The 72,089-nt window shown below is 47.1% G+C and overlaps 3 protein-coding genes across 3 annotated transcripts; 2 read left to right on the forward strand and 1 right to left on the reverse strand.

The window, feature by feature from the left end:
* Positions 1-23,859: 23,859 nt before the first annotated feature.
* LOC122923321 (activin receptor type-1-like) lies at positions 23,860-25,371 on the forward strand. Its single transcript, XM_044274105.1, has one exon. It carries the CDS (start codon positions 23,860-23,862, stop codon positions 25,369-25,371), a length of 1,512 nt encoding a protein of 503 aa, XP_044130040.1.
* Positions 25,372-35,859: 10,488 nt separating this feature from the next.
* LOC122923319 (activin receptor type-1-like) lies at positions 35,860-37,389 on the forward strand. The gene has a single exon (XM_044274102.1). The coding sequence runs from the start codon at positions 35,860-35,862 to the stop codon at positions 37,387-37,389; it is 1,530 nt and encodes a 509-aa protein (XP_044130037.1).
* A 25,363-nt stretch (positions 37,390-62,752) lies between these two features.
* LOC122923314 (serine/threonine-protein kinase SBK1-like) lies at positions 62,753-64,463 on the reverse strand. Its single transcript, XM_044274097.1, has 3 exons — positions 64,301-64,463; positions 63,665-63,867; positions 62,753-63,559 (listed from the first exon to the last, which is right to left on the reverse strand). Exons 1-3 carry the CDS (start codon positions 64,461-64,463, stop codon positions 62,753-62,755), a joined length of 1,173 nt encoding a protein of 390 aa, XP_044130032.1.
* Positions 64,464-72,089: the final 7,626 nt, after the last annotated feature.

Here is a 72,089-nt window from a genome sequence, read left to right on the forward strand (position 1 = left end):
CTTCAAAGATGCATCTAACCACTGGGTTGCACCTTTACCTTTCCGTGCTGTAAGAGCCAGACTTCCTGACAACCGGGAACAAGCACTCTCCAGATTCATCTCCTTGCAACGTACGTTAAAAAGCAAACCAGAAATGAAAAGTCATTTTGTGGCCTTCATGGAAAAAATATTTCGCAATGATCATGCAGAGCTGGCTCCACCCTTACAAGAGCATGAAGAATGCTGGTACCTTCCATCCTTTGGGGTATATCACCCACGGAAGCCAAACCAAATAAGAGTGGTATTCGATTCAAGTGCCAAACATAATGGCGTATCTCTGAACGACGTCCTTCTCACCGGTCCGAACCTGACCAATAATCTGGTGGGAGTGCTCATGAGATTCAGAAAGGAGCCAGTAGCCATTACTGCTGACATTGAACAAATGTTCCATTGCTTTATCGTGCGGCAAAGATCATAGAAACTACCTCAGGTTTCTTTGGCATAGAGACAATGACACCAGCAAAGAAATGGTTGAATGCCGCATGAAGGTGCACGTGTTTGGTAACAGTCCTTCACCTGCTGTTGCTACATATGGCCTACGGAGGGCTGCCTTAGATGGTGAGTCAGAATTTGGGGAACATGCCAGAAACTTTGTCGTGAGAGACTTCTATGTGGACGACGCACTCAAATCCTTCCCTACAGCGGAGGAGGCCATAGATCTGCTCAAAAGACACAAGGTATGCTTTCAAAGTCTCGTCTAAGGTTACATAAGATAGCCTCTAACTGCGCTGCCGTAATGAAAGCCTTCCAGCCCAGCGATCATGCCACAGAATTCAGAGATTTGAATCTAGGGATAGACAATCCACCAGTACAGAGAAGTCTGGGCCTGAGGTGGGACTTAGCAAATGACTCCCTTGGATTTCAAGTTAACTGTGCAGATAAACCATTTACTAAACGGGGAGTTCTCTCAGTGGCGAACAGCCTATATGATCCCCTGGGATTTGTGGCACCTTTGACTGTACAAGGCAAATTCCTGTTAAGACAGTTCTCAGAGTCTGTATCTGACTGGGATGCTCCCCTCTGACAAACAACAAAAGTGGGAGTTGTGGAAGGAATGCTTGCATGCATTAGACAGTATTCACATACCAAGGTGTTACACTCCAACATCCCTTACAGCCACTCGGAGGAGAGAAATCCACATCTTCTCAGATGCGTCTACTGAAGCCATCGCAGCTGTTGCTTATTTAAAGGTAATAGACTATTCCAATCAAGCACATGTTGGATTTCTGTTTGGAAAGGCAAAATTAGCTCCAAAACCTGAGCACACCATTCCTAGACTCGAACTTTGTGGGACTGTGCTAGCCGTAGAGATTGCGGACTTAATACAACGTGAGCTGGATATTCAGGTGGATGACATTCAATTTTACACAGACAGTAAGGTTGTCCTGGGTTACATCTACAACCAGTCAAAACGCTTCTACGTTTATGTCAGTAACCGCATCGAAAGGGTTAGAAGATCCTCTAAACCTGAACAGTGGCACTATGTTCCATCTCATCTCAATCCTGCAGATTGCGCCACCAGACCGGCATCTGGAAGAGTCTCTGCAACTTCTTCTTGGTTGACAGGTCCAGAGTTTCTGCTGAACCAGAATGAAGAAACTCCTATCCAAGACGTCTTCAGTCTCCAGGACCCTCATGAAGATCCAGAGATTCGGCCTGAAGTTAGTACCTTCATCACCAAGTCTGAAAGGAGCGCTGGCTTGGGCTGTCATCGCTTTGAACGCTTCTCTAGATGGTCAAGACTCATTCACATCATTGCAAGGTTAGTCCACATTGTTCATTGTTTTCATGCCGAGAAGCATAACACTGACTGTCGCAGTTGGCACCTGTGCCATAAACCTCTAACGGCAGAAGACATTATTCTAAGTGAATTGCTTGTGATACGTAACGTACAGCAGAGCGCCTTTAAAATGGAACTGAAATGTATACATGACAAGCAAGATATACCAAAAGGCAGCCCCATTGTCAACTTGAAACCAGTAATTGATGATCGTGGCATGCTGAGAGTTGGTGGTCGCCTAAACAAGGCTAAGCTAGAGATTGCAGAAATGAATCCCCTTATTATTCCTGCCAAACACCACGTTACTACACTGTTGATACGGCATTATCATGAAAGAGTCCAGCATCAAGGCCGACATTTCACTGAGGGCGCTTTAAGAGCCGCAGGTCTTTGGATAGTGGGAGCAAAAAGACAGGTTGCTCATATTATTCAGGTTGCTCATATTATTCACCATTGCATTAACTGTCGCAAGGCGAGAGGAAAATTACAACATCAACAAATGTCTGATTTGCTAGTTGATAGGACAAGCACAGAACCACTGTTAACTTATGTTGGTCTGGACGTCATTGGGCCATGGACAGTCACTGCACGTAAGACCAGAGGTGGTCATGCAGAAAGCAAACGATGGGCAGTGTTGTTTACATGCTTAAGTGTACGTGCTATACACATTGAAGCAATAGAATCCATGGACGCTTCTAGCTTCATCAATGCTTTAAGACGATTCCTCGCCATCAGAGGACCAGTAAAGCAAATAAGATCTGACTGTGGAACCAACTTCATAGGAGCCTGTCGAGAGTTGCAAATTGACTCTAAACCAGTTCAAGACTACTTAGCCAATAATGGTTGTACATGGATCTTTAACCCCCCGCATGCCTCTCATATGGGCGGTTCATGGGAAAGAATGATAGGCATCACCCGCAAAATATTGGACTGTATGCTTATGAACTCAAACTTCTCAAGGCTCACCCATGAGACTTTGACTACCTTCCTGGCTGAGGTATCCGCTATTGTCAACTCAAGACCTCTTGTACCTGTATCTATGGATCCAGAATCCCCTGCCATTCTTACTCCAGCAACTCTTCTCACTCAGAAGTTTGGATCTGTTCCTAATCCACCTGAAGAGTCTTCTTCTAGTAACATATATCTGAAACAGTGGAAGCACGTTCAGCATCTGGCCAACTGTTTCTGGAGCAGGTGGAAAAAGGAGTATTTAACGCTTCTGCAAGCACGTAGAAAGTGGCAACAGGTCAAGCCAAACTTACAGATAGGAGATCTTGTACTCATGAAAGACCAAAAGGTGGAAAGAAACTCCTGGCCCATGGGACTCATCTCAAAGGTCTTCATCAGTGAAGATGGCAAAGTTCGCAAGGTGGAAGTGACCATTGCAAAGCAAGGCCATCCCAAATCCTTTATCAGGCCTGCATCTGAGATTGTTCTCCTCTTACCCGTGGAGGAATGATTCTTTACTTGAGGAACTTTATTCCTGGCAATCGGAAGACTCAAGGCGTTGGACTGTTCCAGTTCACCAGTTCCAGTATGTTCTTTTTGTTTGATTTTTATCTTTCAGGTTCCAACATTTCATGGACATTTCGGTAATTGCATATATAGTGAAATCCAAGGATTTCAGACGGGGAGTGTGCTGTTCCAGCCTTTATTCTTGTATTCTACAAGTTGTGTTTGCATTGTATTATCATTACCATGTTGTGTAACGCTGCCACCCTGTGGTTATTCTTATAATTCATTTATGTGTGTTATGTAAATTTCCATTGCAATGCTCTCCTCCCTCTTTTGTGACATCACATCCTCTGAAAGGTCCTTCATACTTCCTCTTTGTCGCAGACCTTCAGGATGGTGAGAGCTATTCTTTTTGACCTCTAATATCCTCTAGCATACCTGATTCTCTGCATTTGTTTCCAAGCAAAGCAATCAATAAATGATCAAAGCTTCACCATTGTATTCTCCTCACTGGATCATCACATGCAACTGGTGCCTATATCTGGAGATATTAGTGAGTTCAGCTATCTACCATTGCTTGTACAGGGGCTATCACTCACAACCAATCAGGGGATAATCTCTAACGTACATCTGTGGCAGAATAGTATACATGGACTCGATTTACCACAAGGTTTTCACAATTCACCAACAACTTTCCCTAAGAAGATGGCTGCCGTGTTGATGGAAGTTTCCAAACCTGAAGCAGTCCTGCAGAATGTCGATGATCAGGGCCGGCGCTTCCATTAAGGTAAGGGGGGCAATTGCCCCCAAGTCCTTAGGGGCCCCCGCCAGCCCACAACTAAATATATTTTCGTGGGCCCGTGGCGGCAAGTGGGGGCAGCGGCGGCAGGATAGTCATACAGCGAGATGAGCCCTTTTGTGCCGTTTCTGGGTTTAGTCCAATACCAGAGAAACTTCATCCCATGTTTCTCAGACATTGCACGGCCTCCATGTGATGTTTTAAAGAAAGAGGTGAAAGAAGATGACATCAGAAAGGAATGCACTGAGGTTCACACAGACGCCTTTAATTCATTGAGAAATGGTTTTGGAGGCAACGGCATTGATCACTTCCATCTAGAGGTGGTGAGAACTCATAGTAGAAGCCCCGCGTCTCCCTGTGCCCATGTGGACAGGGGGTGTCTGTGTAAAACTGTGTTAAGCTGACCTTATGTACCCCAGTGTGTGCGAACATCACGTCTTAATGAAAGTGAAGAGACCGTACCGAGTGATCCCAACATAGTACTGACGTCAGGTGGGGCTGCGAGGTTCAGTTCGTCATAGCGACCTTCTGGGGCCTGCAGCATTTTCCTTATATTACGGGAATACACAGCGTCACTCTTCACAGTCCACATACACCATTGAATTTGTAGTTGAGACCAGGAGAAACCAAGATTTCCTCATCCCGATTATCAGGATGGACGTTGATGTAGAGAGACTTAGACATCACAATAAAACAGACGATGTTGCTTCCATCTTTCTTGTTGTACCCAGGAGATCCACATAGATCCATTCACCCTCTAACCTTTCCTTCCAATCCTCTCTGATACCTCAGTGCCAGGGATAGATCTATATAGATAGATATTGTGATGGTTCTTCTTACCATGATCGAGGTAAGGCTTATACTGGTTTTCCAGATCGTGTATCGATGCATTTGTGTCCGATTCATCCGGCTCAATATGCCGAGTGTGTGGTGATTGCCCGTATTCTGCAGGAGTGTCCGGAGATGGGTATAAATATTCCCAGTGAAGGTGCTTGTGTGGTGAACACATTGACCATGCTAAAGTAGGGTTGGTTCACAAATGGTGGGTCGCACTACTGTAGGGGGAAACCCAGATGGGTGCTCACAGCCCGCAGATTCTAACAAACAAAAAATGTATACAAAAGAAAGGGCTGGGCACTCACTATATCTAGTAACCGTGGTACTTTATTTAATAAAATAAATTTTTATATTATTAAAAACACATGTACTAACACACATTCATACACATCAATAATAATATCTAAAATATATATAATCACTGTAACACAATGGTAAGAGGACCTATTTGATATATCTAAGAGAACAGATGTAGCCAATAATTCTCATATATGGAGGATAAGAACAATCCAAAGCTATCCGAATGTTCAATCCAATATCAGGAATGTGCCATATACAAAAAAAGGACGGATGAAATAATCGATCCGATATCCTAGGATCTATTGCAGAGACTAATAGTCCTGGGTTCAAATATATTCGCACAGTTCAAAGTAACAGCGTTAACTTCCAAATGGATTATTGTCGATTATATTATAGTTCAGTCTACTCACATAATGAATGTACTTAGGCGGCTCAGATCAGTAGTCCGCGGCGTCCCGCGTAATGGTCAGGGTATGATCTCCGCTTGTACGTGTGAGCCTCGACTTCACAGTGGAGTAGTCTATGATAACTCCTAGTAGATTTCGCAAAGAGTTTTCGACAAGCTGTTTTTCAATTGAACAATCAAAGTTCCTCACTTACTGGCGCCAGTAGTATCTTTATAGTCCACGGCTCTGCAGGTATACGTTCCACCTTCAGTGTGTTTTCTCCAAGAAGGGTCGAAGCTGCAAGAGTTAGTGGTCCTTAATTGAAGGCTGATCGCATACCTGCAGAGCCGTGGACTATAAAGATACTACTGGCGCCAGTAAGTGAGGAACTTTGATTGTTCAATTGAAAAACAGCTTGTCGAAAACTCTTTGCGAATTGGTCAATGTAAAGACAAAAGGAGCTCAACCAGAGAGCAATAGGATATCAAGGGGTTCAGAGCCCAATAAAGAGAACAAGAAGGTCATATAAAGAAAGGCAGGGACACCCACTGCTGGTATTGTAGATGACACGTTTTTTTATTAAAATGCACTACTCACTAATTCCTCCTAAATTGCTGGGTACATAAGTTAAAAACAAGCTGGGTATATGTAGGTTAAAATATAGAAAAAAGTGTGAATGGGCACTCATATACGGAAAATATGGGACAAAATGTATTTATTAGATAATCAAATAAAATAGATATTAATATACTAAAAAACAACCATAAAAACAGCCATGAAGTGTCAGATGTATATCAGAGAAACAATGCTGTTTGGGCGAAGGTCACCACTCCAAAAAAAAACAAAATAATATATTCAAAGGCCCCAAATTTTGGGATACAAATAGCACCCTCAGTAAAGGAAAAATCAAAGAAAGATCCAAAAATAAAAAATTGGCTTCAATTAAAAGGTTTTTTCAGATGTGGGAGATGCTTGGGATGCAAGAAAACAAAATTCCCAAGAAAAAACAACATCAATCATGTCCACACAAAACTCTCATTCCATGACCATTAAACATTTCCTCACTTGCAACTCCGACAATGTTATATACCTGATCCAGTGCCCATGTCGGAGACAATATATAGGTAGGACTAAACGTACTTGGAAGGTCAGGATAGCGGAACACCTGAACAATATAGTTAAGGGTTACGACAAACATCCGCTGTCCAGACATTTTAAGGTGGAACACAACCAAGATCCTAGAGGCCTCTCCTTCATGGCACTGGAAAAGGTGGACAAACATTGGCGAGAAGGAAACCAAATTGAGAGGCTATCAAGAGCAGAGTCCAGGAAGATCTAAGAGTTTGGTAGTTTGTTGCCGAGGGGTTTAAATGCAGAACTTGAAATTTTTGGGTTCATATGAAGATTGGGTGGTCCGTGTGGGTGTCGACGCAGAGTTGCATGCCAGGCTGTTTGTTCCAGCGCTGCAACTCTTCCTCTACCCCACATGGGCACCCCGCTCTCTACACCCTGCTCCGCATCACATTAGAGAATCTCCTATGGCAACAACCCCTTTCTAGAAAAATACAATCTGTATATTAAAAAATGTAAAAAACGTAATTTATATATGAAAATATGACTGTAGATGCTTTTTGAAAGAGGAGTGTTTGAACATACTAACCATAAAGGATAATATCCCCCATATATAGAAACTGTGGAAATCCGCACTTTTTTTTAAGTATATTTAAGCATATTTTATACATATATATCTATGTTTCACTATTTATGCGCTTTTATAATGAACAAGTGACGAGAAAAAGTAGACAGAAAGGATGTTCTATATTAACCACTTCAGCCCCGCTAGGTGAAACCCCCTTCATGACCAGAGCACTTTTTACACTTCGGCACTACACTACTTTCACCGTTTATCGCTCGGTCATGCAACTTACCACCCAAATGAATTTTACCTCCTTTTCTTCTCACTAATGGAGCTTTCATTGGGTGGTATTTCATTGCTGCTGACATTTTTACTTTTTTTGTTATTAATCAAAATGTAACGATTTCTTTGCAAAAAAATGACATTTTTCACTTTCAGCTGTAAAATTTTGCAAAAAAAACGACATCCATATATAAATTTTTCCCAAATTTATTGTTCTACATGTCTCTGATAAACTATGGTACAAAAATGTGAATTTCCGCGTTTTGAAGCAGCTCTGACTTTCTGAGCACCTGTCATGATTCCTGAGGTTCTACAATGCCCAAACAGTAGAAAACCCCACAAATGACCCCATTTCGGAAAGTAGACACCCTAAGGTATTCGCTGATGGGCATAGTGAGTTCATAGAACTTTTTATTTTTTGTCACAAGTTAGCGGAAAATGATGATGATTTTATTTTTTTTATTTTTTCTTACAAAGTCTCATATTCCACTAACTTGCGACAAAAAATAAAAAATTCTAGGAACTCGCCATGCCCCTCACAGAATACCTTGGGGTGTCTTCTTTCCAAAATGGGGTCACTTGTGGCGTAGTTATACTGCCCTGGCTTTTTAGGGGCCCTAATGTGTGAGAAGAACTTTGCAATCAAAATGTGTAAAAAATGACCGGTGAAATCCAAAAGGTGCACTTTGGAATATGTGCCCCTTTGCCCACCTTGGCTGCAAAAAAGTGTCACACATCTGGTATCGCCGTACTCAGGAGAAGTTGGGGAATGTGTTTTGGGGTGTCATTTTACATATACCTATGCTGGGTGAGAGAAATATCTTGGCAAAAGACAACTTTTCCCATTTTTTTATACAAAGTTGGCATTTGACCAAGATATTTTTCTCACCCAGCATGGGTATATGTAAAATGACACCCCAAAACACATTGCCCAACTTCTCCTGAGTACGGCGATACCACATGTGTGACACTTTTTTGCAGCCTAGATGCGCAAAGGGGCCCAAATTCCTTTTAGGAGGGCATTTTTAAAAATTTGGATCCCAGACTTCTTCTCACACTTTCGGGCCCCTAAAAAGCCAGGGCAGTATAAATACCCCACATGTGACCCCACTTTGGAAAGAAGACACCCCAAGGTATTCAATGAGGGGCATGGCGAGTTCCTTTTTTTTTTTTTTTTTGCATAAGTTAGCGGATATTGATTTTTTTTTGTTTTTTTCTCACAAAGTCTCACTTTCCGCTAACTTAGGACAAAAATTTCAATCTTTCATGGACTCAATATGCCCCTCACGGAATACCTTGGGGTGTCTTCTTTCCGAAATGGGGTCACATGTGGGGTATTTATACTGCCCTGGCTTTTTAGGGGCCCTAAAGCGTGAGAAGAAGTCTGGAATATAAATGTCTAAAAATGTTTACGCATTTGGATTCCGTGAGGGGTACGGCGAGTTCATGTGAGATTTTATTTTTTGACACAAGTTAGTGGAATATGAGACTTTGTAAGAAAAAACAAAAACAAACAAAAAATTTCCGCTAACTTGTGCCAAAAAAAATGTCTGAATGGAGCCTTACAGGGGGGTGATCAATGACAGGGGGGTGATCAATGACAGGGGGGTGATCACCCATATAGACTCCCTGATCACCCCCCTGTCATTGATCACCCCCCTGTAAGGCTCCATTCAGACGTCCGTATAATTTTTACGGATCCATGGATCGGATCCGCAAAACACATGCGGACGTCTGAATGGAGCCTTACAGGGGGGTTATCAATGACAGGGGGGTGATCAGGGAGTCTATATGGGTGATCACCCCCCTGTCATTGATCACCCCCCTGTAAGGCTCCATTCAGACGTCCGCATGTGTTTTGTGGATCCGATCCATGTATCCATGGATCCGTAAAAAATCATGCGGATGTCTGAATGGAACCTTACAGGGGGGGTGATCATTGACAGGGGGGTGATCAATGACAGGGGGTGATCAGGGAGTGTATATGGGTGATCACCCGCCTGTCATTGATCACCCCCCTGTAAGGCTCCATTCAGACGTCCGTATGCTTTTTGCGGATCCGATCCATGTATCCGTGGATCCGTAAAAATCATATGGACGTCTGAACGGAGCCTGACAGGGGGGTGATCAATGACAGGGCGGTGATCAATGACAGGGGGGTGATCAGGGAGTTTATATGGGGTGATCATGGATGATCAGGGGTTTATAAGGGGTTAATAAGTGACAGGGGGGGGTGTAGTGTAGTGTAGTGTGGTGTTTGACTGTACTGACCTACCTGAGTCCTCTGGTGGTTGATCCTAACAAAAGGGACCACCAGAGGACCAGGTAGGAGGTATATTAGACGCTGTTATGAAAACAGCGTCTAATATACCTGTTAGGGGTTAAAAAATTCGGATCTCCAGCCTGCCAGCGAGCGATCGCCGCTGGCAGGCTGGAGATCCACTCGCTTACCCTCCGTTCCTGTGAGCGCGCGCGTCTGTGTGCGCGCGTTCACAAGAAATCTCGCGTCTCGCGAGATGACGCGTATATGCGTCCAGGAGGAGTAAAGCAACCACCTCCCGGACGCATATCTGCGTACAGTGGTCGGCAGGTGGTTAAAGTATATAATGATAAAACAATAAGTCCTTTTTGAATAATTCCAAATGGACGAAATCAAAAATATGGAATTGCAACTATAGCGGAGAAAACGCATCTTTGTAGGAAAAACCGCATATAAGCCGCCATGTTATATATTGATATCTGGGGACCTGATCCAGACCGGTTCTTGAATTAAACCTGAGGTCCGGACCGAATCTTGAGAGGAACCAACATTGGGTATAAAAGATGGATTTATAAAATTGGGGTATACCACTGAGGAAGGGGAAAGCGTCTCCCCGAAACGCGTCTGGTGAACATTCAAGTAATACCCCATCTCTCACGAACAAAACTGCACTTTGACGAAAAAGCAGAAGGATTTCTTTATTTTTAAAGGACCTTAAAATACGTCACTGACCTGCGCCTGAAGTTCGTGACTCTCACATTGAGTCAGACTCCGGAAGTAACCGTGGAACGCACGTGGAACGCGACTCCATAGCCGGGACGCCGGCATCTAACGTGGAGCAGGAGCCGACTCACCACTTGCAACCAACGTGAGAGCCAGGCAAAGGTAAGCCCACACAGTAGGTAAAAATTCTTGAAGGAAATTGACAAAACTGGAAATCCAAAGCACCCATTTATAGAATACAGATATCGTCAGCTATTTAACTGAGTGGATCGAACTGCAACATTGTTATTGCGGAGACTAGATGTACTCAACATGAACTATTAGCTGAATGTGAGAAGCCACCTACGCGAAGCACCTTATCTGATATACACCATATTATATCAAACAAGCGGCTACCAAATACTCATCTGGATTATTCAATGAATATGGGACTGAACTATATTGTCTAATATATTGTTTAATATGTTTTTAGTATATTGGTGATATACATCTGAGAAAATCTACTAGTATTATATTGCTGAGTTGGCGAAGGCGACTTATTCAATATATCCTCCTCCCTCCTTAACTATTGGGGACCAACATAGTGAGGTTTTTTGGAGTGGTGACCTTCGCCCAAACAGCATTGTTTCTCTGATATACATCTGACACTTCATTTTATGGCTGTTTTTTAGTATATTAATATCTATTTTATTTGATTATCTAATAAATACATTTTGTCCCATATTTTCCGTATACGAGTGCTCATTCACACTTTTTTTAATATTTTCAATCCAATTTTGAGGTGTGTCTCAAACGTGTTTGGCGCACCTACCTTGAGGGAGTGGGAGTGAGCGGATCTCTGAAACAAATATATGTAGGTTAAAAACATAACGTAAAAAAAGTATCATAAAAACATGGTTAACGAAATCTGCCCTAAGTAAAGAAAAAGCAAACTTATTAATACCGGTCTGCTTCTCCAAATGGTGGCGTTGTAGCGAGACACTATACATAGTCTAGATAAGTACAAATATACATGGACTTAGTTAGACCTCGTTTCTTGGCAGTCAAATGTCCTTTAATGTTCAAGGATCCCTAAAAGGGTATATTGTAGTAATATCCACTTTAAGATGCGCACTCCGTTTATCAGAATATTGGCACAATATGTTTCATATAGAGACCTCCAGTTTGTGTCACTATAAATACATATAAAAGATACCAGGAAAGAGCCATCGATTGAGGTGGTTTGTAGTAATAGATGTAGGCGCAGTGACGCCGTGTACTTTGGGTAGTAATGCAGGTATTGTTCTAAAGTTATATTAGAAAAATAAGACTGGCACTCAAGCATCTGTGCACCATATGGAACAGGGACAGTTTATTGGATGTATAATCCGTGAGATAGTCACAATAAAAGATATAAAATACAAATATAAAACAAATAAAATAGTATAAAACACTAAATGACTCTAAATGAATCCCAAAAATGAGTCCCATAAGGTCACAGTGGTTCCTGCCTATAGCGATAGTAGTGACAGACATAATACTGGATAACAGTAATAGTATGCCTAAAAGGGGGAGTATGGATCACTGTGTGTCTCTCCTGAACCGCATATAAGGTCCCTTAATTGGCTGTAGAGAAAGGGAAATCCAAATAATGTGGTGGAAAGATCCCCCTCTAGGTTCTGGGGACACCGTTTTCACAAAGATGAAATCACAATATGTTCCTAAGGCCTCATGCACACGACAGTATTGGGCCTCATGCACACGACAGTATTTGGCCTCATGCACACGACAGTATTTGGCCTCGTGCACACGACAGTATTTGGCCTCATGCACACGACAGTATTTGGCCTCATGCACACGACAGTATTTGGCCTCATGCACACGACAGTATTTGGCCTCGTGCACACGACAGTATTTGGCCTCATGCACACGACAGTATTTGGCCTCATGCACACGACAGTATTTGGCCTCATGCACACGACAGTATTTGGCCTCATGCACACGACAGTATTTGGCCTCATGCACACGACAGTATTTGGCCTCATGCACACGACAGTATTTGGCCTCATGCACACGACAGTATTTGGCCTCATGCACACGACAGTATTTGGCCTCATGCACACGACAGTATTTGGCCTCATGCACACGACAGTATTTGGCCTCATGCACACGACAGTTGTTTTTCTCAGTCCGCAAAACGGGCTTCATTGTTCCGTGATCCGTTTCCGTTTGTCTTCCTTTATTTTTAGAGGTCACCAGACATGAAGGAAAGTAAAAAATAAAATCTAAGTCAAGTTTGCCATGCAAATGATAGGAAAAAACGGACGCGGACGCAGATGACAATCTTGTGTGCCTCCGTGTTTTTTCAGGGACCCATTGACTTGAATGGGTCTGCGAACCGCTGTCCGTGAAAAAAATAGGACAGGTTATATTTTTTTCACGGACTGGAACCACGGATCACGGACGCGGATGACAAACGGTGCATTAGCCGAGTTTTCAACGGACCCATTGAAAGTCAATGGGTCCGCAGAAAATCACGGAAAACGGAACAACGGACACGGGACACAACAACGGTCGTGTGCATGAGGCCTAAAAATAAGTCCAGGTATTCAACTTGAAAGATGGTTAGTCTAAAAATGCAGAGTAAGGACTATGTTGATCCAGTCATGCAGAAATTAGACTTGGTTAGTCAGATGGGATATAGACTGACTCTAGACTTAGTCAAATGTGGATCTACTTGTTAGGTAGAGATAGTAGATAATTCCAATGCTGATGTTATATCATACGGTACTTGGTGTCTTACCGGTTATGTTTTCTCGAAAACCGGTGACTGTTTGTTCCGTACCACATCAGACAATGCTACTACTCACCGCGGTCACCGTCTCTGCTATAACTCACCGGCGTCCTCGCTTTCCGCTAACTATCACGTGGTCCGGGTCAAGAGTCGCGAGAAGAGACAAAACAATAAGAAAAGACAAAACTTATCTGAAAGTAGAAATCTGGCAACTCCAGAAGCAGCACAGAGAACAACCGACCAGCTAGTAAGAAGACAGGAAGAAAATCTATAAACCGCACCTCCAAGAGTGAGAAGCGGCTACTAATGGGGAAGGTAAATTACCAACAAGCAACACCTGAAGCAACGGGTGTGGCATTCACCAAAACATGTGTGATACTGCCTGCTGAGCTGTGTATCTAATCCTATCCTGTGTGATACTGCCTGCTGAGCTGTGTATCTAATCCTATCCTGTGTGATACTGCCTGCTGAGCTGTGTATCTAATCCTATCCTGTGTGATACTGTCTGCTGAGCTGTGTATCTAATCCTATCCTGTGTGATACTGTCTGCTGAGCTGTGTATCTAATCCTGTCCTGTGTGATACTGTCTGCTGAGCTGTGTATCTAATCCTATCCTGTGTGATACTGTCTGCTGAGCTGTGTATCTAATCCTATCCTGTGTGATACTGTATGCTGAGCTGTGTATCTAATCCTATGTGATACTGCCTGCTGAGCTGTGTATCTAATCCTATCCTGTGTGATACTGTCTGCTGAGCTGTGTATCTAATCCTATCCTGTGTGATACTGTCTGCTGAGCTGTGTATCTAATCCTATCCTGTGTGATACAGTCTGCTGAGCTGTGTATCTAATCCTATCCTGTGTGATACTGTCTGCTGAGCTGTGTATCTAATCCTCTCCTGTGTGATACTGTCTGCTGAGCTGTGTATCTAATCCTATCCTGTGTGATACTGTCTGCTGAGCTGTGTATCTAATCCTATGTGATACTGCCTGCTGAGCTGTGTATCTAATCCTGTCCTGTGTGATACTGTCTGCTGAGCTGTGTATCTAATCCTATCCTGTGTGATACTGTCTGCTGAGCCGTGTATCTAATCCTATCCTGTGTGATACTGTCTGCTGAGCTGTGTATCTAATCCTATCCTGTGTGATACTGCCTGCTGAGCTGTGTATCTAATCCTATCCTGTGTGATACTGTCTGCTGAGCTGTGTATCTAATCCTGTCCTGTGTGATACTGTCTGCTGAGCTGTGTATCTAATCCTATCCTGTGTGATACTGTCTGCTGAGCTGTGTATCTAATCCGATCCTGTGTGATACTGCCTGCTGAGCTGTGTATCTAATCCTATCCTGTGTGATACTGTCTGCTGAGCTGTGTATCTAATCCTATCCTGTGTGATACTGCCTGCTGAGCTGTGTATCTAATCCTATCCTGTGTGATACTGTCTGCTGAGCTGTGTATCTAATCCTATCCTGTGTGATACTGTCTGCTGAGCTGTGTATCTAATCCTCTCCTGTGTGATACTGTCTGCTGAGCTGTGTATCTAATCCTATCCTGTGTGATACATCTGCTGAGCCGTGTATCTAATCCTATCCTGTGTGATACTGCCTGCTGAGCTGTGTATCTAATCCTATCCTGTGTGATACTGTCTGCTGAGCTGGGTATCTAATCCTATCCTGTGTAATACTGTCTGCTGAGCTGTGTATCTAATCCTGTCCTGTGTGATACTGTCTGCTGAGCTGTGTATCTAATCCTATCCTGTGTGATACTGTCTGCTGAGCCGTGTATCTAATCCTATCCTGTGTGATACTGCCTGCTGAGCTGTGTATCTAATCCTATCCACTGTGATACTGTCTGCTGATCTGTGTATCTAATCCTATCCTGTGTGATACTGTCTGCTGAGCTGTGTATCTAATCCTATCCTGTGTGATACTGTCTGCTGAGCTGTGTATCTAATCCTTGCTGAGCTGTGTATCTAATCCTATCCTGTGTGATACTGTCTGCTGAGCTGTGTATCTAATCCTATCCTGTGTGATACTGTCTGCTGAGCTGTATATCTAATCCTATCCTGTGTGATACTCGGTGACCTCCTGCCCAGCAGCTTGTGTGTCACTCAGACCACAGCTCAGAGGAAGGAGAAGAACGGCGCACAGGGGAGTATGTACTATATGTGTACCGGCAGTAAGGGGGGCGTTATATATACTACAGGGGAGTATGTACTATATGTGTGCCGGCAGTACGGGGGGAGCATTATATATATACTACAGGGGGCATTATATACTGCAGCGTCTACAGAAACCTTTGCCCGCATCTTCCACTAATTGTGGAGGTTTAGCTCAGGTGCCGTACGGCAGGAGCAGCCAGGAACACAGACACAGGAGAACTCTTCAGGTCAGAAGTTTGGTTTATTAAATGAAGAAGACAATACGTCCATCTTACAGCCGCTTTCTTCAGCAGTATGACAGGAGCAGTAAATGGTGACACCAAAGTCCTCACTTCAGAGTGTTCCCAATAACGAGCTTCTTCTCACCAGTCTGTGTGGTTGGGGTAGAGCAGAAGACCTCAGCTACTCAGCTTGTCCAGCCTGGAGGAACAGAGAAAATCTCCTCTTTAGTCTCTGTTTCTCCCCCTCCCACCCAGTAACACCTACACATCACCCAGGACTTCTGGATTACCGTATATACAGTGGATATAAAATGTCTACACACCCCTGACAAAGATAAATCATTTCAGAAAATTTTCCACCTTTTTTTTTTTTTTTAAATTCTTTTTATTTATCATTTTCTTCTTCTCATTAAGACATACCATACATAGGAATTAGCCATTACAAGGATGCATATATATATGCCGTACTAAATTACAAAAGTATCACAACAATACAAATATACACCATTATACAAAATCATGTCATAACAATTTATCCCCTTCCTTTAATCTTTTGGAAAATCCTCTTAACAAGAATAAATTCCCCTTTAGAAAGAAAGAACATTTTCCACCTTTAATGTGTCCTATAAACTGTACAACTCAACGTAAAAACAAACTGAAGTCTTTTAGGGGGAGGGAAGAAAACCAAAAAAACTAATGGAACACAGTGAAGACCGTCATCATCAAGTGGAGAAAATATGGCCCAACAGTGACATTACCAAGAACTGGACGTCCCTCCAAAATTGATGAAAAGACGAGAAGAAAACTGGTCTGGGAGGCGACCAAAAGGCCGACAGCAACATCCAAATCAACAAAGGAATGGCTTCAGCAGAAGAAGATTACAGTTTTGGAATGTACCAGTCAGAGCCCAGACCTGAATCTGATTGACAATCTGTGGGGTGATGTGAAGAGGGCAGTGCCCAGGAGATGCCCTCGCCATCTGACAGAGTTGGAGGGTGTCTGCAAAGAAGAGCGGGCAAATCTTGCCAAGTCAAAATGTGCCATGCTGATAGACTCCTACCCAAAAATACTGAGTGCTGGAATAACATCAAAAGGTGCTTCAACAAAGTATTAGTATAAGGGTGTGCACACTTATGCAACCATATTATTATTTTTTTGTTTGTTTGTTTTCTACCCTCCACCTAAAAGATTTCAGTTTGTTCTTCAATTGAGTTGCACAGTTTATAGGTCACATTAAAGGTGGGAAAAGTTCTGAAATGATTTATATTTGTCTCATTTTTTTACATCACAGAAACCGGACATTTTAACAGACTTTTTATATCCACTGTATATATATATATATACTCTACCTACATAGAATGAATAAGAACTGAATAAACTTACCTTCCAGATGGTTTATCTCTGATGATACAACCGCGACGCGCCAGAAAATCTGCCATAAATTCCTGAGGATCAGAGAAGCCGCTCTTGCTGAAGTCCAGTTCTTCGTAGGAGACGACGCTCAGACAATTGCCTATTTTCTGCACGTTTTCCTTTGCTTTAATCACATCTTGTGCGATTTCGGAGGCCTTTGCGTTTTTCTTGCACGCTCTGCGGAGGTGCATCGACAGATTGTCGTGAAATTCCCCACAGGTCTTGCAGACTAGGGGAGTGCGATTTCCCTTCTTGGCAGAGCCCATCTTTGATGATCAGTAGGAAAGTAAAATGCTTCCTATAGAAGAACTGGAAAGGCGAGTATCCGATCCCCTCAGAGTACAGCAGCGGAGTCCGACAGAAGTAGAGAAGTCCTCGCAGTCTTCAGAAGAAAAGCTGTGGAGCTGTAGCAGAAATCTCCAGGAGCCGAGCACAAGTGATCTGATGCCCGGTCTCTGGAGGCTCCATATATACAGTCACACTGACCAATCAGAGAGCAGGATAAAACAATAGGCTCCACTGACCAATCAGAGAGCAGGATAAAACAATAGACTCCACTGACCAATCAGAGAGCAGGATAAAACAATAGACTCCACTGACCAATCAGAGAGCAGGATAAAACAATAGACTCCACTGACCAATCAGAGAGCAGGATAAAACATTAGACTCCACTGACCAATCAGAGAGCAGAATAAAACAATAGACTCCACTGACCAATCAGAGAGCAGGATAAAACAATAGGCTCCACTGACCAATCAGAGAGCAGGATAAAACATTAGACTCCACTGACCAATCAGAGAGCAGGATAAAACATTAGACTCCACTGACCAATCAGAGAGCAGAATAAAACAATAGACTCCACTGACCAATCAGAGAGCAGGATAAAACAATAGGCTCCACCCGACCAATCAGAGAGCAGGATAAAACATTAGACTCCACTGACCAATCAGAGAGCAGGATAAAACATTAGACTCCACTGACCAATCAGAGAGCAGAATAAAACAATAGACTCCACTGACCAATCAGAGAGCAGGATAAAACAATAGGCTCCACTGACCAATCAGAGAGCAGGATAAAACATTAGACTCCACTGACCAATCAGAGAGCAGGATAAAACAATAGGCTCCACTGACCAATCAGAGAGCAGGATAAAACATTAGACTCCACTGACCAACCAGTGACGATACTGAAATAACATGTGATGTGTATTTAAATATTTAAACCCTACGGGGGCAATGATATTAACCGATTATCTGACAGATTTTCATTGGTCAGATGGCCGTTTACACACACAGATCTTTTGTTCTACGCACCAACTATTGGTCTGATTGGACAGATATTGCTCAGATAACCTGTTGGTGTAAATGCCCCCTAAGTATCTGCAGCCGGTCTGGACACCTTGGCGCGGCTTTCCTTCGCACCTGACAATCTAATATAATTTCTGCCAACACAGCCACTAAAAACATTATTTTGAGTTAAATTGGTTATGAAAGATTAAAGGTCGATTCACGCTGAGCAGAGATGATGTCAGAGAGATCGCTTTGCATCAGCCACAGTGGTCACCAGACGAGCCTTTGGTGGTGGTGGTGTCACAGTGTGGGCAGGTGTGTCTGGTCAATACAGAAGTGCCCTACACTGTGTGACTGGTCCAGTGACTGCTCATACTACTGGAAGAACATCATTACTCCAGTCACTGCCTCTGCATGAACAACTCTGCGTGAGGCCGAACTCAAACAGTTGTAGCATCAATTGTCAGACGCCTTAAGAGAGATTGAGAAGTTGAAAGCAATTCAAACTTCTGGGCAAATTGTTAGATGCAATGTGATCGATTGTTCTCAAGGTCACATTAATAGTTCTCCGCAAGCGAGCTCTGCCTAGGAAATAGTTGCCTCCGTCCCTCCTGTTGTGGAGATCAAGAGAGATGGATGAAATAGACCTATAATTTTTGCTTCCGTGGAAAGAGGCCCCCAGTAGAAGATGTTGATTAATACTGGAGCCTCTCCAAATTTTACATGCGCTTCACCCCCTGATACATCCTTTGTCTACAGGGCGGAGGCTCCATTTACAAGCCTTTCGGGGACCCCATGTTGTGACCATAGAAGGAAAGGAGACGGTGTTACAGATAGAGAAACAGGAAATTCATTGAAAGGCGTGTTTGATGGATTTACATGATTCTGTCTCTATTGTAGGTTCTGATTTCCAGGGACAACATGGAGCTATTGTTGACTATGTAAATGAGAGGATCTGGTTTCATGGTAATGAGAGCTTTGTGTTGTCTCTGATTCCTCTGCTGTGTATGCAATTAAGAAACCAGAGGTCTCTGCACTTCCAGTCATGATGATGTGAGGGTGTCAGAGATAATACAAGAGCATGAATACGTGTTCACTAGACATAACAATGACTGTGGTAAAATGGATGGTGAGGAGATTATATAGGAAAGAGCTCATGAGCCCCAAAAGCAACAACCTGAAAACCAAACTTCTGTTTCAAGTTCGGCGCACAAGGTTCGGGTTGTCTAAGAATTCTATGGGTAACTTATGGTTTGTGGTAGCTGAATCCATAGCAGAATTATTAGATAACCCGAACCTTGTACGGCAAACTTCAAAACGGAAATAGTAGTATAAGAAATAGCTGCACCCACTCACAGCCACTAAGAGGCGCTCTAAGCTAAAAGTGACTCACCCTTCGCGGTTGCAAGAAAATATATAATACTGGAAGACTCTCAACACATGGAGTCGTATGGTTTAAATGCAGGTCACAAAATTTATTGATAGATATATAAAAGATTAAAAAACTAAAAGTATGTTAATATAAACACTAACAACAAATAGCTTACTGAGGTTGGGTTTTCACAGTCTGGTACCAGTGATGGCGTAATATCATGAATCATATATACAAAGGCCCTATGTCAAAGATCAATCCTTGTAGTGGTCTGATATTACTGCAAAAAAAAAAGGGTACACAATTGAATACCTATAAAAGAAAAATAGAAAGGGGAATAGGAAAAGGAAAGTCCTCCTTCTTCTCATCTTCAGCGAGGAACAATGTCCGCTGAGATGGAATCAATAGTCCAGTTGTAATAAGCTTTAAATGTGATTCTTTCTTATGCAAGCTTTAGAGTCTGCCTAATGATGACCCACTATGCGGGCTTACCTTTCCATAGTGCCGGCCGATCACTCTGATTATTCGGGGCCCGCTGAAAGCCGGCGCCCCGGCTGTTTCCTGATCAGCGTCCCACGTGGATTCAGAGATAGGTTTGTCGCTCACACGGGCGAGTATTCCGGATGCGATGCGTGAGTTGAACGCATTGCACCCGCACTGAATCCCGACCCATTCATATCCATGGGGCTGTTCACATGAGCGGTGATTTTCATGCATCACTTGTGCGTTGCGTGAAAATCGCAGCATGCTCTATATTCTGCGTTTTTCACGTAATGCAAGCCCTATAGAAATGAATGGGGTTGCGTGAAAATCGCAAGCATCCGCAAGCAAGTGCGGATGCGGTGCGATTTTCACGCACGCTTTCTAGGAGACGATCGGGATGGGGACCCGATCATTATTCTTTTCCCTTATAACATGGTTATAAGGGAAAATAATAGCATTTTGAATACAGAATGCATAGTAAAATAGTGCTGGAGGGGTTAAAAAAATATAATAATAATTTTACTCACCATAATCCACTTGATCGCGCAGCCGGGATCTCCTTCTGTCTTCATCTTAGCTGTGTGCAGTAACAGAACCTGTGGTGACGTCACTCCGGTCATCACATGGTCCATCACATGATTAATCACCATGGTAAAAGATCATGTGATGGATCATGTGATGACCGGAGTGACGTCACCACAGGTCCTGTTCCTACACAGCTAAGATGTAGACAGAAGGAGATCCCGGCTGCGCCATCAAGTGGATTAAGGTGAGTTAATTTTTTTTTTTTTTTTTTTTTAACCCCTCCAGCGCTATTGTACTATGCATTCTGTATTCAGCATGCTATTATTTTCCCTTATACCCATGTTATAAGGGAAAATAATAATGATCGGTTTTGTATGTGGTCAGGTGGGCCATATCTCCAGAAATTGTACATATTGACAAGAAAAAGCCCCTGTACCTCCTGCTGATAATTCAAAGAGTTGTAGCATCAATTGTCAGACGCCTTAAGAGAGATTGAGAAGTTGAAAGCAATTCAAACTTCTGGGCAAATTGTTAGATGCAATGTGATCGATTGTTCTCAAGGTCAGAGAAGGTCAGTAAAGGACCCTCTTTTTCAGAGGGTCCTTTACAATATTGTGACTTCTTAACAATATTATTCCGTCACCGCCCTAAGTAAACGCGCCAGGTTGTAGTGTTTAATATCAGGGAAGTGAAGTCTCCTATGTTTTGTTGGCAGTTGAAGTAGGATATACGTGATCCGGGATTTTTTACCTCCCCAGATAATGTACGGTATAAATAATTCATCTTTGGTATAGCGGTAAAGAGAAAGAAAGGAGCCGAGGAAATTCCACCATTTTCAGTAAATTGGCCCTTCCTAGGTATGAGAGTAAAGTCTTCCCATTTACCTGATGTGGATTCCAGGTTGTTAATACAGAGACTGATGTGGGATCTGTATAGTTTAGCCGGGTGTCTCGTAACGAGTATTCCCAGGAATTTTAATGAGTCAGTTTTCCACTGACAGGAAACATGTGAGGACCATAGTGCTTTGGAGGGGCTGCGGAGTAGCAGTATCTCTGTCTTGTCCCAATTAATAGTGTAGCCCCCCCCCCCCCCCCCCACCTGCATGACCTGTTTGGGTTTGGTGACTAGAAGCAAGATATCATCTGCAAACGCCGCAACCTTCAGTTCTCTAGCACCCACCCAGAGTCCCTCAAAAGCCAGACATTGAGCCCGGACAGTGGCCACTACTGCCACCCTGATATTAGCCACACTACTCTGCCCTGGAGTAAAGCCGTTCTAAGCGTCACAGAGGAGGTCCGGGAGCAGTACTTGTATTTGGTTAGAGAGGATCTTGGCCATCAGCTTAAAGTCCTGATTTAGAAGTAATATTGGGCGATATCACTGGGGTAGGTCTTTAGGAGATTTAGGGAGGACTATCGCTCTTGACTCGACCCGGAAAAAAACTTTTATAAAGTCAGAGTGGGCACTATGTTTAGAGATAAGATCTTTAATATTCTGCAGAGATCCCTTTGGGGTCCGGGGTCTTACCACTGGGAGCTATGGAGCATCTCAATTCGTCCTCTGTGATTGCTGCATCTAGCATTTCTTGTTGTTCAGAAAAGCATTAATTGCTGAGGGGTTTGTGGGAGAGGCTCTGAAAAGGTCCTCGTAGTAGTTGCAGAATATGTCTTCAATCTTCTCCTGGTCAGTGGTATGGGCGCCAGTATTAGGGTTCGGCAGTTTCATTATTGGCTTATAGGGATGTTTATATTGAGTTAGGGTGGATAATAATTTACAGGTCCTATTTCCCCAACGGTAACATTTATTTTGGGACAACTGAACTTGCCAGTGACACTGAGAATGTATGAAGGAGTCCATGAGATGCTTAGCCATTGAGTGAGCCTGCTGCGTCTCAGAAGATGGGGTCGAGGCATATGTCATTTGGTTTCGGAGAAGGGTAAAGCATCAAATTTATCTTTGTACTTTTTTTCCCCTACATGACAGATAACTGACAATATGGCCTCTCATTAAAGCTCTGGAGGTGGCCCAGAGTAACGGGACGTTATCAGTATGGACAACATTGTCATCCAGAAAGGAGTCCCAGTGTACTTTAAGAAAGGCTTTATAATCGTCAGAATCTGCCAAGTACAAAGGGAACCTCCACTGTTGGGCACGTGGGCATGTGAGGAATAGACAGAGAGGAGCATGGTCCGAAATCAATATCGGGTGGATACGAGAGTCATGGTGGTCGGCAAACAACTGAGTGGAGATAAGGAAGTAGTCTATATGAGAGAAGGATTGATGGCTGAGGGAGTGGCGGGTGTATTCTCTATCCATGGAGTCCACCACCCTCCAAGGATCACGGAGAAAGCTCCTCCATGAAGTGCAGAGGGGAAGTGGTATCTGCTGAGGATTGTGGGGACAGCGAGGAGCAGTCCAGGGCCGGACATTGCACTTAAAGTTTAATTTTTCTACTATTATTAGATTTGTAGGGCCAAGTTCTAACAGAGTCTGGAGGAGCTGTGTGTAAAAGACATGTTGTTCATGGTCAGGATAATAGAGATTAACCAGGAAATATAAATTGTTGCCTATCTCTTGTTTGGGCGGTTTCGGGGCGTTTCTAGCTTTATGCATGGCCGGAAGTAGAGAGTCGTCCAAGTATGAGTAGACTTGTGAATGGGTAGACTTCCCAGCCAAAGATATAGTAAATCCCAGCAGGATGGCGAACAGGAAGACTGCTATCAGCAAATTATGATATGGATCCATCATACAGTACGTGACTGAAGAGGCAGAGAATTGGCTCAATAACAGAAGGTGATACCAAAAGTGGCCACATGAGGGCAGCAGGACCCCAGACATCTCCTGCTGAGGAACTAATAGAGGTGGGGCCAGAAGTCAGTGACCTCTGTGGTTGTTTTATGCTGCTGTCTGATTGGTCAGTGGAGTCTATTGTTTTATCCTGCTCTCTGATTGGTCAGTGTGACTGTATATATGGAGCCTCCAGAAACTGTGCATCAGATCACTTGTGCTCGGCTCCTGGAGCTTTCTGCTACAGCTCCACAGCTTCTCTCCTGAAGACTGCGAGGACTTCTCTACTTCTGTCAGATTCCACTGTTATACTCTGAGGGGATTGGATATAAGGGCTGTACAATGGTGGGTGGTGGTGTAATTTTTCCCTTACTCATATCTAGCATGGAAGACGAGGAGGTTAAAGGGAATTCCGTCCAATATAAATGTGTGTGTGAGGGGATTTCCTGCGGCAGCAGAGACCGCTGTTACGGACAGCAATGCTTTGCCTCCCTCAGTATGAACGATGGTCTCTTGGTTTCTCAGAAAGGCTGCTTCCAAGTCTACGAGCAAAGCATAATGACCTGCAAGACCCCTCCTTCTGCTGACCAGGCCGTGGACTGCTGTCAGGGCGACCTCTGCAACATGAACATTACAGCACACTTACAAAGCAAGTCAGGCACCGTCGAGACGTTAAATTCCAGCGTGGAAACCCTGGCGATATTTATCCTGGCTCCAGTAGTCGTTCTAATAGTGCTTTCAGTTGTGGCCCTCCTGGTCTTCCGAAAAATTCAGCAACGACACATGGAGCGGTTAAGTGCACGAGATGCGGAGTATCGGACTGTAGACGGGCTGATCGCGTCCAACGTGGGGGACAGCACCCTTGCAGATCTGCTGGATCACACGTGCACATCTGGCAGTGGGTCTGGGCTTCCCTTCCTGGTGCACAGAACAGTCGCCCGCCAGATCACCCTTGCAGAATGTGTTGGTAAGGGTCGGTACGGAGAAGTATGGCGCGGCCACTGGCAAGGGGAAAGCGTCGCCGTAAAGATCTTTTCATCCCGAGATGAGAAGTCCTGGTGCAGAGAGACTGAATTATACAACACGGTGCTGTTAAGACATGAAAACATCCTAGGCTTCATTGCCTCCGATATGACTTCAAGAAACTCCAGCACACAGTTGTGGCTAATTACGCACTACCATGAATTGGGATCCCTCTACGATTACTTACATGTAACCACATTAGACACGGTGACCTGTCTCAGAATTGTCCTTTCCATAGCCAGCGGACTAGCACATTTACATGTGGAGATTTTTGGTACGCAGGGGAAACCTGCTATTGCTCATCGGGATTTAAAGAGCAAGAACATTCTAGTTAAGAAGAACGGACAGTGCTGCATTGCTGATCTAGGATTGGCCATGATTCACTCACAATCAACCAATCAGCTCGATGTTGGGAGTAACCCCTATGTAGGAACCAAGAGGTACATGGCTCCCGAAGTCCTCGATGAGACGATCCAAGTGGATTTTTTTGACTCTTACAAAAGAGTTGATATTTGGGCTTTTGGCTTGGTCCTCTGGGAGGTCGCCAGATGCATGGTTAGCAACGGCATTGTTGCAGATTACAAACCTCCCTTTCATGACGTTGTTCCTAATGATCCTAGTTTTGAAGATATGAAGAAAGTTGTCTGTGTGGATCAACAAAGACCAAACATTCCTAATAGATGGTTTTCAGACCCAACGCTAACATCCCTGGTTAAATTGATGAAGGAATGCTGGTATCACAACCCATCGGCAAGACTCCCAGCCTTGCGCATCAAAAAGACTTTAACCAAAATTGACAATTCCTTAGATAAACTGAAATCAGACTGCTGAACGTCAGTTAAAAAGAACCCGACACAGTGCTTGCTTGCCGAGGTGTAGACTTTTTTCTTCTTTTTTCACACTCAGCAAGGACCACTAGATAGTTCTTAGTAACCGCATAATTGTCCCACACAACTATCGATTTATCACTTACCGGCCCAGCAGGTAGCAACTGCCGCTGGCTTACTTTCACTTTAATTGCCACACATGCTAAATTTGGAAAAATCGTACCTATTGTTGTCACGGGTTCGGTAGTCCCGGGAGACAAGGATACTCCAGGATCCTCCATTACACGATTACCTGCAGACTCCTTACTGCAGTGGTTACCACGAGAAACGCCATGACTCTATCCTCCTTCCAGACGAGGAGTTACACTCTTTGGAGACCTTTCCTTGGGATCTCCAGCCGCAGAATATGAAACACTTTCTCCGCTCCATAACTTCTGGACAGCTGCACGCTGTTGTGGTTGGCCGCCCCTAGCAACTGCCTCATGGATCCTCCGCACATCCTCTCTAGGACTCTGCTCACACATAGGAATTACTGAGAGCCACACCGCTCTTCACCTCGTTTTCTTCACGACGGTTGCCCTTGGCAATGACACATATCACCATCTTTTCCTCCGGCACTCGACTCTCACCCAGGTTCAGAGCAGCCCCCCCCAGTGCAGCACTTGGCTTCCTAAACAAGCAATTTGTTTCCTGCACCAGCTGCTTCATTACTGTCTCTGTGGCTTCGGTTTTCTGCCAAACTGGACCCCTTCTCACAGAGGACATCACCTCCCATATGAGAAATTTCCGCCACACCGGACCATCTTTTACCTAGGTCGCCATTTTGACCAAATTTTCTTTCTACCGGTTAGTCTCTTTCACTTGGGCACCCGGCCCTTTCTGCCTTGTCTTTGCTCTCAGCAACACCTTGCCTTTTCATTACTCCTAGCAACCTGTTGTCTTGCCTGCATCCGCCATGACGAATTGAACCTTGCAGCCCCTTCTGACGTCACTACTATGTTGGGGTCACGTGGAACAGTCTCTTCACTTTCACCAAGACATGACGTTCACACCCCCTGCGGGTACATAAGGTCAGCTTGGCACAGCTTTACACAGACACCCGCTGTCCACTTGGGCACAGGGAGGTACAGGGCTTCTACTATGAGTTTTCCATATCTCCCCTTCCCTGGGTAGTACAAGAGAGGAAGGCCCAGGGGAACGTTCAGCTCATTCCCTGGATTTGGAAGATGTAATCGGTATATTGATAAGATATAAGGTAATTTCATAAATCCTTTTGAACTCTTGCTTCCGGACTATCTGGGAGGTTTCTTTGATGCAGTTGACCAGCTCGACCCCCCAGCAGGGGGCCATCCTGTCAGAGAAGAGAAGCTTGTTTCCAGTTAGGCTAATAAGCCCCTGACTGTTTAAGGAGGGGGGTCGTGGTCTTCTGGGATCCCCCTTCTTCTCTTATGTGGCTCCACCCCTTTCTGGTGGGGGGGGGGGGGGAGGATTTGAGCTGGTTCGGCTCTGCTACATGGGGAGCTGGTTTTGGCAGGAAGGTGTTAACACAGCCCTGTGCTTGGCCTGCCCCTCCCGTTCCTCCCATGTGCTGAAGGAGTCAGCCCCCTCTGCTTTAAGTATTTTCCCCTCCCGTATATCTCCCTCTTGACTGGCCAGTGACGGGTTTGCAGGTACCTGGCTCAAGATGTCTGCAGGAGACCCTCTGATGGTTGCTCTCCTGGCGCGTATTGAAGTGGAGGGAGTTGGCTGGTTGCGTGCGGAGCCTGTTCAGCAGCACCAGCCGCCTCCTCCAGCTTTGCTCCCTCCTGAGCCCTCTTCTCCTCCCCTGCCCCCTCCTCCACAGAGCAGCATAGCTGCGATCCCAGCAGCAGGGAGCTGACGTTCCGCTTGCCCCACTCGTCCCCCCAAGCGATCGGGACATAGTCCCCCTGGCAGGGCGCACGCTGTGTGCATTAACCCCACCAGGCCTGTCATTTTACATAATGTGCACAGGGCGACTGTGGCCACCCAGTAAGGGATGTACGGCCATCGCAGCACAGCTTACAGGTTCCTCCCTCTTCTCCCCCCTCCTTTTCCTGTGTCTAACTCTTCCCGCGCTCTGAAGAGCACATTGCTGCCAGCTATGAGTGCCCAAAATAGTTCTCCCTCAGCCTCAGGCCCCCCTCACCCCCCCCCCCGGCAGCTGCACAACTGCATATCACGCCACCTAACCCAACTCTGCCCCAGGGATCCCCTAGTGTTTCACCTGACCCCACTGAGATATATGTGGATGCGGCTGAGCCTCCTACCGACCCAGTAGCTGCCAGGCCCATGCGTTTACAGGCGCCCGCCCCTTCCCAGACCCACCAAGCCATGTCACGGAGATGTCGTCGGAGATCTCCCTCCTCCCCGTCAGAGGGTTCCAGGAGGCGGAGTCATCACTATTCACGTAGGCGCCAGTCCCGACGCTGCTCCAGGGATTCCGGGAGAAGTTGGCGCTCCAGGTCCTCGAGATGACGCTTTACCCGTTGTCTTCGGACGTTTCGTCGGGTGCATCTGGGGAGCCTGGTTCAAGATCACATCCTGGACGTTCATGAGAGCCTCATCACCTCTCCAGGGCCTCCAGCCTGATCTCTCAACCTCCCCGACCAGACCCGCCTACAGCTACGGTTACAGTGCCAGCTACTCCATTGCCTGCTACCGGTGAGTTTCCACTTACGGGGGTTTGGGGGGGGTGGGTGCCGGTGGGTGCCGGTGGGCCAGAGGCTGCGGCGGCCCTTAAGGTAATTCTTGACAAATTGCAACCTTCCTTTCCTCAGCTTACTATGCCTACTGCGAAACCCTCTTTGGTACAGGCGAGCATTCATAAGGACACCATCTTTTGCGGCGTTAGTCCTTTAGGGGCACATTTGGAGGAGGAGATTAAAGGAGAAAATTTGGCAGAACCAGTATATTGACATTTGGTCTTTAGTCACCGTGGATCAGCATAAATGGGCGACGTCCGGCTGAGAAATCATTTGTGCGTCCACGGGTCGCAAAGATTATGAACAACTGGCTTCAGGCCTTTTCGGTTCTGGGCTTTGTTATGGGTTAGCGTCATTCTGAATGCTGCTCTGAGCTCTTTTTATATATGGACACCATTTACAGCGCTTGCTAATCACATGGTGGTTCCGCATGGTGGAGGTATGACGAGGAATTCCGCCGTCGCCTTGCCCTCCAACCCGATATCGGATGGGGGGTTAAGGCTTATGATGTGTGGTTGCGGTTGATGGTGTCATAGCGGCCTCCGTTTCCCAGCGCGGCCACTGGTTTCAGTCAGGGATCAGTGGCCGTGCGTTGCCCGGGAACATGTTGGCTGTTTAATGAGGGACATTGCAAGTTTGCCGGGCTCTGCAGATTTAAGCATGAATGTTCCACTGGCGGCAGCCTACATTCAGCATCCCGTTTCCCCCGCCCCAAACCCAAAAAACTCTCTTCCCACAGTGACCCAAAGGACCCCAGTGACCGTAGTAGAGATGGGGCCTTGGTTAGACCAGTACCCCAATAAACAGGTTGCATCGCAGCTTCGTTTTGGATTTACGTTTGGGTTTTTCATTCCTTTTGTTCTTGGCTATTGCCCTATTTTTTCGGAAAATCTTGCATCAGCAAAAGAACACCCCTCGGTTCTCCGTAACAAAGTAGTGAAAGAAGTAGCGATGGGTAGAATCAAAGGCCCCTTTACTTTTCTCCCCTTTTATAATCTTCGGATTTTGCCCTTGGGCGTGGTTCCCAAAAAAGAACAGGGTAAATTTGGTTTGATTCACCCCCTTTCCCACCCAAAGGGCACCTCGGTGAATGATGCGATCTCCCCTGAGAACGTCTCAGTTTTCAATGTGTCCTTTGACAGGGCCATTTCTCTTGACAGGGCCGCTGGTCAGGGTGCCCTGATGGCAAATACAGATATTGAGTCGTCCTTTCGCCTCCTTCCTTCCAGTTCACCCGGATTGCTATCACCTGTTGGGATGCTGTGTGGATGACTGTGTATTTTTATGATACGTGCCTTCCCATGGGCTGCTCAATATCTTGCCATTACTTTGAAATGTTTAGTTCTTTCCTCAAATGGGTTGTTCATTATGAAACTGGTTCTAGCTCCATAATTCATTATTTGGACTATTTTTTTGTTTATTGCCCCTGGTGATGGGGACAGGTGCCAAATTTCCAATACTTCATGAAGCGTTTGGGGGTTCTGATCTCATCAGCCAAGAAGGCCACCCTCCTCCAGGTTCAATCCCTCCTTGGTTTGTTGGTTTTCGCTTGTAGGATAATGCCTATAGGGCGTCTTTCTCTTGCTACCCGTGGTGCCACTTCTCCGCGGCACCACATTCGTATCACCGGCTCCTTGAAAGCAGATTTACGGGTATGGCAGGTTTTCCTTTCTTTCTATAACGGTCACACCTGCTTTTTGCTGGGCGAGTGCACCAATGCGGAACTGTCCTTATTTACAGATTCCTCAGGTTCCTGTGGCTTTGGAGCCATTTTTGGTTCCGATTGGTGCGCATCCCCTTGGCCTGAAGCTTGGCAAGCATTAGGCTATTGTAAGAACCTGACTCTTTTGGAACTCTTTCCAATCATCGTCGCGGTCGAGATTTGGGGCCCTAGAGTGGCTAATTGGCATGTTTGCTTTTGGACCGATAACCTAGGTGTCGTTCATTGTATTAATGGTTTGTCTACCACTTCCTTGCCCGTTCTCAGTCATTTGCGGCATCTAGTGTTATGTTGTCTGGAGTATAATGTCTTTTTAAGGGCCCAACATGTCCCTGGCACCTCTAACCTTACTGCTGATGCTCTTTCTCGGTTTCGTTGGCAGGAATTCAGGATCCTTCTCCCGGAGGCGTGCCCAGATGGAGTGATCTGTCCTGAACAACTTTGGTGTCTGGTAGAGAACAGTTGATGCCCTTACTGTCTTCCTCAGTGACTCAGGTGACCTGGAAAGCTCACAGTAAGGCATGGGAGGAGTTTCTTTCCCTTGGTGGGGACTGGGACCTGCGGAGGGATGAGGTACGCCTCATTGAACTGTTATTACGCTTGCGCTCCTTGGGTGTTTCTGCCGCTGTGGCCCAACGTAGGCTGTCTGGGGTTTCTTTTCAATCCCGTATTCTTGGTTGGCCTGCCTCCTTCGCATAATCATTCAGGGGGCCTCCGTCCCTCGAATATAGCACTAGGTAATGGGTCGGTGCGTATTAGAATCCTTCTCTCTAAGATTGACATTTTCGGTAGGGGTGCATGGATTCCCCTTCACCAGGTTCCGGTAAGCTTGGTACACCAATACATGCAGATACGCCCATGCGGGTTTAATTTGTTGGTCCATCAGGACCTTTCTCCTCTTACAAAGTTTCAGTTTATCTCCCTTTTTAAACGATGCTTGCGACATGCGGGCGTTGATGCTGGTTCGTATGGCACTCATTGTTTCTGTATCGGCGCTGCTACAGAGGCAGCCAGAGCTGGCCTTTCCGAGGCTGAGGTTATGCGGATTGAGAGATGGCGCTCAGCTTGCTTTGGAACTTATATTCGCCCTGATCTATTATAAAAAAAAAACAAAAAACATACAATCATATTATTGTGCTGCAGGCATACTTATTTTTCGGATTTACAGGTGTTTTCTGTCCGACCGTCTGCATCCTTGGCCAGACCCGGTGGTGAAGAGGTATTCGGGGACTTCGCTGGTCCCATGTGCTTCCCGAGGTGGTTGATATCAGCAGGTCCGCTGTTGGTCCAGTTATTTTGGTTATTCATGCCGGGGGGGATGATCTCTGCTCTTTGAGAATGGCGGAGCTCATGACTCTTATACGTGCAGACATGGAGCGCTTCGCTTCCTTTTTCCCCGAGCTGGTCATGGCCTTCTCAGAGATCATTCTGGCATGGTCTGGCATGGTGCTAGGGATGCTGAGGCACTTGAGAGATGCCGCAGAACAGTTAATGCCCGTATTTCTCTGTATATACGTTCTCACGTGGGCATCGTAGTATGTCACCGGCAACTGGAAGGAGACAACAGGTCCTTGATGCGCCCGGACGGTATACATTTGTCAGACATCTGCCTGGACATTTTCTTATCCGGGTTACAGGATGGAGTGGAGCATGCGATGTGTATGTTGGGTGGTGGTCGAAGCCCAGTGTAGGGGTACATGGGCTCCTTCGTGGCGGCATATATATGCAAACGACAAGACGGGGCAAAGTAAATGGTGGACTTGCCCACTGGGAGGCCAGTGGCCAGCATACCGCTCATGATGGTTGACGGTTTTGAGCAGTTAAAGCTCGGTGTTTGGTTGGTATAAGAAAATAAATAAAGCTATGGTCGATCACCAAACAAGTTGGAGTCCTGTGTTGATATGCGGTGTGGTTGGTAGTTCCGGTAAGGAAAAGTGGGGGAGTGGGGGTTGGAGTTGTCCATCCTCCTGGTTTGGTTTGGGTTCCCGGACAGTCTGAGACACCTATGAAGTCTATTTCCTATGGAAGATTCCCACCCCCCCAAAGCAAATTTTCAGGCATCAAATTATATTCCCCCATATTCCTCACAGTCGCCAATAGATGTCTTTCACATGCAGTATACTTGATTTAGACAGCAGTTAAAACTTGAGATCTGCAGGCAATGGGGCACAACCGTCCATGTTTTTCCTGGCATAGGACAGTTTATAACGCTTGATCGGTGGTCGCCACCTCTAGATGGAAAGTCTCTGCAGGATCTGGAGTGATCAATGCCGTTGCCTCCATAACAGACCTTTTCAATTAATTAAAGGCGTCTGTGTGAACCTCAGCCCATTCCTTTCTGATGTCATCTTCTTTCATCTTTCTTTAAAAGATTATATGGAGGCCGTGTAATGTCTGAGAAACCTAGAATGAAGTTCCTCCGGTATTGGACTAAACCCAGAAATGACCTCAATGCTATGACAGGAAGGTCCAGCTTTTGTGTAATGTCCACTTTGTGCTGATAATGCCTTTTTCCGTCAGGTGTGATATTGACCCCTACAAAGGTCAGTGAGGTTTGCATTAACTGATGTTTCTTGGGATTTACCTTCAGTCGGGATTTCACCAGCAATTACAGCAACTCGTTAAACAACGGCATATGTTCTTCTTCACTCTCAGTGGCCAAGACAAGATCATCTACATACTGCAGGACAGCTTCAGGGTTGGAAAATTTCCTTAACGCAGCAGCAATCTTCTTATGGAAAGTTGTTGGTGAATTGTGCAAACCTTGTGGTAATCGAGTCCATGTATACTGGTGGCCTTTCCAGGTAAAAGCTTGTACTGTGAATGTTTGGCGACAGGAATGCTTCAGAAACCATTACAAATTTCTAATATGTAGGATACCTTTACTTTTTGAAGGATTTGGTAAAGAAGGGTAGAGGTCTTTCTGACAACTGGTGCGCTGGTCGGTGTAACCAAATTCAATTTAAGATAATCCAGAGTCTCCATGACTAGTGTTGAGCGAATTTCAGTTTTCAAATTTGGTGTACAAGGTTCTGGTTATCTAAGAATTCTGCTATGGATTCCGCTACCACGGACTATAACTTAATGGTAGCAGAATCCATAACATAATCCTTAAATAACCCAAATCTTGTATGATGAACTTGAAAACAGAAGTTCTCTCATCCCTATCCATGATCCATCTGGTTTACTAAGGCCAATTTCTTATTGATTCACATTATCTTAATATTCCCTGCTCTAACAATGACTCAATGATTTTCTGGATATATGTTTCACTATCATTTGGAAGAGGCTGTTGCTTTTGGGGCTCATGTGCACATGGTTATGTCTAGTGAACACGTATTCATGCTCTTGTATTATCTCTGACACCTCGCATCATCATGAATGGGAAGCGCAAAGACCTCTGGTTTCTTAATTGCATACACAGCAGAGGAATCAGAGACAACACAATGATCTCCATTACCATGAAACCAGATCCTCTCATTTACATAGTCAACAATAGCTCCATGTTGTGCCTGGAAATCAGAACCTACAATAGAGACAGAATCATGTAAATCCATCAAACACACCTTTAAATGAATTTCCTGTTTCTCTAACTGTCGGGGGTCCCCGAAAGGCTTGTAAATGGAGCCTCTGCCCTGTAGACAAAGGATGTATTAGGGGTTGAAGCGCATGTAAAATTTGGAGAGGCTCCAGTATTAATCAACATCTTCTACTGGGGGCCTCTTTCCATGGCAGCAAAAATTATAGGTCTATTTCATCCATCTCTCTTGAACTCCACAACAGGAGGGACGGAGACAACGATTTCCTAGGCAGAGCTCGCTTGCGGAGAACTATTAATGTGACCTTGAGAGCAATCGATCACATTGCATCTAACAATTCTTCCAGAAGTTTGAATTGCTTTCAACTTCTCAATCTCTCTTAAGGCGTCTGACAATTGAAGCTACAACTATTTGAATTATCAGCAGGAGGTACAGGGGCTTTTTCTCGTGAATATGTACAATTTCTCGAGATATGACCCACCTGACCACATACAAAACATCTAACAGCTTGTCCTTTTTTCAGAGAGTCCCTCAAAAGCCAGACATTGAGCCTGGACAGTGGCCGCTACTGCCATCCTGATATTAGCCACACTACTCTACTCTTGAGTAAAGCCGTTCTAAGCGTCACAGAGGAGGCCCGGGAGCAGTACCTGTATTTGTTTAGATAGGATCTTGGCCATCAGCTTATAGTCCTAATTTAGAAGTAATATTGGGTGATATGACTTGGGGTAGGTTTTAGGAGATTTAGGGAGGACTATCGCTCTTGACTCGACCAGGAAAAAACTTTTATAAAGTCAGAGTGGGCACTATGTTTAGGGATAAGATCTTATAGTATTCCGCAGAGAATCCATTGGGGTCCGGGGTCTTACCACTGGGAGCTATGGAGCATCTCAATTCGTCCTCTGTGATTGCCGCATCTAGCATTTCTTGTTGTTTAGAAAAGCATTAATTGCTGAGGGGTTTGTGGGAGAGGCTTTGAAAAGGTCCTCGTAGTAGTTGCAGAATATGTCTTCAATCTCCTCCTGGTCAGTGGTATGGGCGCCAGTATTAGGGTTCTGCAGTTACATGATTGACTTATAGGGATGTTTATATTGAGTTAGGGGGGGATAATAATTTACCGGTCCTATTTCCCCAACGGTAACATTTATTTTGGGACAACTGAAATTGCCAGTGACACTGAGAATGTATGAAGGAGTCCATGAGATGCTTAGCCATTGAGTGAGCCTGCTGCGTCTCAGAAGACGGGGTAGAGGCAGATGTCATTTGGTTTCGGAGTAGAGTAAAGCATCAAATTTATCTTTGTACTTTTTTTTCCCTACATGACAGATAACTGACAATATGGCCTCTCATTAAAGCTCTGGATGTGGCCCAGAGTAACGGGACGTTATCAGTATGGACAACATTGTCATCCAGAAAGGAGTCCCAGTGTACTTTAAGAAAGGCTTTAAAATCGTCTGAATCTGCCAAGTACAAAGGAAACCTCCACTGTCAGGCACGTGGGCATGTGAGGAATAGACAGAGAGGAGCATGGTCCGAAATCAATATCGGGTGGATACGAGAGTCATGGTGGTCGGCAAACAACTGAGTGGAGATAAGGAAGTAGTCTATATGAGAGAAGGATTGATGGCTAAGGGAGTGGCGGGTGTATTCTCTATCCATGGAGTCCACCACCCTCCAAGGATCACAGAGAAAGCTCCTCCATGAAGTGCAGAGGGGAAGTGGTATCTGCTGAGGATTGTGGGGACAGCAAGGAGCAGTCCAGGGCCGGACATTGCACTTAAAGTTAAAGTTTCCCCCTATTATGAAATTTGTAGGGCCAAGTTCTAACAGAGTCTGGAGGAGCTGTGTGTAAAAGACATGTTGTTCATGGTCAGGAGAATAGAGATTAACCAGGAAATATAACTTGTTGGCTATCTCTTGTTTGGGCGGTTTCGGGGCGTTTCTAGCTTTATGCATGGCCTGGTGTAGAGAGTCGTCTAAGTATGAGGAGACTTGTGGATGGGTAGACTTCCCAGCCAAAGATATAGTAAATCCCAGCAGGATGGCAAACAGGAAGACTGCTATCAGCAAATTATGATATGGATCCATCATACAGTACGTGACTGAAGAGGCAGAGAATTGGCTCAATAACAGAAGGTAATACCAAAAGTGGCCACATGAGGGCAGCAGGACCCCAGACATCTCCTGCTGAAGAACTAATAGAGGTGGGCCCGGAAGTCAGTGACCTCAGTGGTTGTTTTATGCTGCTCTCTGATTGGTCAGTGGAGTCTATTGTTGTATCCTGCTCTCTGATTGGTCAGTGGAGTCTATTGTTTTATCCTGCTCTCTGATTGGTCAGTGTGACTGTATATATGGAGCCTCCAGAGACCGGGCATCAGATCACTTGTGCTCGGCTCCTGGAGCTTTCTGCTACAGCTCCACAGCTTTTCTTCTGAAGACTGCGAGGACTTCTCTACTTCTGTCAGATTCCGCTGCTGTACTCTGAGGGGATCGGATATAAGGGCTGTACAATGGTGGGTGGCGGTGTAATTATTCCCATACTCATAATGGTCACCTTTTTATCTTCTAGCATGGAAGACAAGGAGGTTAAAGGGAATTCTGTCCAATATAAATGTGTGTGTGAGGGGATTTCCTGCGGCAGCAGAGACCGCTGTTACGGACAGCAATGCTTTGCCTCCCTCAGTATGAACGATGGTCTCTTGGTTTCTCAGAAAGGCTGCTTCCAAGTCTACGAGCAAAGCATAATGACCTGCAAGACCCCTCCTTCTGCTGACCAGGCCGTGGACTGCTGTCAGGGCGACCTCTGCAACATGAACATTACAGCGCACTTACAAAGTAAGTCAGGCACCGTCGAGACATTAAATTCCAGCGTGGAAACCCTGGCGATATTTATCCTGGCTCCAGTAGTTGTACTAATAGTGCTTTCAGTTGTGGCCCTCCTGGTCTTCCGGAAAATTCAGCAACGACACATGGAGCGGTTGAGTACACGAGATGCGGAGTATCGGACTGTAGACGGGCTGATCGCGTCCAACGTGGGGGACAGCACCCTTGCAGATCTGCTGGATCACACGTGCACATCTGGCAGTGGGTCTGGGCTTCCCTTCCTGGTGCACAGAACAGTCGCCCGCCAGATCACCCTTGCAGAATGTGTTGGTAAGGGTCGGTACGGAGAAGTATGGCGCGGCCACTGGCAAGGGGAAAGCATCGCCGTAAAGATCTTTTCATCCCGAGATGAGAAGTCCTGGTGCAGAGAGACTGAATTATACAACACGGTGCTGTTAAGACATGAAAACATCCTAGGTTTCATTGCCTCCGATATGACTTCAAGAAACTCCAGCACACAGTTGTGGCTTATTACGCACTACCATGAATTGGGATCCCTCTACGATTACTTACATATAACCACATTAGACACGGTGACCTGTCTCAGAATTGTCCTTTCCATAGCCAGCGGACTAGCACATTTACATGTGGAGATTTTTGGTACGCAGGGGAAACCTGCTATTGCTCATCGGGATTTAAAGAGCAAGAACATTCTAGTTAAGAAGAACGGACAGTGCTGCATTGCTGATCTAGGATTGGCCATGATTCACTCACAGTCAACCAATCAGCTCGATGTTGGGAGTAACCCCTATGTAGGAACCAAGAGGTACATGGCTCCCGAAGTCCTCGATGAGACGATCCAAGTGGATTTTTTTGACTCTTACAAAAGAGTTGATATTTGGGCTTTTGGCTTGGTCCTCTGGGAGGTCGCCAGACGCATGGTTAGCAACGGTATTGTTGCAGATTACAAACCTCCCTTTTATGACGTTGTTCCTAATGATCCTAGTTTTGAAGATATGAAGAAAGTTGTCTGTGTAAATCAACAAAGACCAAACATTCCTAATAGATGGTTTTCAGACCCAACGCTAACATCCCTGGTTAAATTGATGAAGGAATGCTGGTATCACAACCCATCGGCAAGACTCCCAGCCTTGCGCATCAAAAAGACTTTAACCAAAATTGACAATTCCTTAGATAAACTGAAATCAGACTGCTGAACGTCAGTTAAAAAGAACCCGACACAGTGCTTGCTTGCCGAGGTGTAGAATATGTAAAAAAAAATTCACAGTCAGCAAGGACCACTGGATAGTTCTTAGTAACCGCATAATTGTCCCACACAACTATCGATTTATCAATTACTGGCCCAGCAGGTAGCAACTGCCGCTGGCTCACTTTCACTTTACTTGCCACACATGCAAAATTTGGAACAATTTTACCCATTGTTGTCACGGGTTCGGCAGTCCCGGGAGACAAGGATACTCCAGGATCCTCCATTACACGATCACCTGATGACTCATTACTGCAGTGGTTACCACGAGAAACGCCATGACTCTATCCTCCTTCCAGACGAGGAGTTACACTCTTTGGAGACCTTTCCTTGGGATCTCCAGCCGCAGAATATGAAACACTTTCTCCGCTCCATAACTTCTGGACAGCTGCACGCTGTTGTGGTTGGCCGCCCCTAGCAACTGCCTCATGGATCCTCCGCACATCCTCTCTAGGACTCTGCTCACACATAGGAATTCCTGAGAGCCACACCGCTCTCCACCTCCTTTTCTCCCCGACGGTTGCCCTTGGCAATGGCACATATCACCATCATCTTTTCCTCCGGCACTCGACTCTCAGCTAGGTTCAGAGCAGCCTCCCTCTGTGCAGCACTTGGCTTCCTAAACAAGCAATTTGTTTCCTGCACCTTCTTCTCCATTACTTTCTCTGTGGCTTCGGTTTTCCACCGGTTAGTCTCTTTCACTTGGGCACCCGGCCCTTTCTGCCTTGTCTTTGCTCTCAGCAACACCTTGCCTTTTCATTACTCCTAGCAACCTGTTGTCTTGCCTGCATCCGCCATGACGAATTGAACCTTGCAGCCCCTCCTGACGTCACTACTATGTTGGGGTCACATGGAACAGTCTCTTCACTTTCACCAAGACATGACGTTCACACCCCCTGCGGGTACATAAGGTCAGTTTGGCACAGCTTTACACAGACACCCGCTGTCCACTTGGGCACAGGGAGGTACAGGGCTTCTACTATGAGTTCTCCATATCTCCCCTTCCCTGGGTAGTACAAGAGAGGAAGGCCCAGGGGAAGGTTCAGCTCATTCACTGAATTTGGAAGATGTAAATCTGTATATGGATAAGACATAAGGTCATTTCATAAATCCTTTTGAACTCTTGGTTCTGGACTGTCTGGGGGGTTTCTTTGATGCAGTTGACCAGCTCGACCCCCCAGCAGGGGGCCATCCTGTCAGAGAAGAGAAGCTTGCTTCCAGTTAGGCTAATGAGCCCCTGACTGTTTAAGGAGGGGGGTCGTGGACTTCTGGGATACCCCTTCTTCTCTTATGTGGCTCCCCCCCTTTTCTGGTCGGGGGGAGGATTTGAGCTGGTTCGGCTCTGCTACATGGGGAGCTGGTTTTGGCAGGAAGGTGTTAACACAGCCCTGTGCTTGGCCTGCCCCTCCCGTTCCTCCCATGTGCTGAAGGAGTCAGCCCCCTCTGCTTTAAGTATTTTCCCCTCCCGTATATCTCCCTCTCGACTGGCCAGTGATGGGTTTGCAGGTACCTGGCTCAAGATGTCCGCAGGAGACCCTCTGATGGTTGCTCTCCTGGCGCGTATTGAAGTGGAGGGAGATGGCTGGTTGCGTGCGGAGCCTGTTCAGCAGCACCAGCCTCCTCCTCCAGCTTTGCTCCCTCCTGAGCTCTCTTCTCCTCCCCTGCCCCCTCCTCCACAGAGCAGCATAGCTGCGATCCCAGCAGCAGGGAGCTGACGTTCCGCTTGCCCCACTCGTCTTCCCAAGCGATCGGGACATAGTCCCCCTGGCAGGGCACACGCTGTGTGCATTAACCCCACCAGGCCTGCCATTTTACATAATGTGCACAGGGCGACTGTGGCCACCCAGTAAGGGATGTACGGCCATCGCAGCACAGCTTACAGGGTCTGTTCCCTTCTATCCCCCCCCCTCCTTTTCCTGTGTCTAACTCTTCCCGCGCTCTGAAGAGCACATTGCTGCCAGCTATGAGTGCCCAAAATAGTTCTCCCTCAGACCCACCTCACCCCCCCCCCCCGGCAGCTGCACAACCGCATATCACGCCACCTAACCCCACTCTGCCCCAGGGATCCCCTAGTGTTTCACCTGACCCCACTGAGATATATGTGGATGCGGCTGAGCCTCCTACCGACCCAGTAGCTGCCAGCCCCATGCATTTACAGGCGCCCACCCCTTCCCAGACCCACCAAGCCATGTCACGGAGTTGTCGTTGGAGATCTCCCTCCTCCTCTTCAGAGGGTTCCAGGAGGCGGAGTCATCACTATTCACGTAGGCGCCAGTCCCGACGCCGCTCCAGGGATTCCGGGAGAAGTCGGCGCTCCAGGTCCTCGAGATGACGCTCCCCGCCGTCTTTGGACGTTTCGTCGGGCGCATCTGGGGAGCCCGGTTCAAGATCACATCCTGGACGATCACGCCGTGAGCCTCATCACCTCTCCAGGGCCTCCAGCCTGATCTTTCAACCTCCCCGACCAGACCCGCCTACAGCTACGGTTACAGTGCCAGCTCCTCCATTGCCTGCTACCGGTGAGTTTCCATTTACGGGGGTTTGGGGGGTGGGTGCCGGTGGGCCAGAGGCTGTGGCGGCCCTTAAGGTAATTCTTGACAAATTGCAACCTTCCTTTCCTCAGCCTACTATGCTTACTGCGAAACCCTCTTTGGTACAGGCGAGCATTCATAAGGACTCCATCTTTTGCGGCGTTAGTCCTTTAGGGGCACATTTGGAGGAGGAGATTAAAGGAGAAAATTTGGCAGAACCAGTATATTGACATTTGGTCTTTAGTCACCGTGGATCAGCATACGGTGGATAAAGGGCAACGTCCGGCTGAGAAACCATTTGTGCGTCCACGTGTCGCAAAGACCATGAACAACTGGCTTGAGGCCTTTTCGGTTCTGGGCTTTGTTATGGGTTAGCGTCATCCTGAAAGCTGCTCTGAGCTCTTTTCATATATGGACACTATTTATAGGCTTACAAATCACATGGTGGTTCCGCATGGTGGAGGTATGACGAGGAATTCCGCCGTCGCCTTGCCCACCAACCCGATATAGGATGGGGGGGTTAAGGCTTCGGATGTGTGGTTGCGGTTGATGGTGTCATAGCAGCCTCCGTTTCCCAGCGCGGCCACTGGTTTCAGTCAGGGATCAGTGGCCGTGCATTGCCCAGGAACATGTTGGCTGTTTAATGAGGGACATTGCAAGTTTGCCGGGCTCTGCAGATTTAAGCATGAATGTTCCACATTCAGCATCCCGTTGCCCCCGCCCTTAACCCGAAAAACCCTCCTCCCACAGTGACCCAAAGGACCCAGTGACCGTAGTAGAGATTGGGCCTTGGTTAGACCAGTACCCCAATAAACAGGCTGCATCGCAGCTTAGTTTTGGAATTACGTTTGGGTTTTTCATTCCTTTTGTTCTTGGCCATTGCCCTATATTTCCGGTAAATCTTGCATCAGCAAAAGAACACCCCTCGGTTCTCCGTAACAAAGTAGCGAAAGAAGTAGCGATGGGTAGAATCGAAGGCACCTTTACTTTTCTCGCCTTTTATAATCTTCGGATTTCGCCCTTGGGCGTGGTTCCCAAAAAAGAACAGGGTAAATTTGGTTTGATTCACCCCCTTTCCCACCCAAAGGGCACCTCGGTGAATGATGCGATCTCCCCAGAGGTCTGACGTCTCAGTTTCCAATGTGTCCTTTGACAGGGCCGTTTTTCATGACAGGGCCGCTGGTCAGGGTGCCCTGATGGCAAAATCAGATATTGAGTTGTCCTTTCGCCTCCTTCCGGTTCACCCAGATTGCTATCACCTGTTGGGATGCTGTGTGGATGGCATGTATTTTTATGATACGTGCCTTCCCATGGGCTGCTCAATATCTTGCCATTACTTTGAAATGTTTAGTTCTTTCCTCGAATGAGTTGTTCATTATGAAACTGGTTCTCGTTCCATAATTCATTATTTGGACGATTTTTTTGTTTATTGCCCCTGGTGATGGGGACATGTGCCAATTTTTATTAAACACCTTCCTATACTTCATGAAGCGTTTGGGGGTTCCGATCTCATCAGAAAAAACAGTCACCTGCTTGTCCTTCCTAGGCATTGAGATTGATTCCGTCGCTATGGTTTTCAGCCTGCCGGCTGACAAACTGGAGCGATTGTCCCAATAAATTCAAGTTTTTTTGTCAGCCAAGAAGGCCACCCTCCTCCAGGTTCAATCCCTCCTTGGTTTGTTGGTTTTCGCCTGTAGGATAATGCCTATGGGGCGAGTTTTTTCCCGCCGTCTATCTCTTGCTACCCGTGGTGCCACTTCTCAGCGGCACCACATTCGTATCACTAGCTCCTTGAAAGCAGATTTACGAGTATGGCAGGTTTTCCTCTCTTCCTATAACGGTCACCCCTGCTTTATGCTGGGCGAGTGCACCAATGCGGAACCGTCCTTATTTACAGATTCCTACAGATTGGTGCGCATCCCCTTGGCAAGCATTAGGCTATTGTAAGAACCTGACTCTTTTGAAACTCTTTCCAATCGTCGTCGCGGTCGAGATTTGGGGCCCTAGAGTGGCTAATCGGCATGTTTGTTTTTGGACCGATAACCTAAGTGTCGTTCATTGTATTAATGGTTTGTCCAACACTTCCTTGCCCGTTCTCAGTCTTTTGCGGCATCTAGTGTTACGTTGTCTGGAGTATAACGTCTTTTTTTAGGGCCCAACATGTCCCTGGCGCCTATAACCTTACTGCTGATGCTCTTTCTCGGTTTCGTTGGCAGGAATTCAGGATCCTCCTCCCGGAGGCGTGCCCAGATCGGAATCGCACTTTTTGTGTCGGACAGAAGGTCCTAGTACTAAAACCCTTGAAGCTAAATAAATTACAGGCCTCCTAGCAGGGCCCCTACCAGGTGGTAAAACAGCTGTGCGACACCACCTACGTGGTCACCAGCTGTGCAGACACAAGAATTAAGAGGACATTCCACATCAATATGATGAAGGCCTATCACGAGAGGGCTGAGGCAGTAGCCGCCATATGCGCTCCTGCCACCGGGGACTCTGAATACCTGCCGATGCTGGAGCTGCCTGGAGTCAGTAACCGTTCTGGGGGGGTGGAAGATGTTCAGTTAGGAGATGGGTTAGGACCCCAGGAACAAGAACAGGTCAGGGAATTACTCCAGGACCGGAAAGAGATGTTCTCAACACAATCTTTATTGAATGCATTACATATATTTATATTGACAGTTGGAACACCTCTTTCAAATGGCAAATTGTAAAACCCCCTCTGATTGGCTATGTAAATGAGGTAAGCAGGGATTAGTTCAAGAGCTTGGCTGGGAGGCAGATGGGTGTGGCCATTGTCACAGAGAGATTGAAACAATGACATTACCCCCCTCCCGGGAAACAGTCCAACAGCCACAGTGGGACCCTCACCGGGTCAACTCGAGGATGTTGGAAAAGTAGTCTTAAGATTCCAGGTCCATTTGCCGTGATAATTCATCCGCATTCCCGTTTTGAGGCCCTGGCCGATATTGTATGGTGAAATTGTAGGGTTGCAAATCCAGGCTCCACCTTAGTAATCGGCCATTCTCTCCCGCCACCCGGTTTAGCCATATCAAGGGATTGTGGTCCGTCATGACGGTAAAAGAGCGTCCATACACGTAGGGCTGCAATTTCTTTAAAGCTAAACATTCTTTTTCCACGGCAGCATATCCAACTTCACGGGTTAACAACTTGCGGCTGAGATACGCCACCGGGTGCTCCTCCCCGTCGTCGCCAACTTGACTTAGTACGGCTCCCAGTCCGAACATGGAGGCGTATGAATGTACGACAAAGCGTTTGTTAGGATCGAGTGCCGCCAGTGTGGGAGCTTGTGTTAGGGTGGTTTTCAACTGGTGAAATGCTGTTTCGCCCTCCGGGGACCACAGGACCTATCTAGGGAGATTCTTTTTGGTCAGGTCCGTCAGTGGTTTGGCTATGTCACTATAGTGGGGTACAAACTTTCTGTAGTAACCGGCTGTCCCTAAAAATGCAAGTACCTGGGCCTTGGTTCTGGGAACCGGCCAGTTTAGGATGGCCTCAATTTTTGCAGGCTCCGGCCTCTGTTTCCCACATCCCACTCTATGTCCCAGATATTGTACCTCAGACATCCCGATATTACATTTGTCTGGCTTCAGGGTCAGGCCTGCAACTCTGATTCTGTCTAGCTGTCCGGAACACCTTTGGTGTCTGGTAGAGAACAGTTGATGCCCTTACTGTCTTCCTCAGTGACTCAGGTGACCTGGAAAGCTCACGGTAAGGCATGGGAGGAGTTTCTTTTCCTTGGTGGGGACTGGGACCTGCGGAGGGATGAGGTACGCCTGCAGGTTGCGATTGAGCTGTTATTACGCTTGCGCTCCTTGGGTGTTTCTGCCGCTGTGGCCCAACATAGGCTGGCTGGGGTTTCTTTTCATTCCCGTATTCTTGGTTGGCCTGCCTCCTTCGCATAATCATTCAGGGGGCCTCCTTCCCTTGGATATAGCGCTAGGTAATGGGTCAGTGCGTATTAGAATCCGTCGCTCTAAGACTGACGTTTTCAGTAAGGGTGCATGGATTCCCTTTCACCAGGTCCTGGGATTAGCATGTCCGGTAAGCTTGATACACCAATACATGCAGATACGCCCAGGCGGGTTTAATTTGTTGGTCCATCAGGACCTTTCTCCTCTTATAAAGTTTCAGTTTATCTCCCTTTTTAAACGATGCTTGCAATATGCGGGCGTTGATGCTAGTTCGTATGGCACTCATTCTTTCCGTATTAGCGCTGCTACAGAGGCAGCCAGAGCTGGCCTTTCCGAGGCTGAGGTTATGCAAATTGGGAGATGGCGCTCAGCTTGCTTTGCAACTTTTATTCGCCCTGATCTATTATAAAATAAAATAAAAAATAAAAAACATGCAATCATATGCTTGTGCTGCATGCGTACTTATTTTTCTGTTTTACAGGTGTTTTCCGTCCGACCGTCTGGATCCTTGGCCATTATTATCAGATATTTAGACCCCGGCACCCAGACAGAGGAGAGAGGTCCCATAGCAGAGATTCAGGCTTCATGTCAGCAGAGATTTAGGCTTCATGTCATAGCAGAGAATCATGCTTCACGTCACCCAACACTGGACCAGTCCATTGTCAGATATTTAGGCCCCGGCACCCAGACAGAGGAGAGAGGTCCCATAACAGAGATTCAGGCTTCATGTCAGCAGAGATTTAGGCTATATGTCATAGCAGAGAATCAGGCTTCAAGTCACCCAACACTGGAACAGTCCATTGTCAGATATTTAGGCCCCGGCACCCAGACAGAGGAGAGAGGTCCCATAGCAGAGATTCAGGCTTCATGTCAGCAGAGAATCAGGCTTCATGTCATAGCAGAGAATCGGGCTTCACGTCACCTAAAACTGGAACAGTCCATTGTCAGAAATTTAGGCCCCGGCACCCAGACAGAGGAGAGAGGTCCCATAGCAGAGATTCATGCTTCATGTCATAGCAGAGAATCAGGCTTCATGTCATAGCAGATAATCAGGCTTCACGTCACCCACCACTGGAACAGGCCATTGTCAGAAGTTTAGGCCCCGGCACCCAGACAGAGGAGAGAGGTCCCATAGCAGAGAATCAGGCATGGGCGTGTCTGTTTCCTGCAGCTGAGGTGGAAAGTTGTGTGTGCAGCAGCTCCTGAAAACTTCCACCTCGTTAAGGCCCCAGGGAGATTTTTCAACACCTTAATCCCCTGGGAGGAACCAGGCTTGTGGGGAGGTTTTCCACCTTTCTCCCCAGCCCAGGCCCTGCCTCTCCCTAGGGAGCTGGTAGGGACCTGGGCCATGCGCTCAGGCAAGGCCCAGGATCCTGCTTCCCGGGGTAGGCCGGCGGGGAGTAGGGGAGGTGAACTACCGGCCTCTGCTCCATCTTCTGCTCCGGGGGTCAGAAGATCAAGCAGGGGTCATGTGGAAGTGTCCCCTGCGGCCCCCAGGGGCGAAGCCGTGAACATCGCCGGCAAGTCCAGGAGGGTGGACGATAACCCTCCTAAAGGTATACGGGGTGCTCCTGGAGGTGGGTCGGGTTTGGTGGAGGCCGACTGGGGTACTATGAAGCCCAGGGAGTCGGTGGTCCAATATAGCTCCCGTATTGCAGCCCACCTCCGGGAGTACGAAGAAGCTGGTAAGGCCTTAAACAAACTCCAGCATGATATAAAGGATGAAAGGCAAAAAGCTAACAGGGCCTCTAAGGTGAAAAGGCCTGAAATAGCGGCGAAAATAAGGACCCTGAAGGTTGACATAAGGGAGATGGAGAATAAGAGGGCTGACATACTGAGAAATAGTGGCCCATTTGAGGAAGAATTGAGGAATGAAAAGAGATTCGCAGAGATGAACCTGAAAAAGGTTTTCTCAGATGAGGGTGAGACCATAGTGAGCCTGGGGGGACAGTCTGCGGGGCCGGCGGATTCTGGGATCCGGCCCGAGCAGGTCCGTCTCCCCCCCACTAGCTCAGATGAGGAAGAGAGTGGTGAGAGGGGTAGTGGGGTAGGGGGACAGTTGATGGAACAGATACGTTACCTAGAGTCCCCCTGGGCTCATGTAGACGGGCTTGTTTTCGGGGATGAATTGTTGGAGGATGAACCTGCAAAAAAGAAAAAGAGACAGAAACAAAAAGAAGCAAAGAAGAAACAAAAAGAGGCAAGCAAAGAAGTGAACTGGGTGTATGTGTCCTATCCACTGCCCTCTGGGCCGGCTGCAAAGTCGGCTCAGGGGGCTAACCCCACTATCCCCCCTAGCCTGGTTTCTACAGTGGAACCAGAGCATGGGAGTGGGGAGAATAGAGAGAATGTAGCAAAAAGTAATTTAATCCGTGAGAAAAAGATGGCGTCGGACGCCGACCCTGTTTGCAGTAGCAGGGGCGGCAAGATGGGAGTGGCTGAAATGCCGCACAAGCTGGTGCCGATAGCGAGAGAAGGGAAGGGCGTGGCTGCATCGGGTGTGGCCCCGCCCACCACCGCTGCCTCCACCGGGATGCTAGATAAATGTTTGGTGGGGGTGCGGCGGTGTGACAATTTGGTCGCCGCCCCTCCTGCCTTGGATGGTGGTGTGGTCCTTGCTTCCTCTACCCCGTTGGACCCCGTGCGCCTGTGTCTCCCGCCACCCCCTCTGCCTGTGTTAGTGCATCGGCGGTGGAGGGGGGCGGGGCCAGGGCGGGGGGGACATCTGCGGTCGCGCCTCTGGGTGTACCTGGAGGAGTGTCTGTGGGTGGGGGGGCGGAGTCCATACATCCGTCACCATGTGCGGGGTCCTGCTGCTTCCTTCTCTGCCCCTGCCTCTTCTGCTGCTCATGCGCTCTTTGCTCCTTCCCCTGCTGGTGTCATTTTGCCGGCGGCGGGGGGGGGCGGGGCCTGCGCGGTGGGGGAGTCTGCGGACATGCCCCTGGGAGTACCTGGGGCCGTGTCCATGGGCGGGGATGGGGGGTCGGGGCTCCTGCGGCCGTGGCTGCTGCCTTGTGTTGGGCTGGCATGGCTGGGGGCAGTAGTGCCACAGGGCGCCTGCTCCAGCCAAATCCTCTGGGGAAAGGGAGCCCCAGTGAAGTTGTTATAGATACAAGCAATGCAGAAGGACATTGTGTGGACATTAAAGTAAATAAAGCAAAAAAGTTGCAAAAGACTGTACATAAGGTGTACAGGGCGGTGGACGTCGCCGCATCCTCTCTGTCCTCCTCAGAAGAGGGGGGGGGGATGGGGAGGATAGTGGCAGAGGTTGAGGTCCACCATTAAAACGCCTATGAAGCCGAGGATGTGGTGGTAGGGACCACTAAGGTGGAGGCGGATGTGTATAAAAAGAAAAATATTAATGTCATTGCCCCATCTGGCCCAGCTGTGTGTTTGGGGGCAGGTGAAAATTCAGGGGTCGTTCGGGGTCCTGGTGGGGGGGGGGGGGATGCGGGGGTTGGTCCTGCTGCTGGAAAAGTGGCGGGCCCCCCCTGCGTGCCCCCCTCAGGGGATTCCGGTGCGACACTTGTGACAGGTAGGGGGGGGGAGCCGGTTCTGCTGCCCCTCCTGCGTCCGTGGCACCTGGCAGAAGTTATGCCAGTGTGGCTGCGGCTGTAGGGGGGCAGGGGCTGACTTCTTTGGCTTCCTCGCTCTCAGGGTCTGGTAATGGTGACTTGCAGCGGCGACTGCTGGAGGCCCTCAAAAAGGGGGAGAGCTCCTTTTCCGTAGAGGGGAAGAAGGTGGAATGTTCATTCTGGTTCAACAGACATGGCGTTCGGACCTTCCGAGAACAGAACGGGGGCAAGACCACCTGGTCTTCACCCACAACCGGCCCTGGAGCCAGACGGAATGTGGTCTGTCTCAAGTGGAGTAGCGATGAAGCTTGCCCTACTAGAAGCTCCTGCTTGGGATGGGTTTCAGGGCAACTGACATCTTTGCCTTGATCCATCCTTTTGGCTCCAAGGAGTTTGACATCAGCTTTGTCCGGCCGGAGGGGCTTGAGCTCTTCTGGTCCAGATATGAGCTGGTGAAGAACATGCCGGACTGGCGTGGTTTCGTTGCAAAAGCGATAACCCGCCAGAGCGAGGTCAAGAGAGTGACCGTGCTGACCCGTAACGAGTCGCTCTCTTGTATTGACATCATGACCTGGCTAGGAAGGTACGGAGAGGTCCAGGGAATACCAGCTAAAAACCTGGATGAGTTTGGCATTTGGTCGGGTGCCTGGACGTTTAATATCAAGCTTAAGCGTCTGGGTAGTACAGTTTCCCACATTCCATCATCTGCCTTTATCGGCCGAGACAGGATCTTGGTTTTCTACAGGGGGCAGCCTAAGCTCTGTCACAAGTGCGGCAGCCCCACACACTTCAGCGCCAGCTGGCAAGTGCAGAAGTGCGCGTTGTGTGGGGGGACAGGTCATCTTGCTGCATCTTGTGAGGAGATTAGATGCAACCTGTGTGGGGAGCTCGGGCACCCCTTCAGTCGCTGTCCTCTCTCTGAGGCCAATGCGGCCCGGGCTCATGCAGGAGCGGGCCGGGAGTTCCCTTCGGCTGAGGCGGGTACTGGCAAAGGCAGTGGAGTTAAGGGGTCAGTGAGGAACCGGAACAACCCGTCCCGGCAGAGGTGGAGAGAGAGGCGTCAGGCGGAGAGAGAGGGGGAGGAACCCCGTCCTGGGGTGATGCCCGCTCCTTCCCAAACGACTGCCCCTCCTGAATCCGAGACCCTAGGGGGCAGTGAGCTGGAGGAGGAGATTGAGAGACTGGATCGGGCCGAAGAGACTCTGTCCTCGCACTACGAAAGTTCTGCAGAGGGTAGTGGGGCAGAGTCCCAAAGTAGACGGAAACGGCGTACTAAAAAAGATTTAGCCCAACCAAAGTTGCCAGGGAAGGTGTAACCGGCTCCCCTCTGGAGCTTTCCAACCGGTACCTCATCTTGGATGAGACCTCTGCCTCCTTTGCTGAGGAGGAGGTTGAAGGGGATGGGCCGGGGGCGAAGGAGGGAGGGCATTCAGGGGACCCCGCGCCCCCCTCTGGTGGGGATGCAAGGTCCTCAGGAGGGGTGGCAAAACCGGGCCCTGAGACTGAGAAAGCCAGGAGTGGTGCGCGGAGGGAGGTGGTGGTGGCAGAGATGGATACCACTATCTCCCTCAAGAGAGGTCGTGCTGCTCTAGAAGGCAGCCCCAGGAGGGGGGAAAAGGATGGGAAGAAGGCCGTCTAATTTAACTACTCTTTATGGCGGTACCCGCTCTGCTGACTCTGGCGACCATTAATGTCGCCAGCATTAAGTCGGATGCGGCTCGTTTCACAGCCTTCGATTTTCTCAGCCGTGTTGAAGCTGACATTTTGTTTTTGCAAGAGACCAGGCTGCCAGATTTGGCAGCGATTTATAAAGCCAAGAGGGAGTGGAGACCGGGGCCCTCCTACTGGTCTCTTGAGGCTGAGCCATATAGCGGAGTGGCGGTCCTTTTTACCGCACCGGTAGAATGCCGACGAGTAATTAAATTAGAAATGGGGAGGTGTTTGATCTTGGATGTCCTCATGAAGGGACAGGAACTGCGCCTGATTAATATCTACGGGCCCCAGTCCAGGTGGGACAGGAAATGTCTCTTTATGAGGATTAAGCCTTTCCTTTTTACAAGCCGGCAGGTGGTTTTTGGTGGGGACTTTAATACTGTCACAAGGCCCCAAGTCAGGGGAGGCACCAGAAACCGGCTGACTTATGATTTTTTCTGAATAGAGTAGCTAGTGAGGCTCGTCTGGAGGATGTCCACATTAGGCATACCCCAGGCCAAGGGAGTTTCACTTTCTATAGAGGTAGTCAGATCAGGTCTAGAATAGATAGGTTTTATTTGAAGGAGGAGGCTACCTTTTCGCCCTTAAGGGTTGTGGAGGTGGAATTCTCCGATCACTGTTTGATTATGTTTTCTCTGAATATTTCAGAATCCCCCCAAATGGGAAGAGGTTATAGGAAGCTGAATTCGGGTGTCTTGGAGGAAGCAGAGGTGAGACAATCCTTTGAGGACTTCCTTCAGAGTCAGGTACCTTTACTGGATCTCAGTGATACTAAGTCAGAGTGGTGGGAGATATTCAAAGATCGGGCTGCAAAGTTCTTCTGCCGGCTCTCGAGCCTCAGGTCCCTGGACAGGTACCGCCTGTATCAGGGTCTGAGGAGGAAACTCGAGCATCTGGTCTCGACTGGTGGTAGCCGCGAGGATATCTCCAGGGTGAAATCTTTGCTCAAGAGGTGCCAGTATGATAGGCACACATCTTTAGTTTTTGAGAGGGACTTCGGGAGGTACCGCTCGCCCGACCCCTACAGAAATTGTAAGATGTCAGTGAAGAGTAAGTTAATAACAGGACTGGTCGATAGTAAGGGATCTCTGAGCAGGTCCAGATCAGGGATCTTGGAAGTCGTTAGATCCTTTTACTCGTGCCTCTTGGGGAGGAGGGATCTGGATCGGGACAGGATGTCGGCTTTCCTGGCTGGGGTCACCCCTGAGTCAGGAGCTCACCTCTCTTTTGACGGTTTGGTAGAAGAGATCAGGAAGGAGGAAGTTATCCTGGCGGTGGAAGGGTTAGCTCTGAAGAAGTTGCCAGGCCCGGATGGCTTAACATCCGAGTTTTATAAGGCCTTTAAGGACTCTTTATGTCCCCTCTTGACTGAGGTATTCAATGAGTGTTTATCCTCGGGCACTCTGCCTCGGTCAATGAGGAGGTCAGCTCTGATCCTTCTATCAAAGGGTAAGGATCCGAGCCGTATTGAGAACTGGCGTCCCATAGCACTTCTTAATACGGACAGAAAGATTCTGGCCAAGATACTTTTTAATAGGCTGGTGAAATTTGCACCCCAACTCCTTTCGGTGGCTCAGCATTGCTCGGTTCCAGGCCGCAGCACTTTTAGTGCTGTACTCGGTGTCCGAGAGGCAGTGGAACAGAGTAGAGCAGGCTACTGGAGGGGGTACATGCTGTCCTTAGATCAAGCAAAGGTGTTTGATCGGGTGAACCATGAGTACCTCTGGTCGGTCCTTCTGAAGTATGGCCTGCCGGGGGGGGTTTGTCGATTGGTTAAAGATCTTGTATGCAGGGGCAGAGAGTTTCCCGCTTGTGAACGGTTGGTCTGGCTGCTCTTTTGAGGTTGGGTCTGGCGTCCGCCAGGGTTGTCCTTTGAGCCCGCTTTTATACGTGTTCGCGATTGATCCCTTTCTTAAGCGGATCGATCGTGGACCGTTGGCGGGAGTCGGGATGGATCGGGCGGCGCCGGAAGCCACTCTGAGGGTAGTAGCGTACGCTGACGATGTCACCATTTTCGTATCCTCGAGAGGGGAGGCGGAGTACGTGATGTCTGAAGTGGATCGCTACTCGGAGGCATCCGGGTCCATGATCAATCGGGATAAGTGTGAGAGTCTCTGGCTGGGAGGGGGTGATCCAGTTTTTGATCTCCCGGACACCCTCCCAGGGCCCAAGTCGTCAGCCAAAGTCCTAGGCATCCATTTTGGCCATGGGGACTATCCCACTCAAAATTGGGACGACAGGCTTAAGATCGCCGCTCAGAAGGTCGACCAGTGGAAGGGTTGGTCTTTGACCCTCAGGGAAAGGGTAAACCTGATCAAGGCCTACTTACTCCCTTTGCTTATCTATTTGGGTAGCGTGTGTATCTTGCCAGAGCCTCTCTGGACTCAGGTTTATAGTCTGTTCTTCCAGCTCTTATGGGGGAATAGACTGAACCTGATCAAGAGAGAAGTGACTTACCGCACGAGGAGACTAGGGGGGTTATCTATGGTCAACCCAGTGGTGTTTCCTGTAAACACCTTTGTTAAAGCGAATCTGGCGAACCTCTGGATAGAGAGGGCTTCTCCGTGGGTAGTCTCCTGCCGGGGGTGGTTTCCGCCTTTCTTCCAGGAATGGGAGACAGGAGGGCAAGTGAAGGACTTACGTACGCCTCACGGATATCTTCCGACTTATGTCACCCCGATTCTGAAGGTGATCCGCCGGTGGGGTTTGGAGGTGAGGGAGATCAGGACTCTGTCAAGGAGGTCCCTTGACGAGAGGGTCTTGTTGTCCCACTTCCAGAAGCCCCTGGCCCTCAGGGATTGCCCAAGCCGGGATCTAGACAAGGGGTTACAGTTGCTAAATTCTGCAAGGATCCCCTTGAAGTTTTGGGACTTGGCTTGGCGCTGCTTTCACGGGAGGCTGTATGTGAGGGACAACTTGAAGTACAGGAACTCTGATGAAAGGGGTTGTCCCCGGGAGGAGTGTGGCTCCATACTGGAAAGTATGGATCACTTCCTGCTTCAGTGTCCCTTTAATACAGAGGTATACCAACGGGTGGGAGCTTCCATTGGCTGGCCTAGGCCTCCTACGCGGAGTGGGCCTATGGAGTGCTCAGAGACATTGGTAGAAGGGACCTGTGCACATGTTTTTTAGTTAGTGGTTAGGTTCTACACGTGGAATGCACGGTGCTTAGTTTCAACGCAGCAGAAAGTCCTCCCAGTGGACGAGGTATGTAGGAACATTCTGGGTGACCTGGTGAAGGTGCGTTCTTTGGAGTATGAGAGACTGGGCACCAGTAGGGCCTCTCTCCTCTGGAAAGGCTTTGCTTTTAGTGTACCCTAGCCTAGTCATACGTTTCCTGGTGGTGGGCTGACGCTTTCACCGTAGATTTTTGTTTTGTGGGATGTTGAGCTTTGAAGAAAGGCTTACAGAGACCGAGCTTGGGCCTTCGGGTAGTTCTGTATATTAGAATACTTTGCAGTGTGTGTTAAGTAGTTATGTTGTTTATGTTGTATTAGGATAGGATGAGTTGGGGCTAGTTAGGTTGGGTGGGTGAGGGAAGGGGTCTTTTATTTGTGCTTTTATGTGTTTTATGTGTGTTTTGAAGCGGGGAGGCCTGCATCTAGCCCTGGACTATGCGGACATGGGAGGACATGGGGCGAGGGGCTAGATGTGGGTAAGGGAGGTAGGGCTGGCCTCGGACTATGCGGACACGAAAGAGACGTGAGGCGGAGATCAGCCTTGGGTGATGGGTAAAGGGCGATGGAGTAGGTAGTGAGGGTTAGGGCTAGATTAGGGAGGTAAAAAATTGTTTTTTTTTGCTTTATGTGATATATTGATATATTAGTAAAAAGGTAATTAAAGAAAAAATATATACATTTTGGTTTGTTTTGTATTATTATTATTATTGTTGTTATTGTTTTATAAGCAAGTAGTCTTATTTGTGTTTTTTATTGACAAGTAGTCAGGTTTTTATTTTTGGGTTTTACAGCTAAACCGGCTAAGTAAGTATCATTTCTCTTTTAGCATTTGTATATAGTTTGTATATAGTTTTTATAGGGTATTGGTATAAATGTGAGTATGAGTGAGGCTGGGCCAGCTGAGAAGCTGTTCTGTTTGTTTCTTGTTTGTAAAGTTTTGTATTTTTCTAATAAAAAAGAGTTCCCATAGCAGAGATTCAGGCTTCATGTCATAGCAGAGAATCAGGCTTCATGTCACCCAACACTGGAACAGGCCACTGTCAGATATTTTTAGGCCCCGGCACCCAGACAGAGGAGAGGTTCATTCAACTTTGGGTAGCCTCGCAATATAATGGCAAAATGAAAATAAAAATAGGATTGAATGAGGAAGTGCCCTGGAGTCCAATAATATATGGTTAAGGGGAGGTAGTTAATGTCTAATCTGGACAAGGGACGGACAGGTCCTGTGGGATCCATGCCTGGTTCATTTTTATGAACATCAGCTTGTCCACATTGGCTGTAGACAGGCGGCTGCGTTTGTCTGTAATGACACCCCCTGCCGCGCTGAATACACGTTCAGACAAAACGCTGGCCGCCGGGCAGGCCAGCACCTCCAAGGCATAAAAGGCTAGCTCTGGCCACGTGGACAATTTGGAGACCCAGAAGTTGAATGGGGCCGAACCATCAGTCAGTACGTGGAGGGGTGTGCACACGTACTGTTCCACCATGTTAGTGAAATGTTGCCTCCTGCTAACACGTTGCGTATCAGGTGGTGGTGCAGTTAGCTGTGGTGTGGTGACAAAACTTTTCCACATCTCTGCCATGCTAACCCTGCCCTCAGAGGAGCTGGCCGTGACACAGCTGCGTTGGCGACCTCTTGCTTCTCCTCTGCCTTCGCCTTGGGCTTCCACTTGTTCCCCTGTGACATTTTGGAATGCTCTCAGTAGCGCGTCTACCAACGTGCGCTTGTACTTGCGCATCTTCCTATCACGCTCCAGTGCAAGAAGTAAGGTGGGCACATTGTCTTTGTAGCGTGGATCCAGCAGGGTGGCAACCCAGTAGTCCGCACAGGTTAAAATGTGGGCAACTCTGCTGTCGTTGCGCAGGCACTGCAGCATGTAGTCGCTCATGTGTGCCAGGCTGCCCAGGGGTAAGGACAAGCTGTCCTCTGTGGGAGGCATATCGTCATCGTCCTGCGTTTCCCCCCAGCCACGCACCAGTGATGGGCCTGAGCTGCGTTGGGTGCCACCCCGCTGTAAACATGCTTCATCCTCCACCTCCTCCTCCTCATCCTCGTCCTCCAGTAGTGGGCCCTGGCTGGCCACATTTGTACCTGGCCTCTGCTGTTGCAAAAAACCTCCCTCTGAGTCACTTCGAAGAGACTGGCCTGAAAGTGCTAAAAATGACCCCTCTTCCTCCTCCTCCTCCTCCTCCTCCTGGGCCACCTCCTCTTGCATCATCGCCCTAAGTGTTTTCTCAAGGAGACATAGAAGTGGTATTGTAACGCTGATAACGGCGTTATCGGCACTGGCCATGTTGGTGGAGTACTCGAAACAGCGCAACAGGGCACACAGGTCTCGCATGGAGGCCCAGTCATTGGTGGTGAAGTGGTGCTGTTCTGTAGTGCGACTGACCCGTGCGTGCTGCAGCTGAAACTCCACTATGGCCTGCTGCTGCTCGCACAGTCTGTCCAGCATGTGCAAGGTGGAGTTCCACCTGGTGGGCACGTCGCATATGAGGCGGTGAGCGGGAAGGCCGAAGTTACGCTGTAGCGCAGACAGTCGAGCAGCGGCAGGATGTGAACGCCGGAAGCGCGAACAGACGGCCCGCACTTTATGCAGCAGCTCTGACATGTCGGGTAGTTGTGAATGAACTTCTGCACCACCAAATTCAGCACATGCGCCAGGCAAGGGATGTGCGTCAAACCGGCTAGTCCCAGAGCTACAACGAGATTTCGCCCATTATCACACACCACCAGGCCGGGCTTGAGGCTCACCGGCAGCAACCACTCGTCGGTCTGTTGTTCTATACCCCGCCACAACTCCTGTGTGGTGTGGGGCCTGTCCCCCAAACATATGAGTTTCAGAATGGCCTGCTGACGTTTACCCCGGGCTGTGCTGAAGTTGGTGGTGAAGGTGTGTGGCTGACTGGATGAGCAGGTGGAAGAAGAGGAGGAGGAAGCCGAGAAGGAGGAGGTGGCAACAGGAGGCAAAGAATGTTGCCCTGTGATCCTTGGCGGCGGAAGGACGTGCGCCAAACAGCTCTCCGCCTGGGGCCCAGCTGCCACTACATTTACCCAGTGTGCAGTTAGGGAGATATAGCGTCCCTGGCCGTGCTTACTGGTCCACGTATCTGTGGTTAGGTGGACCTTGCCACAGATGACGTTGTGCAGTGCACACTTGATTTTATCGGATACTTGGTTGTGCAGGGAAGGCATGGCTCTCTTGCAGAAGTAGTGCCGGCTGGGAACAACATACTGTGGGACAGCAAGCCACATGAGCTGTTTGAAGCTGTCTGTGTCCACCAGCCTAAATGACAGCATTTCATAGGCCAGTAGTTTAGAAATGCTGGCATTCAGGGCCAGGGATCGAGGGTGGCTAGGTGGGAATTTACGCTTTCTCTCAAATGTTTGTGAGATGGAGAGCTGAACGCTGCCGTGTGACATGGTTGAGGCGCTTGGTGACAGAGGTGGTGGTGGTGGTGTTGGTGGTACATCCCCTGTTTGCTGGGCGGCAGGTGCCAACGTTCCTCCAGAGGCGAAGGAAGAGGCCGAGGCGGCAGCAGCAGAAGAGGCCGAGGCGGCAGCAGCAGAAGAGGCCGAGGCGGCAGCAGCAGAAGAGGCCGAGGCGGCAGCAGCAGAAGAGGCCGAGGCGGCAGCAGCAGAAGAGGCCGAGGCGGCAGCAGCAGAATAGGCCGAGGCGGCAGCAGCAGAAGAGGTAGCAGGGGGAGCCTGAGTGACTTCCTTGGTTTTAAGGTGTTTCCTCCACTGCAGTTCATGCTTTGCATGCAGGTGCCTGGTCATGCAGGTTGTGCTAAGGTTCAGAACGTTAATGCCTCGCTTCAGGCTCTGATGGCACAGCGTGCAAACCACTCGGGTCTTGTCGTCAGCACATTGTTTGAAGAAGTGCCATGCCAGGGAACTCCTTGAAGCTGCCTTTGGGGTGCTCGGTCCCAGATGGCGGCGGTCAGTAGCAGGCGGAGTTTCTTTGCGTCAGGTGTTCTGCTTTTGCCCACTGCTCCCTCTTTTGCTACGCTGTTGGCTCGGTCTCACCACTGCCTCTTCCTCCAAACTGTGAAAGTCAGTGGCACGACCTTCATTCCATGTGGGGTCTAGGACCTCATCGTCCCCTGCATCGTCTTCCACCCAGTCTTGATCCCTGACCTCCTGTTCAGTCTGCACACTGCAGAAAGACGCAGCAGTTGGCACCTGTGTTTCGTCATCATCAGAGACGTGCTGAGGTGGTATTCCCATGTCCTCATCATCAGGAAACATAAGTGGTTGTGCGTCAGTGCATTCTATGTCTTCCACCGCTGGGGAAGGGCTAGGTGGATGCCCTTGGGAAACCCTGCCAGCGGAGTCTTCAAACAGCATAAGAGACTGCTGCATAACTTGAGGCTGAGACAGTTTCCCTGGTATGCATGGGGGTGATGTGACAGACTGATGGGGTTGGTTTTCAGGCGCCATCTGTGCGCTTTCTGTAGAAGACTGGGTGGGAGATAATGTGAACGTGCTGGATCCACTGTCGGCCACCCAATTGACTAATGCCTGTACCTGCTCAGGCCTTACCATCCTTAGAACGGCATTGGGCCCCACCATATATTGCTGTAAATTCTGGCGGCTACTGGGACCTGAGGTAGTTGGTTCACTAGGACGTGTGGCTTTGGCAGAATGGCCACGTCCTCTCCCAGCACCAGAGGGTCCACTAACACCACCACGACCATGAAAAAATATGGAAGATTCAGCCCGCACAACCCCTAGCAGGTGCAGATTGCTATGGCGAAATACAGATACAAACGTAAAAACACAAAATGCAATCGCACTCTGCAAACCAGCACTCTGCCCTGCCTTTATGCTGGATGTTGAATAAGGCATTGGTGTACATTTTGGCCAAAGCGTAATAAGCCACTCACCACGTCAAGGTCGCCTTCATGAGTGGTCCCTAACACTAGTTCCTACCTTTTATGGGCCATGACAGCCACATAAAGTCCAGGGAGCGCAGGTACAGCATGCACGCCAAGCACACTCTGCTTTTAACCCCGTCCGGTGCCATTACAGCTTTCATCGGATCCAGGGATGCAAGTACGAACATGCATGCTGAGCCCACTATATACTTCTCCTGGAGCCTAATGGCTACTGGTAGGTGCTATATAAGCAGACTCAGTTTTATACTGACTTTAAAACCAGCCTCCAGGGGGCAGATTAACAGGACAGGTGTGCTTGACTGCTTGGAGATCGCCACGCCTCCAATACGTACTACAAAGAAAAAATATGGAAGATTCAGCCCGCACAACCCCTAGCAGGTGCAGATTGCTATGGCGAAATACAGATACAAACGTAAAAACACAAAATGCAATCGCACTCTGCAACCAGCACTCTGCCCTGTCTTTATGCTGGATGTTGAATAAGGCATTGGTGTACATTTTGGCCAAAGCGTAATAAGCCACTCACCACGTCAAGGTCGCCTTCATGAGTGGTCCCTAACACTAGTTCCTACCTTTTATGGGCCATGACAGCCACATAAAGTCCAGGGAGCGCAGGTACAGCATGCACGCCAAGCACACTCCGCTTCTAACCCCGTCCGGTGCCATTACAGCTTTCATGTTGGGGTTGTGCGGGCTGAATTTTCCATATTTTTTCTTTGTAGTACGTATTGGAGGCGTGGCGATCTCCAAGCAGTCAAGCACACCTGTCCAGTTAATCTGCCCCTGGAGGCTGGTTTTAAAGTCAGTATAAAACTGAGTCTGCTTATATAGCACCTACCAGTAGCCATTAGGCTCCAGGAGAAGTATATAGTGGGCTCAGCATGCATGTTCGTACTTGCATCCCTGGATCCGATGAAAGCTGTAATGGCACCGGACGGGGTTAAAAGCAGAGTGTGCTTGGCGTGCATGCTGTACCTGCGCTCCCTGGACTTTATGTGGCTGTCATGGCCCATAAAAGGTAGGAACTAGTGTTAGGGACCACTCATGAAGGCGACCTTGACGTGGTGAGTGGCTTATTACGCTTTGGCCAAAATGTACACCAATGCCTTATTCAACATCCAGCATAAAGGCAGCGCAGAGTGCTGGTTGCAGAGTGCGATTGCATTAGTGTTTTTTGTGTTTTTACCACCACAACCATGTCCACGTCCGCGTCCCTTACTAGATGTTTTCCTCATTGTTACCGTTCACCACAATAAGAAAAATATTATTTGGCCCAATGTATTGAATTCAAATTCAGGCCTTTTTTTACAGACACCTAACACTATCTGGCATCTATTTAGGTACCGTATTACACTAATACAGGCACAGCAGTAACCACAGATTTAGCTGAATATAAATTGTAGGCCTATTATTTAGGCGCTGGGTGACAGGTATAGGTTTACTGACAGAATTAGACTTGGAAATGCACAGTAGCGGGTGTGTGTGAAGTTATTGAGAATGACCCTATGTGCACCTTGAATCTAATATACCCTTTTAGGGATAGATTTAAATTAGGCCTGATATAGCAGAAACCACTAATTTAGAGAATTGCTAAATTGGGAATTGTATTTCAACCCTGAACAAAAACTGTGCTTTGACGGACACTAAATAACTTGACCAGCTACAGCAATAACCACAGATTTAGCTGGATATAAATTTGAGGCCTGTTATTTAGGCGCTGGGTGACAGGTATACGTTTACAGTCATAATTAGACTGGGATATGGCCAAAAAATAACCACACTATTGATGGTTAAATGCACTTGGTGTGACAGCTTGACCAACCACACTATTGATGGTTAAATGCACTTGGTGTGACAGCTTGACCCTGATGTAGGCTTTAGCCAAAAAATAACCACACTATTGAGGGTTAAATGTACTTGGTGGCAGCTTGTGCTGGCGCACCACAAGACACAAAATGGCTGCCGATCACCCCAGAAAAAAGTGAATGAAAAACGCTCTGGGCAGCCTAAAAACAGTGAGCAGTTGAATAGCAGCAGTTCAATGATCCACAGCTGTAGATCGATCACTGACTTAAGTCTTTTGGAGGAGTTAATCACTGCCTAATCTCGCCCTAACGTGGCAGCTGCAACCTCTCCCTACACTGATCAGAGCAGAGTGACGGGCGGCGCTATGTGAATCCAGCTTAAATAGAGGCTGGGTCACATGGTGCTCTGGCCAATCACAGCCATGCCAATAGTAGGCTGTGATGGCCTCTTGGGGCAAGTAGTATGACGCTTGTTGATTGGCTGCTTTGCAGCCTTTCAAAAAGCGCCAAGAAAGCGACGAACACCGAACCTGAACCCGGACTTTTACGAAAATGTTCGGGTTCGGGTCCGTGTCACAGACACCCCAAAATTCGGTACGAACCCGAACTATACAGTTCGGATTCGCTCATCCCTAAGAATAATGCCTTTAGGCTGGGGTCACACGTGACGGAAAATCCAACGGAAAAATCTTCTACGTTTTTTTTCTGCAGAAAAGGGGGTGGAGCAATACAAACAGAAGTTTTAGCTGCGGAAAAGCCATCAGATTTTACCCTCAACATTTCTATTAGATTAAAGTCAGGACTTGACTCGGCCATTCCAGAACTTTACCTTTGTTCTTTAGGGTTGTTGTCTTGCTGCATGACCCACGATCTCTTGAGATTCAGCTCACGGACAGCTGTCATGACATTCCTTTTTCTTTAGAATCTGCAGGTATAATTCAGAATTCATTGTTCCATGAGTGATGACAAGTAATCCTGGTCCAGATGCATCAGAACAACCCCATACTATGATCCTACCAGCTCTGTGTGGTCATAGATAAGATTAAGTTTTTTGTAGGGATGCAGGGTTTTCCTTTCTCCAAACATAATACTTCTCATTTATACCAGAAACTTCTATTTTGGTCTCATCCATCCACACAACATTGTTCCAGTAGCCTTCTAGCCATCTGTGTGATGGGCAGCAATGTTCTTTTTGGAGAGCAGTGGCTTTCTCCTTGCAGTCATGCCATTGTAGTTCAAGGTCCTCCTGCTGCCTCATTCACACATCAGTGATTCATGGACGTGTGCTGTACGTGTTCTCCATGGACAGCAAACGTAGCCATTAACTTTAATGTGTGTATTCACACATCCGTGGTTTAGCGCAGTCAGTGGGTCAATGGCTTTAGCACGGAAGCATGCTCTGTTTTGTCTGTGTTCACGGTCCCGGATCCATCATGCCCATTATAGTCTATGGGTCCCTGAAAAACACTGACAACATGGATGCCCTCCATGTTTATGGACTATTAGGAGGTTAGTTGCTTAGGTTTCTTTGTGACTTTGGAAGATTACATGCCTTGACCTTGGCATGATATTTGTTGGTTGACCACTCCTGGGGAGGGTAATATTGGTCTGGAATTTCCTACATTTCTACACAGTCTGTCTGACTGTGGATTGATGGAGACTCTTTACAGATGGTCTTATAACAATTTCCAGTCTGATGAGCATCAATAACTCTTCTTCTGAGGTCCTTTGTTTGTGCCATGTTTCACTTCCACAAACATGTATTGTGAAGATCAGACTTTGATAGAAGCACACACACACACACACATACACACACACACATATACACACACACACACACACACACACACATATACACACACACACACACACACACACACACATATACACACACACACACACACACACCATTCTACTGATTGAAAACACCTTAGTCTAATTTTAATTTATCTGGTAATCCTAAAGCCAGTTTTACACAAGCCAATACAGGTATTTCCTGGACTGAACACTGCTCCATTGACACAAACTAGCAGCATTATAGTACAGCCGAGGTCAGGCAGCAACACACAGCATTATAATGCCATGAGTTTTTGTCACGGGAGCAATGTTCAGTCCAGGAAATACTGTGGTCACATGGAGCGTATTTCACAATCCGAGTATGCTCATGTAAAAATGGACTAAAAGTTGCACAACAGACTCACTATGAGAAGATAACTTGAGGAGAGCACTTTCTGTTGACCTATGCTGTGAGTGCAAAATGTATGTGTATAATATACGTATAAATATGTCATAAATTTTCTTTTTTCGAGACTGGAATACGGTTTTCATTAAAAAAAAAACTTATTTAGAGGCCTCGTCATCCACCACAACAAATGACATTACAGGGCTGTCAGTTCCTGGAGAGAATTAGTAGAAATAATCAGTCGGCTCTCTGGAAGAAGGTGGTGCTGCTCTTATCCTGGGTCGCCGGCCCATACATCCAAGTAGAAGAAGTGGATCAGCACTCGCCCTATGATGCTAATAAATCTTCACTTTATTGCCATAAACTTAAAAAGGCAAATGTGATGCGTTTCGGCTAAACAGCATTTTTCAATCAAGCATCAAGATACTTGTTTGAAGAAGGCTGCTTAGCCGAAACGCGTCACATTTGCCTTTTTCAGTTTATGGCAATAAAGTGAAGATTTATTAGCATCATAGGGCGAGTGCTGATCCACTTCTTCTACTTGGTTTCTGGAGAGAGTCTTGGTGATGGAAGTGAAAATTGCCAGAGTATAATCTATGTCTCATAGCTGAGTTTTAAAAAACTTTGGAGTAATTTGTTTGGCCACAGCAATAGACAGACACTGGACATTGGCGGCGGACATCAGAATAATGGAAGTTCTATGTGCGAGTCTCCAGTCTCTGTAATAAAATGTGACCAACCCCTTTTCAGGTGAACTGCCATACCACACTTAATTATGTGATTGGTTAGTATTATGTTTAAATACTAGTCTCACACCCTGACGCTCCAACTCCCCAGAACGCTCAGGTGTGGTGAGTCCTTGTGGAGGCAGCATCCAGCATATATTTGGGATCGGTGACGTTGCGGTTTGTACTCGTAGCCGTCCATGGTGCACTATGTGCTTCCACCTATCTAATTGCAATAGCATGCTGCATTTGATGTAGGAGTTTTAGGCCCTGTGAGCTGTGATCCTGCTTTGTATTTGTCCACCAGGTGTCCCCTTGGTCAGATTGTTCTGTGTGGATCTGCTTTTAGTTTTTAATATTTAGATTTAGACATATTCAGCAGACACATACTCTAGATCACGTCAATTTTTATTACAAAAGTAGCTCATTAATAACATCACTAAGGAAATTATTATACCAACCCCCGATGCTACAAAACATCACTAACAGAATCCATGCTCAAGCTCAACCCTCATCTTAATAACCTAGGGGGACAAAATGGAGGAAGCTAACCATGCATGAGTCTGTAGATTTGCGCACATACACCCATATGGAGAAGGTGGTGCTCTTCCTCAGCTTCCAAAGGAGATTTAGAAAATTGTCACCCGATGAAAAGGCTACTGCTGGCCATAATACCAAACACACTATAGCAGAATCACAGCCGACCTTCCAGTCTTCAGTTCACTGACCTAAACCTGCATACAAATACCTGGGGCTAGGATATTTTCATTTATCCAATTTCCACCTCTGCCCCAACATGGACTGATATCTCATCATCTATATGTATTGGTGGATTGAGGACATTATCCTTCAAATCCTTTGGAAGTTCTTCTCTCTCAGACTCAAAGCTGTCAGAGGTCAAATAACAGGACATGGCACTTAGAAGAGAAGTGGTGGACACACTGCTGACGGAGGCGTCTGTTGCAATCCTGGCAGATTCCTCAGACAAATTCACTTTGGAAGTATCTGCATGGCCCAAGGTTCCTTCTGTTGACTCTGAGATTTGTTCTTTCCAGTATTCACCCAAGAACATCAAGACTCCAGTTGATTTGTCCCTCTTTTTACAGTCTATGGCTAAAAGACCATGGAACATCTTCACTACTCCAGGTGAAAGTCTTCTCCATGGTGCTGGTAGCTCAAGACTTTCAAAATTATTTTGCCATTCAACAAAACAATTATAGTCTTTGTCTGTGGAAACTGCTGACTGCCATGGAAAGTCACCCGTGAGCAAGCAGTAGAGAACAATACCAAAGGACCACACGTCCAGTGTGGAGTCTACAAGCAAAGTGTCCTGGTTGATGAGTTGGCTCATCTCCGGGGCCATATATGAGATGCTGCCAGACCTGACTTTAGTTACTGTTCCTTTTAACCGTGAAAGACCAAAGTCAGTTAGTTTAACACAGTGGCAGTCCTTATCAAACACCAGGATGTTTTCAGGTTTGATATCTAGATGCACCAGGCCTTTCCTGTCTATGAAGTCCAGGGCACTGGAGATCTGCACCGCACATCTCTTTACGATGTCTTCTGGAAGTCCATCCTGAAATGAGGAAGCAAACAAAGTCAAGACAACAGAAGTTTTATTACAACAAAGAATGAATGTAGGGAATGTACTCCTCAAGGTATGTCAGGGACATCTACTTACATTGGGTGGAATAAGAGAGAAGAGATCACCAGCCACCGCCAGCTCCTGGGAAAAGGCAAAGGAGTCTGCAGTCTTGAAGGCAATGCCATATGTTTCAATAATGTTGGGATGGGATGAGAGGAAGAAAGACATGCTGAACTCCTTGAGGAAGCATAATTTAGATGTTTTCTTCTTGTCCATGACCTTTAAGGCCATTTTTTGATCTGTTTATGATAAGAACATTGTTAATTGTACATTCATCTTATATAAATATAAATGGAATTAATGGTACTGTATTTGGTAAAATCCTTAGTAGACTCCTGTCTCTTACCCATCCGTTCCCCTCCTAAGACTCTGTTATATAATGAAGCAAATTGATCTTGTCACCTGCACAATTTACATACTTTTGGCCCCAGTTGCACCATATTTCCTTCATGCATACATCCCGGTAAATTCATTCACTTTCTCTAAAATGTCCTAAACTCCATGATTTAGTTATAATTATGTCATGATCATAAAGGAGCTGTTCAGCGGGCCAAAATGGGCTAAGGTGGGTCACTGCTGCAGCCTCTGGCACATTAATATAAGTTTAACATTCTGGACAACCCCTTTAAAACTATTCCATAGCTATAGTGATGGATAATTATTCACACTGACCAGTTTTCTTGTCTTTTACCATGAGCACAGAACCATAGCCACCCTTTCCAAGCTCCTGTATGACATGGAAGATCTCCTGGAGATCTATCTTCTGTAGGCTCTTGGAAGCAATTGAGACAAGTCCTTCCAGGATAAGCTTCACTTCTTGTGTACTGGAGGCCATTGTGTCCTGAGAGACAATAGAATTTTTTTATGAACATCATGATACTTTTGACAATATCTATAGTGTGTGTGAATATATCTTAATATAATGTAAACAACAAATACAATAAATTGCTTCATTGTAAAAAATATTTTAATAATTACTTTGGAGAAAACAATGTTGAGTTGGGATCAGTTGAAAATTCTTCAAAAATACTGAAGTCTTGTAGAGGTAGAAGTCGTTTATGGAAGCCAAGGAAGTCACTGACCACAGAAGGTAGGCTCCAGTTTATATGATGGGGGGTAAGTTAAAACAGAGGGTCATTGAGCTCCCTGATTGGCTGGGAGTCAATATGCAAGTTTTGTGTACATGACATCATCAGGCACTGAGTGGATTTGCATTTCAATGGCGTTACTACAGACTGAAGTAAAAGGAGGCATAAAGTCTATAGACTTCATTCTAGGCGTAGCCCATTCTGGACAAACCCTTCATTATCAGACATTCAAATTAAAACATCACTTCATTCAATCGCTGCTGGAAGCCAAACTAAGTGCACCCTCTCCCCCACCCCAGGTAAGTGTCAGTCCACCGACGCCCTAAATCTACATGACATGTTGTAAGGGCTGCTGAAGCTCACTGCTCACAAATACTGGCGGATTACAGGGTTACTTTATTAATATAACACGTGTCAAAAGACACAATGAAAGCAGAGCAAGGAGAACAATGTACACAGGTTCAGGCTACATATAAAAACAGGAACCAGACAATAAAAAATCTATAAAACTATTTTTACACTCAATAATAGCATAAATAAACATAAATAGGATAAATGTAAAAAAAAAACAAATAACACAATAAAAAGAAGAAAATATATATATGAGGCAAACACATGTCTTGAAAAATAAGTCAATGTCCCAGATATCCAGATATATAATATTTTACTGCCTCCGTTGTTCGATGGTCTCATTGAGCCCCTCCAGCATTAGAGTCTGTAGCCAGAAGGTCCAATAGGCCTCTCTATTGAGGAGCCTGGAGAAGCGGATCCTCGTGGCCTCAGAAATCTGTTCCAGGATTATTAGTCTCAATGAGGTGGAATCTTTATTGTGGACACTGGAGACCCTGGGAGTCGTTCTGCCGGCCTTGAGTCCACTTTCCTTGGATGGTCCATGTGCTTCTCAGATTTGTGCCTCCAATTGCACAACTTTCTGGTGGGCCTCATCACCTACCTGCCGCTCTAGGTCTCTAGTGCATGAATGCTTCACCATGGAGCGCTGCATTTTTAAAGTGTATTTCACTAAGGGCTCATGGACACAAACGTATTTTCTTTCCGGTTTTTTTTTTGCCAGAAGTCACTCCGTGTGCATTTAGTTTCCGCCAACAAATAGAACATGTCCTATTATTGTCCACATTACGGACAAGGATAGGACTGTTCTATTAGGAGCCAGCTGTTCCGTTCTGCAAAAATATGGAAGGCACACGGACGTCAACAGTATTTTTTGTGGATCTGTTTCTGCGGACTGCAAAATACATATGGTCGTGTGCATGAGACCGAACTGAGATGTGGGCTCCTCTCTATTTCTAGGCTTGGGTTAAGAAATATCCAACGGGAGGGGGGAAGAAGCTGCATCCAAGTACTGGTTACTATGGGGCCCCTCTGTCACATTACAAGACCCCAGTAATATATATTTTTGGTAGGTCGGGGGCTCTGTTAACGATTTTACACTGGGGACCAAGAGCCTCATGCTTTACCCCTGAACATCAGTCTCAGTGCCATCATCATCAGAAGGTCAATATATTCCCATACCCGAATATTCTTGTTTGACATGCTGGTTATGCGGCAAACATAAGTTATGTACCCTGTTAAATGGAATATAAATTATTAATATTTTGGGATAATATCAATAATTAATATTCATAAATGGCCGTGAGTCGTCTATTGCTGGCTCCGCCTATTTGTACTATAAATACTAACTACCTGGTTGCTATACCGTTCTGTGAACTACGTGCGATGGATTATTACGGCGGCGACCAAAAGAACTATAATCTGTATTTGAACAATAATAAAGTATTTATTCAAACAATACAAGTCTACAATCTATTACTACTACATCTATATATATATCAAAGGTTGTATAAATATATATATATACACATAGACACACACCGCAATACATAAGCAACACTACAAAACCTAACTCCACTGACACAACACACTGTATAACTACAATTCCACCCCAAAATCTATCTAAATAGCACGTCAATAGCAGCACCTTCCCTCCTGACGCCAGACTGTCCCTACGGGGTATCAAGGGGTTAGATACAATCAGGGGTTAACAGGGAGTGGCACTGCAAGAGTTAATACGATGCAGGGGTTAATGAATGCAGGGGAATTTAGGGATTGGTGGAAGTGTTAATGTAAAGGTTAATATTGTAATTCAGGGGTATACAGGGTATTCAGGGGAATAGGGATTAATGGGCATTGAATACAGGGATGATTCAGGGTACAGCAGGGGTTAATTCGTTGGTGGTATAGGGTTTCCAGGGCTTAATTCCCGCTTGTAGATGCTCGTCTTGCTGAGGATGGTTCTCGCTTGGGGCTGCTTGGCTCAACTGATGAGCACAGCGCTGGCGGACTATTTAAACCCGGTGGCACTCACTCCCGAGCAGCCGCGCTGCAGGCAAGTCCACGTGGGCTGGCATGGTGATATGACGTCACCACAACATCCCGCCCGTCCTGTTGCGCGCTTCCAGGCGGAGGATCGTTTTGAACCTCCCACTTGTGAAGTGCCCGCACATCTCCGGCGCCGTTATTTCAGCAGCTGAGGTCTGCTGCATTCAAGGGCATGGGAGCCCTTTGTTCCCATGCACTGGCGTACCAAGGGGGGGGTGGGCCGCCCCGGGTGCCACTCACAAGGGGGGTGCCATGACGGAGTCACCCCGGCTCCATCCACTGCTGCACCGTGACCGCGACGTGACTCCGCCAGGCGCCGGCTTCGGTGGAAGGATTATTGCGGCGGCGCGCAACATGACGTGACGTCACGACGCTGACGCCGCGCCGCCTTCACGGATCAGAAGCGGAAGGATCCATTATACCAGCGGTCGGACGGGCATCATCAAAATAAATGTGAGTAAATAATTGTGTAATTAAGGGGTGTGTGTGTGTGTGCGTAATTAAGTGGGGGTTTGTAATTAAGGGGGGGTGTAATTAAGGGATGTGTGTGTGTAATTAAGGGAGGGGTAAGTCGTAAGTAAGGTGGGGAGGGAGGAGGTGTAATTAAGGGGAGAAGAGAGGGGGTGTAATTAAGGGGGGGTGTAAATTGTAATTAAGGGAGGAGGTGTAATTAAGGGGAGAAGAGAGGGGGTGTAATTAAGGGTGTGTGTGTGTAATTAAGGGGGGGTGTACCGTGTAATTAAGGTGGGGAGGGAGGGGGTGTAATTAAGGGGGGGTGTTATTAAGGGAGGGGGTGTGATTAAGGTGGGGAGGGAGGGGGTGTAATTAAGGGGAGAAGAGAGGGTGTAATTAAGGGGGGGTGCAGGATTTGTTCATTTTATTGATGGGGATTTGGATTTTTTTTCTTTTTGGTGCAGATGGAAAGTGATTTTTTTTAAGGGGGTGCAGGTTTTTATTTTATTAAGGAAGGGTTAAGGGGTCTGACTCTATTAAGGGGTGGTTAATGGGTTTTATTAAGGGGGGGTTAATGGGTTTATTTCGTTAAGGGGGTGTGCAGGTGTTTTTAATTATTAATGTACTATACTGCTGTACTCGAGTCGGGGGACAAATATTATTGAAAACATTGAAAAAAGTTTGTGCATGTTTTCTTAACTTTCTTGGGGGGGTGCCAAACAAAGGGTTCGCCCCGGGTGCCAAATGCTCTAGGTACGCCCCTGTTCCCATGTCTTTATAATGCAAAACATCTCAGGCCCTGCCGGAGATGTTATCAAAGGGCAGGGAATCTCCCTCCTGCAGGAGGATTCCTCAGCTGGGGGGGCACCCGTGCTTGGGGGAATGCATGGACCGCATTTAAGAGATATATATATATATATGTGTTTGTATGTATGTGTATATATATATATATATATGCATACACACTAGATGCAAGCAATATCAATATATATATATATATCTCCATATACTGGGCCCAGATACACTACAGGAAACATATGGACAAATACTGGGCCCATAGAAATACAGGTCCTTCTCAAAAAATTAGCATATTGTGATAAAGTTCATTATTTTCTGTAATGTGCTGATAAACATTAGACTTTCATATATTTTAGATTCATTACACGAACGATCACCGCTGGCAGGCTGGAGATCCACTCGCTTACCTTCCGTTCCTGTGAGCGCGCGCGCCTGTGTGCGCGCGTTCATAGGAAATCTCGGCTATCACAAGATGACGCACAGATGCGTCCAGGAGGAGTAAATCAACCACCTTCCGGACGCATCCGTGGTTAAAGGGAGGTGGTTAAATATATATGTATATATGTCTCCATTATAATATACATACAGTATATACATATATATTGGCCCCTTGAATGGCCAGTAGGGATATATGTTATGCATATCCCCTGTACAGGTCCTTCTCTAAAAATGAGCATATTGTGATAAAGTTCATTATTTTCTGTAATGTGCTGATAAACATTAGACTTTCATATATTTTAGATTCGTTACACACAACTGAAGTAGTTCAAGCCTTTTATTGTTTTAATATTGATGATTTTGGCCACAGCTCATGAAAACCCAAATTCCTATCTCAAAAAATTTGCATATCATGAAAAGGTTCTCTAAACGAGGTATTAACCTAATCATCTGAATCAACTAATTACCTCTAAACACCTGCAAAAGATTCCTGAGGCTTTTACAAACTCCCAGCCTGGTTCATTACTCAAACCGCAATCATGGGTAAGACTGCCGACCTGACTGCTGTCCAGAAGGCCATCATTGACACCCTCAAGCAAGAGGGTAAGACACAGAAAGACATGTCTGAAGGAATAGGCTGTTCCCAGAGCGCTGTATCAAGGCACCTCAGTGGGAAGTCTGTGGGAAGGAAAAAGTGTGGCAGAAAAAGCTGCACAACGAGAAGAGGTGACCGGACCCTGAGGAAGATTGTGGAGAAGGACCGATTCCAGACCTTGGGGGACCTGCGGAAGCAGTGGACTGAGTCTGGAGTAGAAACATCCAGAGCTACAGGTGCCGCATTCCCCAGGTCAAGCCACTTTTGAACCAGAAACAGCGGCAGAAGCGCCTGACCTGGGCTACAGAGAAGCAGCACTGGACTGTTGCATGTCATTCGGAAATCAAGGTGCCAGAGTCTGGAGGAAGACTGGGGAGAGGGAAATGCCAAAATGCCTGAAGTCCAGTGTCAAGTCCCCACAGTCAGTGATGGTCTGGGGGGCCATGTCAGCTGCTGGTGTTGGTCCACTGTGTTTTATCAAGGGTCAATGCAGCCGCTATCAGGAGATTGTGGAGCACTTCATGCTTCCATCTGCTGAAAAGCTTTATGGAGATAAAGATGTCATTTTTCAGCACGACCTGGCACCTGCTCACAGCGCCAAAACCACTGGTAACTGGTTTACTGACCATGGTATTACTGGGCTCAATTGGCCTGCCAACTCTCCTGACCTGAACCCCATAGAGAATCTGTGGGATATTGGGAAGAGAAAGTTGAGAGACGCAAGACCCAACACTCTGGATGAGCTTAAGGCCGCTATCGAAGCCTCCTGGGCCTCCATAACACCTCAGCAGTGCCACAGGCTGATTGCCTCCATGCCACGCCGCATTGAAGCATCCTGGGCCTCCATAACACCTCAGCAGTGCCACAGGCTGATTGCCTCCATGCCACGCCGCATTGAAGCATCCTGAGCCTCCATAACACCTCAGCAGGGCCACAGGCTGATTGCCTCCATGCCACGCCGCATTGAAGCATCCTGGGCCTCCATAACACCTCAGCAGTGCCACAGGCTGATTGCCTCCATGCCACGCCTCATTGCAGCATCCTGGGCCTCCATAACACCTCTGCAGTGCCACAGGCTGATTGCCTCCATGCCACGCCGCATTGAAGCCTCCAGGGCCTCCATAACACCTCAGCAGTGCCACAGGCTGATTGCCTCCATGCCACGCCGCATTGCAGCATCCTGGGCCTCCATAACACCTCAGCAGTGCCACAGGCTGATTGTCTCCATGCCACGCCGCATTGAAGCCTCCTGGGCCTCCATAACTCCTCAGCAGTGCCACAGGCTGATTGCCTCCATGCCACGCCGCATTGAAGCCTCCTGGGCCTCCATAACACCTCAGCAGTGCCACAGGCTGATTGCCTCCATGCCACGCCGCATTGAAGCATCCTGGGCCTCCATAACACCTCAGCAGTGCCACAGGCTGATTGCCTCCATGCCACGCCGCATTGAAGCAGTCATTTCTGCAAAAGGATTCCCGACCAAGTATTGAGTGCAGAACTGAACATAATTATTTGAAGGTTGACTTTTTTTGTATTAAAAACACTTTTCTTTTATTGGTCGGATGAAATATGCTAATTTTTTTAGATAGGAATTTTGGGTTTTCATGAGCTGTGGCCAAAATCATCAATATTACAACAATAAAAGGCTTGAACTACTTCAGTTGTGTGTAATGAATCTAAAATATATGAAAGTCTAATGTTTATCAGTAATTACAGAAAATAATGAACTTTATCACAATATGCTAATTTTTAGAGAAGGACCTGTACAGGGGATATGCATAACATATATCCCTACTGGCCATTCAAGGGGCCAATATATATGTATATACTGTATGTATATTATAATGGAGACATATATACATATATATTTAACCACCTCCCTTTAACCACGGATGCGTCCGGAAGGTGGTTGATTTACTCCTCCTGGACGCATCTGTGCGTCATCTCGTGATAGCCGAGATTTCCTATGAACGCGCGCTCAAAGGAACGAAGGTAAGCGAGTGGATCTCCAGCCTGCCAGCGGTGATCGTTCGCTGGCAGGCTGGAGATGTGATTTTTTTTTAACCCCTAACAGGTATATTAGACGCTGTTTTGATAACAGCATCTAATATACCTGCTACCTGGTCCTCTGGTGTCCCTTTTGTTTGGATCGACCACCAGAGGACTCAGGCAGCTCAGTAAAGTACCACAAAGCACTACACTACACTACACTACACCCCCCCTGTCACTTATTAACCCCTTATGAACCCCTGATCACCCCACATAGACTCCCTGATCACCCCCCTGTCATTGATCACCCCCCCTGTCAGGCTCCATTCAGAGGTCCGTATGATTTTTACGGATCCACGGATACATGGATCGGATCCGCAAAACGCATACGGACATCTGAATGGAGCCTTACAGGGGGGTGATCAATGACAGGGAAGTGATCAGGGAGTCTATATGGGTGATCACCCCCCTGTCATTGATCACCCCCCTGTCATTGATCACCCCCCTGTAAGGCTCCATTCAGACATTTTTGGCCCAAGTTAGTGGAAATTGTTTTTTTTTTTTTTTCTTACAAAGTCTCATATTCCACTAACTTGTGTCAAAAAATAAAACCTCACATGAACTCACCATACCCCTCACGGAATCCAAATGCGTAACATTTTTTAGACATTTATATTCCAGACTTCTTCTCACGCTTTAGGGC

This window comes from Bufo gargarizans, unplaced genomic scaffold (genome assembly GCF_014858855.1).
Source record: "Bufo gargarizans isolate SCDJY-AF-19 unplaced genomic scaffold, ASM1485885v1 original_scaffold_1465_pilon, whole genome shotgun sequence".
Lineage (NCBI taxonomy): Eukaryota > Metazoa > Chordata > Amphibia > Anura > Bufonidae > Bufo > Bufo gargarizans.

Coding starts and splice junctions, on each gene's coding strand:
- LOC122923314 (XM_044274097.1), bottom strand. CDS start 64,463: ATGGCCTCCAGTACACAAGAAGTGAAGCTTATCCTGGAAGGACTTGTC. Junction 63,868..64,300: donor GGTAAAAGACAAGAAAACTG/GTCAGTGTGAAT, acceptor TATCATAAACAG/ATCAAAAAATGGCCTTAAAG. Junction 63,560..63,664: donor TCTCTCTTATTCCACCCAAT/GTAAGTAGATGT, acceptor TCCTCATTTCAG/GATGGACTTCCAGAAGACAT.
- LOC122923321 (XM_044274105.1), top strand. CDS start 23,860: ATGGTGGGTGGTGGTGTAATTTTTCCCTTACTCATATCTAGCATGGAA.
- LOC122923319 (XM_044274102.1), top strand. CDS start 35,860: ATGGTGGGTGGCGGTGTAATTATTCCCATACTCATAATGGTCACCTTT.